The sequence below is a fragment of the Humulus lupulus genome, chromosome 6 (genome assembly GCF_963169125.1).
Source record: "Humulus lupulus chromosome 6, drHumLupu1.1, whole genome shotgun sequence".
NCBI lineage: Eukaryota > Viridiplantae > Streptophyta > Magnoliopsida > Rosales > Cannabaceae > Humulus > Humulus lupulus.
Window position 1 is genome coordinate 156,387,122 of NC_084798.1, and position 72,089 is coordinate 156,459,210.

At 40.7% G+C, this 72,089-nt stretch overlaps 2 protein-coding genes, 1 long non-coding RNA gene and 2 other non-coding genes across 5 annotated transcripts; all 5 read right to left on the reverse strand.

Annotated features, from left to right (window-relative positions):
* Nucleotides 1-17,006: 17,006 nt before the first annotated feature.
* Nucleotides 17,007-17,922, reverse strand: LOC133782629 (uncharacterized). The gene is made up of 2 exons (XR_009870620.1): nucleotides 17,773-17,922; nucleotides 17,007-17,587 (listed from the first exon to the last, which is right to left on the reverse strand). It is a non-coding gene; the product is annotated as an uncharacterized LOC133782629 (long non-coding RNA).
* TRNAF-GAA (transfer RNA phenylalanine (anticodon GAA)) lies at nucleotides 17,446-17,518 on the reverse strand. The gene has a single exon. It is a non-coding gene; the product is annotated as a tRNA-Phe (tRNA).
* LOC133787815 (small nucleolar RNA U3) lies at nucleotides 17,770-17,983 on the reverse strand. Its single transcript, XR_009872807.1, has one exon. It is a non-coding gene; the product is annotated as a small nucleolar RNA U3 (small nucleolar RNA).
* A 4,555-nt stretch (nucleotides 17,984-22,538) lies between these two features.
* Nucleotides 22,539-26,411, reverse strand: LOC133782630 (uncharacterized). Its single transcript, XM_062221964.1, has 13 exons — nucleotides 26,157-26,411; nucleotides 25,847-25,960; nucleotides 25,238-25,348; nucleotides 25,098-25,160; nucleotides 24,893-25,006; nucleotides 24,660-24,809; nucleotides 24,468-24,545; nucleotides 24,170-24,391; nucleotides 24,000-24,086; nucleotides 23,547-23,666; nucleotides 23,336-23,428; nucleotides 22,952-23,159; nucleotides 22,539-22,750 (listed from the first exon to the last, which is right to left on the reverse strand). Exons 1-12 carry the CDS (start codon nucleotides 26,337-26,339, stop codon nucleotides 23,100-23,102), a joined length of 1,395 nt encoding a protein of 464 aa, XP_062077948.1. The 5' UTR covers nucleotides 26,340-26,411; the 3' UTR covers nucleotides 22,539-22,750; nucleotides 22,952-23,099.
* An 18,078-nt stretch (nucleotides 26,412-44,489) lies between these two features.
* LOC133785586 (uncharacterized) lies at nucleotides 44,490-45,971 on the reverse strand. Its single transcript, XM_062224807.1, has one exon. It carries the CDS (start codon nucleotides 45,969-45,971, stop codon nucleotides 44,490-44,492), a length of 1,482 nt encoding a protein of 493 aa, XP_062080791.1.
* Between the last annotated feature and the right edge of the window lie 26,118 nt (nucleotides 45,972-72,089).

Here is a 72,089-nt window from a genome sequence, read left to right on the forward strand (position 1 = left end):
AGATAGTTCTCTTAAAGGACCATCCTTTACAAGCCTATTTATTATGTCTATACCAATATGGCCCAATCTCAAGTGCCACAGATATGTTTCACTATCGGAATCAGTCTTTTGCCGTTTAATAGATCAAGGATTAGCTGGTTTAAATAATTCAGAATTATAAACAAATTTCTCTTTAGCTTGCAATATATAAATCCCCTCGATAGATTTTGCAGAACATATCTTAAAACCATATCTAGAAATAATAATCGAATTATTATTAAAAGAAATTTTAAAACTTTGTTCATGCAACATAGGAATAGAAATTAAGTTTCTAGAAAATCCAGGAATATAATAAACGTTCTCTAAAACAAGAAATTTATTCTTCTCAAATTCCAAACGAGTTGTTCCAACTGCTACTGCAGAGACAATCTGACCACTACCTACCCTCATAGTCACCTCTCCATCAGCAAGCTTCCTCTTCAAACTAAGAATCTGCAGAGAAAAACAAACATGGTTAGTGGCTCCTAAATCTACTATCCAGGATGAGGAATTGTCTTCCACTAAACAAGCTTCTAGCACAAGTAAATCAAATTTACCTTTCTTTTTCTCTTTCAGGTCAGCGAGATACTTTGGACAGTTTCTCTTCCAGTGACCATCTTCTCCATAGTGAAAGCAAGTCCCTTTTGGGGTCTTCTTTTTGGAGTTTTTGGTGTTCTTGTTCTCTTGGCCTTTGGATGACTTTTTAGGCTTCTTTGTATTCTTGTCTTTTCCTTGTCCTTGCCATTTCCATTTTTTCTCTTTTTGGTTTTTGCCTTTGAAGAGGATGGGTTAGAATCAGCAACATTTGCTTCTCCTTCTTTCTCAGAACCTTTGTTAAGAGATTCATAAGTTTGCAATTCATTCAACAGCTCTATCATGTTATATGATAATTTGTTCATGACACAATTGGTTGTGAAACCTTTAAAAGCTACAGAAAGCAATTCAAGTATAATGCTTACTAGAGTCCTTTCATCAATGATTGCCCCATGGATAATGGCATCGTGCATTATATTGATCATGTATAATACATGTTCTCTGACAGAAACTCCTTTCTTCATTTTCTTAGTCATGTAGGATCTAGTGGCCTCGTGCCTGCACTGGTCTGACTGCTGCCCAAACATATCTTGAAGGGAATCCCAGATATCATAAGCATTTTCAGTGTTCTCAAACTTCTTTATGAGCACATCGCTCATACTCGCAAGCATATAACACTTTGCTTTGTTGTTTGATAAGATCCAATTATCAAACTTTTCCCTTGCAGTTTTGGCAGCAGTAGCAAGAGGGACTTCAGGACATTCCTCAGTCAAGACAAATTTGTAGTTCTCACATATTAATACAATGTTCAATTTTGATTTCCATTTCATGTAGTTTTCACAAATCAACTTTTCATTAGCAAGTAAAGAAGATACAGGATTTGAACTAGACATAATTGCTGAAAATAAATAAATAAACAAAATGAATTTATGCATATAATAAATATCAGTAATTTTCGGAATAGTAAACGTGATGCATGAATGCAACAATTAAAGAAAACATAAAAATAATTTCTAATTCCACGATTAATTAATTTGAACATTAATGGACCAGCCTTAGGGTAGGTCAGACTAATTCCAAATTAATTTTGAGATAAGTTCTCAAATTTATAAGTGAAAACTTAAATCAATATTTATCTTTTGACTTACAAACAACCGCTTGTTTGGTCAATAATACACTAGTCCAATCAAAAGCCTAATGTACCTTGTGAGTGTAACCCATTATTTTAGATCAATGACTTAACTCAAGAGTGTGCCTTAGGGTCAATCAAACTTGAAATACATCATTAAATCCTATTCTTGAAAAAGAAGTTTGCCTTGAGAATGACACAGTCAGAAGCCTTCCTTAGGGGGACACAAGCAATGGTGTCGCGAGGCCCTCTCCATGCTACCTCTGTAGAGTCCAAGAACTTTACTTAGCTAGTTAGATAGTAGTAGTAAAAGTAATAGCTAGTAGTAGTTATAGTATGATTATTACTGTGGATTATGGTTCAAACCGGGACTTAGCTGGACACTCGTAACAACACTTGTAGATTTTATAAGTTTAACCTATAGTTTAAGAATATTAATTATGACCTAAGGTTTGATTAATTTGACTGATTATGAAGATGATAATTAGTATACTATAAGGTTTAGATAGACCTAATAAGGTAATGACACTTGTCATGTGTATGTTTAATGAATAATTAAGTATTTTTTAGGAATAGTTTATTAAGAGTAAAATTGGAAAATCCTAGAGTCTGCCAGCAGCTTTGAAATCGTTAAAGGACTTAGTCAAGGCTGTTTACTCAATTCAAATTAGGCTGAAAAAGTGTAATTACGTGCATAATATTTCAGCATGTGCCGATATATCACAGCTCTAGGGGCGATATATCGCCATACGGGGATACGAAAAACACGTAGCTTCGCACAACCACCTCGACAAGCCTCGGGAGCTTCAGTACAGGTGATATATCGCCTAGCATGGGCGATATATCGGTTGTGGTGCATGGTTTTCAAACGATTTTGAAACCGAGCTCATTTTAATCCTTAATCTCTTTATAAGTCCAGAATCTTTCTGACCGAGTCTTCAGCCTCTGCTGAACGATTATTCAAATGATTTTCAATTAAAAAGCCATTATTTTATTCAAGCTAAATAAAGATCTTTTCATTCTTGAACTCTATAAATAGGACCTAGTACCCAGCCATTTCTTCATTCATCAAGCTGAGTTCATAGTCTACAAGTTGCTAGGTTATTTTAGAGTGTTAAACACTTGGGTTGGGGTTATAAGCTTAATAAACACTTGGGAAGTAAGGTTTATAGTATATTTTGGTTCGAGGTATAGTTCGATCATAGAAGCATTCAAGGTATTCCTAATTCTAGTTCCTTTCTGTATTGTTCTAATAGTTTTTCTACTCAAATCCTAACTCGTATTCTCTATTCTTGGTTAGGCATCTAAGATCTTGAACGTAAGATTTTTGTTGGTAAGTATCTTTTCAATGGTGTAGTTAGTTCTTTTAATCTCTTTTCCTTAGTATACTCACCTCTCTATTATGGTTTTTAGGAGTGTTCCAAAGTCTCGATCTTGTTCTCATATCCCGGTATTTTTGGTAAGGAAAATAGGGTAGATTTGTATGCTTTTATGTTGTTCATATATGTTCATGTTATAAGTATGATATGTTTGTTTTTGAATTGTTTAGATAATAATCACATAATTTGTTTAGATAACAAATATATAACTTGTTTAGATAACAAGTCCAATAGTAGATTCCTTGGGCATATGATTGTTTAGATAACGAGCCCCATAAATTTATGTGACATGTTTAGATAACTAGCCCCGTAAATTTATGGGCATATGATTTCTTAGCTAGCAAGACCCAAGAAGTATGATGGCCACTATAATAGATATTGTATTTATACAGTCATATGTTTATAGTTTACAGTTTATAGTTTATGTGTATGTATATGTTTCATGGTTGTAGTAGATTTTCCTTGCTAGGCATTAGGCTCACTCCTTTATGTTTTATATGTGCAGGAAATTAGTTATGGTGGTGGGAAGGTTCTTGGCAGCTTGGGGATGTGTATTGAGGCAGGATGGAATCGGTGGAATGCGCGTTCGATTCGAGGATGAAGTTTTTTTTTTCTTTTAGTTATGATTTCTATGTATTATTTTTTCCGCACTTAATTTTGTAACCAATTTAGTTAAGTTATGTTTTGTCTTATTTTCAAAACAATGGGATCCCATATCCTAAGTGAGATTTTTATGTATTTAAACATTTACTTTACACTTTTAAATAAAGTTACGGTGTTTTCATATGTACATTTTCTTAAGATTAGTATAGTAGTTATTAATGGTCCAAGGTCTAGAATAGTTGGGCTGTTACAACCTCGGTGCTAACTAATAATGGAGACCATGGGACTTATTGTCATAACTCCCTCTCCCACTCACTATTTTAGAATATGTGTTTTCTCAAAACATCCTATGCTTTTTAATTGGTTGTAAAAATAAAGTGATCTATTTTTACCAAATGATATTCTAATAATTACTAATCAAATTAAGCAAAATTAAAATTATAGAAGTATGCCTTAAATAATTTAATTTTTATTTGCTATAATTACTAGGAATATCATTTATTATTTAATAAAACAATTTTATTAAATACTAGAAATTAAACATCTTTTAAAATCTATTTCTGCTCTTGAACTAGTTAAAACTAGATTTATTATTATATGGTTCATCACATAAAGCATATAATTACATAGGACAATCCTAAGGCATGTTTCTACTCATATGAGATGCAAGCACAATTTTAAATGCGGTGTGGGTTATATGTATGGCATGTCAAACAATGCATGATAAAGTATTAAACAATTTAATCACATTCAAACATTTAAATAAATAAATGCGGGACGGGTGTCTTGGGTATTTCTAGAAAAATTACAACACTAGCAAAAATATACACAAAAATGTGAGAAACTACATAAGACCTAAAGAGATCTCTATCTTCAACTTTGGGCCTTCACAAGTAGTCTTGATCCATTAAGCCACTTATCCATTTAATTTTGAATTAAAATAACTTTTAATTATCTTAAACTAATTTTAAGAATAATTAACTTGGGCTTTAATGCCCAAATAAGTTATTAAGCCCAAATTTGAATTTGGGTTCATACAATTAATTCAAAATAAAATAATTTTAATTATGGGCTAAAATTAATTAAGCCTATAATTTAAATGGACAATTTTAGATGCAAGCCCTAGGGTTTAGAAAACCCTAGGGGTGGCTGCATATGGTGGCTCGGCATGGGGCACGGCAGCTGCTGGGATGGTGCAGCTGGGGCGCACGGTGTGCGTGCGACAAGCGCAGGTACGGGGTAAGCAGCAGGCGCTGGGCACGCGGCTAGCTGAGGTGCGTAGGGGCGCGTTGGGCGCACGGCAGCAGCAAGCGCAGGTGTACAGCTGGGCGAGGTGCGCAGGGGCGTAGGCGTGCGGCTGGGTGAGGCTCGGGCTTTGGGGCACGGAATTTTTTCAAATAATTTAATGCAGAAATTTAAATTACAAAAAATTCCTATGCCCCAAAATGGCTTACATTTTTCATCTAGAAATTTAAGAACAATTCCTAAACCCAAAACACCATATAATTAACGACCCTTAAGAATAAACTATAATCATACATAAATCCATCCATTCACATATATTACAATAACATAAGAATTCATATTATGCCCACACAGTAATTAATGCATGCAGAGATTAATGACTGCTTTGATACCAAATGTTAGGAACGAGTTTCCTAATACGCAGCGAAATGGTGGTGGGGTTGGCCCAGTGTACAACAAAAGTTTTGTAACATATTTAAACAACCTTTATATATGCAGATCCATTAATATACATACATTAATCATAAGCAAGTTAGGAAAAGAAATCATACCTCTTGAATCCTATCAAGTGTCATTGCTATCTTTTCGTAATAAGAATGATCTTCCTATCCAAGCTGCTCCCAGGTACTCACACCAAGATCTTCCACAGTGTTCTCTACACCTCAAGAAGTGTGTGGGCACTTAGAGAATAAAGGATAGTTTATTTGTGATTCTACTTGATATACTCAACACATGAGACCAAGAGAATAGGCCTGAGAATTGGTTCTTTATCTTTTCAGGGAGAGAAAAGAATCGTTCTATTTTTCATAGAGTGAATGACTGAATTGTCTGAGTTATCTTTATATTTTCTGATTAGTCATACTTAAAAGAAAATATTCAAATTTTAAAAAAAAATATGTAACCAACTTACAATTTATCTTTTAATTAATTAATTATCTTATTAATGAAAATATCCAAAAACTAATATTTTGAATTATCCATTAATTAATTAAATAAATAAAATTGAAAAATCTATCCCTGAAAATATGCAGTACACGCCACACACAGTCCAATGGACTGTGTGTGGTCGTGTGCCACCCTAATTTTTAGGGATATTTGATTTTTTTTTCTATTTTAATTTAATTATTTATTCAAACTACTTTGTCAGATAAAAATCTAACAACCTGATAATTAATTCAAATTTAAATTAAATATATTTTTAACTAATTATCAAATATAATTAATTATTTGAACAAATATCAATCTTTTAAATTCAAATCCAATTTGAACTTATCAGATTATTATCTCCCACTCAAATAAAGATATGTAATTAATTCTACAAATTAATTAAATCCAATACTTTTGGAAATAAATATTTAATTTATTATAATTTCGAAAAATATTTAATTATTTAATATAATTTCAAAAATTATACAATAATTAATTATTAATGAATTTTGTTAATCACAACTAATTTGTAATTGATTAATTAATCACTATTATCATATAATTGCATATTTTGCCCGAAGAACAAATTTCTTCTTGAATATGTCTTTCAACTATTTTCCCTTTATATCAACTCTTACCTTGAATAGTGTTGATAGAACCGCTGTGGGGACCTATGGACGTATAATTCCAAGCTCCAATAAATTTGAGATTATTAATTAAACTCTTTAATTAAATAATCTTAATTTGTTAATCTCATGATTATTCCACTATAAATATGAGTCTGCACTCTTGTAATTATAGACATTTCATTTACTGAGTACTTTATAATGATAAAGCGTCCATTGATATAATCATTGCATACAAATTTACCCTCTAACAATGGTTCATAATTAATCGGGAATAAAATTACCGTTTTACCCTTTTAATTATCTCTTGTTTCCTTAAGTACCATTGACTTTACTAGTGACGGTTAATTCATAACTTAATTATGAATTTGAGCTTAATAACCTTTCAGTCCCAAAAGTCAACCCTTAAGAGAACCATTATTTAATCTCTTGCGAGAAGACATAGATTCCATATCTGTATATTATGTCCCCAACCATTTACATTAATGAGTTCCCAAAATAAAAGTTTCTAGCCTGATCATTCTGACAAACCCTAATGAGTGAATCAAAGAGCTCATATAACATAAACAGGAGTTCATAGTAACTTCAAGATTAAGATCTATTTGTATATGATCTTCAGTTGATATATTTAATTAATACTTCGAAATGGTATTTAACTAAGTATTAATAAACATATCTTGTCCAGTTCTATATATTCTCTAATATATAAAGTACCTCCACTAAAGTGTCCCACTACACTAGTGATTCGGATCTAGATCACATGTATTCATAATATTAGTGGACCGTACTTGCAGTAATTTATCTAAAGATTCCATAGCTTTATTTTACTGCGAACTATTCAAGTTCATTTATCTCAAACTCAATCCTCCCGTACCAATACGTGTTTGAGATCACATATATGAACTTAGGAATTTTTCTGACATTTACATAATATTATCACAGAATAATATAGTCCATAAAATATCTGCATAACAAATTCAATTTATTTATTTATTTCATACAAAAATGTCTACTACATATGCTTTCAGGGCACAATTCCCAACAAATACATGGTATCGGTTTCAATCAACCATTGGTTGGCAGAAAGAAAGATCTTCCAATTTCATCTCAAGAAGTGCCTCACATTCGCCCTTCCCATCTTACTGCTCCTAAAAAACCTCCATCCACAAGAAAATTTATTCCTATCTATCACATCTGTGGAAAAAAGGGCCATATTCGCCCAAGGTGTTACAAGTTGAACTTTTACTTGTCTCAACTCATAAAAACCTCTAATGAAAAGCCATCTGTTGGAAGAAAATTATAGAGGTCGAAGAATTCTAAAACTAATGCTCTAGTGGTTCATACGTCTCTACTGGCGTGAAACAGTGATCAATGTTACTTTGACAGTGGGTGGTCTCGCCACATGACGAGAAACAAACATCTCCTCACTAATCGTTTGTCTCATGTTGAGGGATATGTCACTTTTGGAGATGGAAGTAAAGGAAGAATTATGGGAAGAGGAAAGTTGTGTCTACAGGGTCTACCTCTTCTGGAAAATGTTCTCTATGTTGAAGGTTTGAAGGCTAACTTGATAAGTGTTAGTCAAATCTATGATGGAGGGTGCACGGTTCTATTCTCCAAGACTGACGATACTGTTGTTTCAACATCTGGTTCACATGTCTTAACATGAATGAGATCGAGTGACAATTTTTATCTTTTGAGTACTAGCTTGGTGTGCAATGCAACAAAGGCAGATGATACAAAATTATGGCACTCCAAGTTGGGTCATCTGAACTATAAAGATCTCAGCAAACTTGTAAGGGGTGTTCCTAATTTACCCCCTTTAAAATACAAAGTGTGTGGTCCTTGTCAACTCAGTAAACAAGTCAAGAGTAACCACCCTCCTTTGAATTTTCTGGTTACTTCAAGTTTTGGAGCTGCTTCATGTTGATTTGATGGGTCCCATGCAAACAGAAAGTCTCAATAGAAAAATATATGTTATGGTGTGCGTGGATGATTATTCTCGATTTTCTTGGGTTAGATTTCTTAGAGAAAAATCTAACTCCTTTGAGAATTTCAAAGCATTGTGTCTCTCTTTGCAAGCTGAAAAGGTCAAGAAAGTGATTCATCTTCGAAGTGACCATGGCAAGGAATTTGAAAACAATATCTTCATTGATTTTTGCAATCTAGAATGAATAGCTCAAGAGTTCTCAGCGCCCAAAACTCCTCAGCAAAATGGATTTGTGGAAAGAAAAAATCAAATTCTTCAAGAGATGGCTCGTGTTATGTTGAATGCAAAGAAATTATCCAAAAGACTTTGGGTTGAAGCGGTGAACACAGCTTGCTACATTGACAATAGGGTCCATCTTCGTCCTGGTACTAAACAAACCTCTTATGAACTGTGGAAAGGAAAAACGCCAAATTCTGCTTATCTTCATGTGTTTGGTTGCAAGTGCTACATTCTCAATGATAGAGAAAAACTTGACAAGTTTGATGCCAAGAGTGATGAATGAATGTTTTTGGGGTACTCTACCAATAGTCGTGCTTACAGAGTCTACAACATGAGGACAAAGGCAGTTATGGAATCCATCAATGTGGTGCTTAGTGACTTGGAAGACTTTGCTCGTTACTTAGAAGAAGAAGATATACACACTATTGTCGACACATCTATTATGCATGTTGCATCATAAACTACAAATGAATCAAGCAGGTCCAAAATTGAGGAAATTGATGCTAGCACTTAAACCTCTGAAATTCCAATGTGTCTTCCATTCCAGAGAATGTTGTTCCTTTAGATTCAGAAATTCATAAGAAAAAGGGACCACCCACTTGGATTCCCAAAGTTCATCCTGTATCCTCCATTAGGTAATGGTCACTCAAAAGAAACTAGCTAATGAGATTGCTAATGCTTGTTATCTTTCGTCAGTGGAGCCAAAATCAGTCAAGGACACCCTTAAAGATGGGCACTGGACATCTTCCATGCAAGATGAGCTTCAACAATTTGAGAGAAATGAAGTGTTGACTCTTGTTCCTCGTCCTTTGGGTGCCAACATCATTGGTTCTAAGTGGATATTCAAAAATAAGACTGATGAACTAGGAAATGTGGTTCGCAACAAGGCAAGATTAGTTGTTCAGCAGTATACACAGATTGAGGGAGTGGATTTTGAGGAAACCTTTGCTATGATGGCTAGAATGGAATCCATAAGACTTTTGTTGGTTGTGGCGTGCTACATGAAGTTCAAGTTGTATCAAATGGATGTCAAGAGTGCTTTCTTAAATGACATCCTTGTGGAAGAGGCTTATGTATCACAACCTCGTATATTTGAGGACCCTCATCATGGAGATCATATCTACAAACTAAACAAGGCATTGTATGGGCTTAAGCAAACTCCTCAGGCATGGTATGATCGTCTCACCACCTACTTGCTTGAAAATGGGTACACTAGAGGTAATGTTGATCAAACTTTGTTTATTAAACCTCTGAATCCTGGTATTGTTTTTGCCCAAATCTATGTAGATTACATAGTATTTGGATCCACTCTTGATGCACACACTCACTTCTTTGTTAACCTAATGAATAAGGAATTTGAAATGAGTATGGCTAGCGAACTAAGTTACTTCCTTGGTTTGCAAATTAAACAACTCAACAATGGCATTTTCTTGACTCAATCAAAATATGCCAAAACACATGCTCAAAAAGTTTGGTTTAGAAAATGCAAAGCATGCACGCACACCTATGGGCACAACTACCAAGCTGATCAGAGATAAGACAGGTAAAAAGGTTGATGCAACACTGTATAGAAGTATGATAGGCAGTTTACTTTACATTACTGCAAGTTTTCCTATATTTGTTTCAGTGTTGGAGTTTGAGCTAGATATCAATCTGCCCCCACTAAATTGCATCTTACTGCTGTGAAAAGAATTCTAAAATGCCTGGCTGGTACCACTGACTTTGGTCTTTGGTACTCTTGTGATACTAATCTTCCCTTGGTTGGTTTTAGTGACTCTGATTGAGCAGGTAATCTTGATGATAGAAAAAGCACTTTAGGTGGTTGTTTTTATGTGGGGAACAACCTGGTTTCTTGGCACAGCAAAAAGTGAAACTCCATCTCGCTTTCCACTGCTGAAGCGGAGTACATTGCTGTAGGAAGTTGTTGCACTCAACTTCTTTGGATGAAACAAATGTTGCGTGATTTGTTTACTAAGGCTTTGAGTTCACAAACTTTTTTTCACTTGAGAAAGTCAATAGGAGTTTTTATGTGTTGAATAATAACATGTGGTATTCGAAAATAAGCTATATAGTTTGAGATTTCATCTTCTAACTTGACTATTTGCATATGTGAGACTTTCTTCAACTTGTTTTTCACAGTCATATGTCTTGAAGTGATGTAGGCTTGCTGATGTTTTCTTGTAGTCTTACTTGATGCGTGATTTCTCATCCTTGGTAATTGCATTGATTTGTCTCCCCTGTTAGAGATGCTTTATTGTTTAGTTCAAAAGCTACCATTGGGTCACTTTGCTTTTTGTAGTTTGCTCCTTCACTTAGGACTGTATGCCTGTAGAGAGGGCTACCTATGTGCTTGGGTCTCTAATTGGTCATTTTTGAGGGGATTTCTAAAAAAAAACAAAAAAGGAATAAAAATATACAAAAAATAATAATAATTTTGAGGGAGAGTTTGCCTGGTACTTCTATAGCAGGCAGCTCATGAGGACACTTCACACACTAATGGAGATTGACTTTCTTTGCTTCTACCTCGTTGAGTTCTATCTTGTGTCATGTTAGACCTCATTTTTGTCTCTGTCAGGTTTATGTTACAACATGTTATATGTCTGTTTCAACAATGTGAAGAAAGTCTTTCATTTTGCTTTGTGTCTCTTGGTCTGATGGTTATCTTTTTCTTTATTGTATTTAGTTTCGAGCTATTTGTTTTAACTCCAATGTCCTTACTCTTGTTTTGTTCTCCTATGTTCATTTAAAAAAAACAAAAAAAACGACAACAAATCTCAAATTAGTTTTTTTCTATAAATTTTTCCCTCTAAAACGTCTCTCTCTCTACCCCGTCCCTCTTCTTCCCCAATGCTGATACCAAATGTCAACCGCCTCTACGCCCTTCGCTGTCCTAACCCACCATCATCTCCCTCCTCCGAGTCCTCCCATCCTCCATCCCCTGCCTCAGTCCCACCTCCGTCCTCCATCCCCGAACCAACTAACCCCGAATCCTACCCACTTCCACCACCGCCCAAAGCACCATCTCCGCCCCGCGACCCATCTCCCCATCCACCAACACCCACCACACCCTCTCCACCCCGCGACCCATCCCCTCCTCCTCCTTGAGCACCATCTTTGCCCCCACTGTCTGCCAATGACCCCTCACCTGCCACCGCCCTCCTGCCCCTAGAGGTATTGCCACTCGTACCAGAAACTGCACCCAACTCACTGCCCTCCCTATGCCTGCTCCACCCAAAACCTCAGTTCGTGTCAAGACCCTTGCTTGGAAGCGAAAGGTTGTCTCTGTGCTATTGCTAGCTTCCTCATTGCTTGAGAATGCTCCCAAGATGCCCAAACCTGCCACCAAGCCTTCTGCCCTAAAGCCCAAGTCTGCTCCTCTAGTTGCGCCATCATCTTCTCCTGCCAAAGGCAAAGGAAAGACCTCCACTTCAGTGTAGAGTCCAAGAACTTTACTTAGCTAGTTAGATAGTAGTAGTAATAGTAATAGCTAGTAGTAGTTATAATATGATTATTACTGTGGATTTTGGTTCAAGCCGGGACTTAGTTGGACACTCGTAGCAATACTTATAGATTTTATAAGTTTAACATGTAGTTTAAGAATATTAATTATAACCTAAGGTTTGATTAATATGACTGATTATGGTGATGATAATTATTATACTATAAGGTTTAGATAGACCCAATAAGATATTAACACTTGTCATGTGCATGTTTAATGAGAAATTACGTATTTTTGAGGAACAAGTTTATTAAGAGCAACATTTGAAAATCCTAGGGTCTGCCAGCAACTTTAAAATCGTTAAAGGACTTAGTCAAGGCTGTTTACTCAATTCAAATTAGGCTGAAAAGGTGTAATTACGTGTATACTATTTCAGCGTATGCCGATATATCACAGCTCTAGGGGGCGATATATCGCCATACAAGGATACGAAAAACACGTAGCTTCGCACAACAACCTCAACGAGCCTCGGGAGCATCAGTCCAGGCAATATGTCTCCTAGCATGGGAAATATATCGGCTGTGGTGCATGGTTTTTGAATGATTTTGAAACCGATCTCATTTTAATCCTTAACCTCTTGATAAGTCCATAATCTTTTTAACCGAGTCGTCAGCCTCTGCTGAATGATTATTCAAATGTTTTTCAATTAAAAAGCCATTATTTTATTCAAGCTAAATGAAGATCTTTTCATTCTTGAACTCTATAAATAGGACCTAGTACCCAGCCATTTCTTCATTCATCAAGCTGAGTTCATAGCCTACAAGCTGCTAGGATTACTTTAGAGTGTTAAACACTTGGGTTGGGGTTATAAGCTTTATCATTACAAGCTTACTAAACACTTGGGAAGTAAGGTTTATAGTATATTTCGGTTTCGAGGTGTAGTTCGGTCATAGAAGCATTCAAGGTATTCCTATTCTTAGTTCCTTTCAGTACTGTGTCATTAAGTTCTTATAGTTTTTCTCTACTCAATTCCTAACTCATCTTCTCTATTCTTGGTTAGGCATCTAAGTTCTTCGAACTGGAGATTTCTTGTTGGTAAGTATCTTTTCGATGGTGTAGCTCATTCTTTTCATATTTTTCTTTTAGAATACTCACCTTTCTCAATTATGGTTTTTAGGAGTGTTCCAAAGTCCCGATCTTGTTCTCACATTCTGGTTTTTTGTAAGGAAAATAGGGTAGATTTGTATGCTTTTATGTTGTTGATATATGTCTATGTTATAAGTATGATATTTTTTTTGTTGTTTTAGTATATGAATTGTTTAGATAACAAATCACATAATTTGTTTAGATAACAAATACATAACTTGTTTAGATAACAAGTCCCAATAGTAGATTCCTTGGGCATATGATTGTTTAGATAACGAGCCCCATAAATTTATATGACTTGTTTAGATAACTAGCCCCGTAAATTTATGGGCATATGATTGCTTAGCTAGCAAGTCCCAAGAAGTATGATGGCCATTATAATAGATTTTTTATTTATATAGTCATATGATTATAGTTTATAGCTTATGTGTATGTATATGTTTCATGCTTGTAGTAGATTTTCCTTGCTGGGCATTAGTCTCATTCCTTTATGTTTTATATGTGCAGGAAAATAGTTATGGCGGCGGGAAAGGTTCTTGGCAGCTTGGGGATGTGTATTGAGGGAGAATGGAATCGGTGGACTGCGCGAACGATTCGAGGATGAAGTTTTTTAAGTCTTTTAGTTATGATTTCTATGTATTATTTTTCCGCACTTAATTTTGTAACCAATTTATTTAAGTTATGTTTTGTTTTATTTTCAAAACAATGGGTTCCCATATCCTAAATGAATTCTTTTATGTATTTCAAACCTTTGCTTATAGTTTATAATAAAGTTATAGTTATTTCGTATGTATGTTTTCTTAAGATTAGTTTAGTAGTATTTAATGGTCCAAGGTCTAGAATAGTTGGGTCGTTACATTCCGCTTTTGCGAAATTGGGTAACATCTTTCTCAATAAGAATAGACAGTCTAAGTTTGATTACGCATTTCCCTGCGTAAATCGCAGTCAACCCCTTGTTTTTTAGTGTAGCCCTTAGCTACTAATCGAGCCTTGTATCAATCTATTTTACCAGTAGGAGTGTATTTGACCTTGTATATCCATTTGTTGGCAACTGTGTTGGAACCAGGAGGAAGAGAGACAACTGCTCAAGTGTTGTTGTGTTGTAAAGCTTGTAGTTCTAGCTGCATAGCTGATTGCCATTCTGGTAATGTAGATGTTGATTTGTAGGTAGTTGGTTCAGCAATGTTGTTTGCAGCAAGTATGGCATCGCTGAAATGAGAAGATAACTTGTTATAAAATAAATAATTTGTAATAGAATGAGCTGTAGAAGAAGTAATATTATTGCAAACATAGTCAGCTAAGTGTGGAGGACGTGAAATGTGTCTGCCAGCCCGAGTTGTGGTATCTTCCTTGTTTAAAGTGGGAGCTGTTGGAATGGAAACTTCGTCAAAATTAGACCTGCAACATGGTAAAGTAGCTAGAGGAAACATGGAATCAATCAAGTTATATTGGTTAGTACTATGAAAAGGAAACATGTTTTCATGGAATTGAACATCACGAGAATAAAAAATTTGGTTTGTCTGAAGGTTAAGTAAAGTATAGGTTTCCATGCCTTCAGGATAACCAATGAATATGCATTGTTTTGAGCGTGGAGAAAATTTATGCTACTGACCAACTAAGGTGGAGGCATATGTGAGACACCCAAAGGTCCGTAGATGGTCATAAGCAGGATCTTTTTTATGTAAAAGCTGAAAAAGAAGTTTGATATTTCAGCAACTTAGATGGAGTTTAGTTAATGAGATAAACAGATGTTTGCACTATATAACTCCAATAATACAATGGTAGAGCAGATTGAAAAGAAAGAGCACGTGCAACATTAAGTATGTGTTAGTGTTTTCTCTCAACTATTGAGTTTTGTTGAGGAGTGTCAACACAAGAGTGTTGTTGTAGTGTTCCTTTTGTTGCATAAAAAGAAGACAAGTTTAATTTTTTAGCATTATCAGATCTAACCATTTTGATGTTGGAAGCAAATTGTGTGTTAATAAGAGTGAAAAAATTAGGGATAATAGTGCTAACATCTGACTTAGCCTTTAGTAAGTAAATCCATGTGTATCGACAATCATCAAAAATAGTGAGAAAGTATTTATATCCTTCTATACTAATAATATGAAATGGACCCCATATATCTAAATGAATAAGATCAAAAGGAAGTGCTGAAAGATTATTATTAGAAACAAAAGGTAATTTCCTCTGCTTTGAAAAATGACAGATGCTACAATGTTTTTCATAGGGCTTTTGTACTGAAAATTCAAAAGACTTATTTAAGCTTTTGGTGATGGCCATAGAAGGGTGTCCTGACCGAGTGTGCCATTGAGTGGCATCAAAAATATTATTACACAAGATCGGTTGACTAAAATCAAAAGCAAGAGAGCTATCTTGTTGAATAGTGTATAGATTGCCAGACTTTTCAGCTGTCCCAATCCTCAAAGTCTCCTCCTGAATAATGCAATAATCAGAGTTGAAAGTTAAAGTGAATGCAACATTTTTAGTGAATGAAGAGACAGAAAATAGGTTAAAATGAAATGGAGGAATGTAAAGAACATTATGTAAAATAATATGTGTGTTTATTCAGCAGTTCCAATGGCAGTGACAAGGATTAAGATTCCATTAGGAAGACAAACATGCTTTGGAAAAGGAATAGAATCAAAATAATAAAAGCAAGATTTATTGTAGCATATATGGTGAGTAGCACCACTGTCAATAATCCAATTAAATGGAGAGAAATTACTAGCAAAGTTTGAAAGAGGGGTTGGAGTAGAATCTGAAATTGTAGCACCTTTGTTCAAATGTTGAGTGAACAAGTTGATTAATTGTTGACATTGAGTTGTCAATAGGCAGGGATCTGGGTCTTTGGTGGTGGAGGATTCGGTGGTGATGGAAGCAATGTTGGCAGTAGCTTTGAGTTTTTCATGAGGCTTTTGAGGAGCACCATATCCAGGAGGGAAGCCATGTAAGAAGTAGTACTTGTCAATTAAATGTCCAGGTGTATTGCAATGGGTGAAAAATGGTCGAGGCTTCTTAGACCTAAGAGGGTGATATTGTGTTGTTGGTGTTGTTGCTGCAGCAATGGTGGGGATGGAATGGACAGTGGTAGAGCCAAGATTCCTATAGCTTTCTTCTTAAATGACCATAGAAAAGACCTTAGAGAGATGTTCGGGAGAGGGTCAAGCAGAAGAATCTAAGCACGAATGGGATGATAAGACTCATTCAACCCTGTCAAGAACTGTAAAACTTGATCAAGATTGTAAAAATCATTGAGTTTTTCCATTGCTCCACAAGTGCATATGGCAGTAGGATGAAACTCATCAAATTCATCCCAAAGAACTTTGAGTCTAGTGAAGTAAGTTTGAACATCTTGGTTGCCTTGCTTGAGAGCAATAGCCGATTCTCTAAGTTGGAAAACTCTAGGCCCATTGCATCGATTGAAACAATTAGACAAATCTTTCCACATAGCAGCTGCATTGGTACGAAACATGATGCTTTCGGCAATATTGGGGGAAACAGCATGATAAATCCAGGAGATCACCATGTTGTTACATCTGAGCCAATGGGATAGGTAAGGATCATTGGGAAGGGTCGGGGAAGGAATCCATCGACAAAGGCAGTCTTGTTCTTGGCTGCTAGAGAAACAGAGATGCCTCCTTTCCAGGATTGATAGCTGGGACCAGTACGAAGAGAAGCTATGAGGATGTGATTTGGGTGATCGGCCGAGCTCAAGAAGTAGGGAGTGCCTTCGACTTGGAGACGAGGCCTTATGTTGATGTGCTTGGGAATAGAAGAAGCCCTTTCTTGAGGAATTTCAATGGCCATCGATTCTTGATGCACGCGAGGAAGAGTGCTGGTTGTGGTTTCGCCATGGACATGAGAATTTTCTGGGCGATTTGCAGCAGAGGGGACATCGCCGGATGTGGCTTCGCCATGGGTGGTGGAGCTTCTTGAACCATGGAAATGTGGAAGGGCGGCAGAGCAAAGAAGAGGAGGAAAGAAGATGAAAGAATATTAGGGTTGTGTAGTATGCACTGATACCATATTAGGAAAGAAAATAAATTGTAGTGTTCTTGTGAAAAGGTACACGAAATGGTAATATAGTTAACAAGTCTAACTAATAGAAACAAAGAGAAGCTAATACTAACAGAAATTTTAACGGAAAAGTATTCTAATAGAAACAAAGAGAAAATAAAAGGGTAATATGCGGTGAGCGTGGATCGAACACGCGACCTTCAGATCTTCAGTCTGACGCTCTCCCAACTGAGCTATCCCCGCCTGATGGTCTACGCCTCACTACAAAATGCTTTGTTTCAAGTTGTAATCTTTCTTCTCTGTTTCGTTTCCCTGAAAATGCAGTAATAGACCAGAGAAAATGAGTACTCGGGAATCTTACAGGGAAAAAGGCACACAGCAGATATTATTTCCTGTTGCTTGTTTTCATCTTTTTCAGGTATTTTAGAATGAGGGTATCTTAGACCGGAAAATGCATGTTTTCTTCTGTGCATTAAAAAAAAAGGTATGGGAGAAACCTGTCAGATAACCTTTGTGACCATCCCAGCCAGCAGAAGTTTGACAGAGATGGATCCTCTACTGCCACGATGATCCGAGGGAACATCAAGCCGTTAATCACGCTCTGATCACACGGTCATGATTCATCGTCCAGATTTGGTTTCCTGTCTCCTTGGAACTCAAGGACACTGGAAAGAGCCTGTAGAACAGATCCTGTTCAAGTAAGGTCGTGACGACGACTCCGAATGCTTGAATATAAGTAGATAGCTTATTACTAGCACCTAACCGATATGGGATGGAGTTGTTTTGAGGCCGCAAGTTATATTGAATATTATTTCTTTCTTAGATCTCCTGTGCTCCGGACAACGTGACAAGTTTTTTGGTCTTATTCTGCTTTATTAGTTTTAATAAATTATAAAACTCCAACTTGCTAGAATATTATAGTAATTGTTCAACATTGGAAAATGATTACATTATTTTTTTCCCCCGTTTTATTTTACTGTTTTAGCAATTACTGAAATTGACATTAGTGTTCAAATATGCATCACATTTTAAAAATGAATTAGTTAATCTTATGGAATTTATTTCCCAGATATAAATTTACTAAAATGTTATTAAAATGTAAATTATTTTGATGAAGGTCATAAAGCAAAAACCATGAAGAGTTCATCTCAATTATAAAGGAAAGTTTTAAGTCATCAGGAGGCTTTAAGCTTGCAGATTTGTTTCCTACTCTCAATTTTGTTACCTTGATCAGTCATCTCTTAAGGAAAATATACATTGCTTCAATAGAAATAGAAATGGTAAAAATTATTACAATAGACAAAATAATACAAATAAACTAAAATTAATTAAATAATATTACAACTCCATGAATGAAATTACAAATTATTAAGAGAAGAATTAGAATAAGAGAATAGAGAAATACAACTTTAAACAAAAGATACAAATAAAGTAATAGTGTTTGAAACAAAAAAAATGAAATAATTACAACTCTAAACAAGATATAAAAGAAGAAAAGCAATAGTCGAATAGGTAAAAACAAGAACAAATAACAAGAAACTCTCACTCACACAACAAAAGTGAAGAGTGTTGGGGATCACCAACTTGAACAAGGTTTGAAACCTTTGTCCAAAAGTTTATTTCCCTTAACTCAAGCACTAAGGGAACTCTCACAATTTTAGAAATAGCTTTCTGGAATTATCAAGTCTCTATGTGTTTTCTAGCCAAGTGCTCTAACATAGAATTTATCATCTCTAGATAAGTCATATTTTTCCTTTTGGCAACACCATTGTGTTATGGTGTATAAGGTGCGGTGCACTCATGAATTATGTCATTTTCTTCACAAAATATATTGACTTTATTAGAGAAGTACTATCCTCTTCTATCACTTCTTAACACATTAATCTTTTTATTGAGTTGATTTTCAACTTCTAATTGATACGCTTTAAAAACATCAAAAGTCTCATATTTATGCTTTAAAAGAAACACATAGGTATATCTACTAAAATCATCTATAAAAATAAGAGAATACATTTTACCACCTCTAGTTAAAACAATATTTTATTCACAAAGATCACTATGGATTAAATCTAGTAAATTAGATGATCTTTCTACACTAGGAAATGGTTTCTTAATAATTTTTTCCTTAACACGTGTTTCACATTTTCCATAGTTTTTAATATTGCATTCAAATATCACATTTTACTACTATTTTTATGGTTGAAAAGCATATATGAGATAGTCTAAGATGCCATAAAAATAAAGAATCATACTCAATAGTATAAGTGGAATTAGCATTTTTATTGATAACATTGAAAGTTACATCATTGATGCACAACTTAACTATACCCTCACAAGAGTACCACTTTCCCAAAAATACATTGGATTTGGTAAGAATAAGTTTACCGGACTCAAAAACGGTTTTAATGCCGGGCTTGCCAAGCAAATCACTACTTACCAAGTTTCTACTCATTTCGGGAACATAAAGCACATTCACAAATGTGAGTATCTTGCCAGAGTGAAAAAGACATCAATGGTACATTTTCCAAGTACCTTGGATTTGTCCTCATTGCCCATTTGAATCTTATGGTTGCCCTTTGACTCTTCAAAGGTCTTGAACAATGATTTGTGATAGGTTACATGGACGGTGGCACATGTGTCATACCACAATCTCTTCACCTTGTCTTGGACCGCATTCACCTCACTAAGGGTAGCAACTATATTCTCCTCTTGAGTTGCATTTACCTTAGGTCCTTGTTGGTTTGTTCTATGCCTACATTCTCTAGCATAGTGATATTTTTTCTCACACACAAAGCAATGACCTTTCTCGCCGTTAAACTGGTTTGGGTTGGTTTTTGGACCCAAAGATGTCTCATTGCCCTTCTTGCATTTCCCTTTGTTTTTGGGATGTTTTGATTGTGACACCGCATTTGCTTTGGAAGTCTCTCCATTAGACAACTCCACAAGTTTGTCTATATATATATCGATTCCTCCTCAATTCGAATATGCTTGTGGATTTCTTCCAAAGAATGATCCTCATTTTTATGAAAGATTCTTTTCCTATAACTTCTCCAAGTTGGTAGTAATTTGCCACTATAGCACCAACTTGAAAGGCCCCGGGAAGCTCAATCTTCAAAACTTTCAATTTGTTAACAATTATATTGTAGATCATGTATTTGAGGAAGAATAGGTTTATCACAAAAAAACATGAAATCAATATATTGAGAAATCAATAACTTTTTGATACCTTCCTCTTCTGCCTTGAATTTTGTCTCAAGTGCATCTCATATCTCCTTTGCCGACTTGGTCTCGGTGTAGAGGTCATAGAGCCTATCGGAAAGGGCATTGAGGATATGACCCCTACAAAGGAGATTGTCCTCCTCCCTCTTCCTTCTTTTCTCCACCACCTCAGGAGTGTCCTTGTCGGATGGTGTTGGGAGAGGTTCAAGTGTAGACTCTAAGATGTAGGCGATCTTGAGAGTGGTCAAGAGAAACATCACCTTGTCTTGCCATCTAGTGAAATTGGATCCATCAAACCAAATCAACCTCACTAGGTCTTGGTTCATGATTTTGATAGTCTCACCTTCCATTGAAACAAACAAGGGGTAAACTTTTGAATGTTAGGAAAATATATATTACTTCAATGGAAATGGTAAAAACTATTACAACTCTAGACAAAATAATACGAATAAACTAAGATTGATCAAATAAGATTACAACACTATGACTGTAATTACAAATAAATAAGAGAAGAATTAGAAGAAGAGAACATAGAAATACAACTCTAAGCAAAAGATACAAATAAAGTAATAGTGTTTGAAACAAAAGAAATAAGAGGATTACAACTCTAAACAATAAATACAAATAAATAAAAAATAAGAAAAGCAATAGTAGAAAAGGTAAAAACAAGACCAACTTGAACAAAATTTGAAACCTTTGTCCAAAAGCTTATTTCCCCCTAACTCAAGCACTAAGGGAACTCTCATAATTTTGGAAATAGCTTTCTGGAATTATCAAGCCTTTAGGTGTTTTCTAGCCAAGTGCTCTAATGGATAGAAAAATTGTGTCTTACAAGTGAGAAATAGGCTCCTATATATAGAGTTTAGAGACACCCTTTGAATTTCAAATTCCACCAACCCCATAGTTGTTACCAATGTTTAATTGGATGTTTATGGAATTAAAATAGAGATTTTGGAGTTACTTAGGATGTTGGAACTGTTCATATTGGAAAAAACTGAAAATCAAATTTGGTTGTCAGCCTCACTAGCCGCGGGCACTTGGTCTCTGTCCCCCAGGCCGCGGCCACCAATACCTCTGGTCGCGACCACTGGCCATTTTCAACACACAACTTTGTGCTGTTTTCCAAACGATTCCAAATCACTTCCGATTGATTTTGTAACCCCCAAACACATTATTGGGAACTCAAAATTGTGTAACAACAAATCTACACAATATTGAGCACTATTTGGGAGTTACAAATTCGTAATTGAATTTGTAACACCAAATATATTACATATTTGAATATTCACATATATCCAAATATTATAACTCTGTTTTATATGTTACAATATGTGACACTCTTTGTCACATCTTTTTAATCTAAAACATTATATTATAAAATAATATAACATCATCCAAGGCCTAAATTGGAGAGACTAAAGCTGAGGGCTGAGAGGATAATAGAAAACATCATTTCCAAGAACATGTATAGAAGAACAAGTCATTAGTGAAAACTGGTGGTGAAAGTGGAACACATGAGGATTTTATAGATGTTCTTAAGTTTCATAACAAGGGTGACCTTGGATTTTCCTAAACAAGTGACAATGTGAAAGCAGTGATTTGGGTAAGTTTTCCAATTTTCTATTGCTTTCTATCAAATTACTTATACATAGAGATATTTGCACATGTATGAGTATCCGGTTTCATCTGGATATGTGCCCAATATACATATCTTTTAATTTTTTTTATACATTGATAAACACTGTGGCCTACTACCATCCTTAGAAATATGCTGTCTTGAAGATTGACTTACTCATGGATGAATGAAATTGGACAGTATCAAATGGGGGGCCATGATGAGGGTATTGACACATTGGTATATAGAAGCATATGTATACCATTGTTTTTTTTACCAGTTTTCTGATGAGGAAATCAGTAGTTTTTTTTTAGGGTAAAAATCAGTAGAGTTAATGATTAAAAACTAATCTGACTATAGTCTTATTAATGTCTGTCAATTATTTTTTTCTAAGTAAATGAAAATTTATATATAGAGAGAGAGAGAATATAGAGAGTGTGTTGCAGTCGTATTCCTTAAAAAAATGATTACAAGATTTGTATTGTCGAAATCAATCCACATTGTTCTATTTAATACAAAAAGTCTCACGAACCCACAAATGAATACATGAATGTCTTGGTCTTCACTGTAAGTTGGCTTGAATATGTTATTTTACAAGCTTCAACTCCCCTCTGAACAGCAAACTCACAAACTGTCTCAGGCTGCAAAAAGAGCAGAGCCTTAATTTAACATAAAAAGCCCCATATTCCACGTAAATTAATATGAACAACAATGGAAAAACTCAAGATATTACCAATGTGAAATCGATAATAATTAAATCTAAGTGAGTTGTATTGCATCACAATGAGTTTAGACAAGAAACTCTAGAAGTCACTTACGGGTACACAATATAATGGTTTTACCTGTATTGAGAATTGAGTAGATAGTTGAGGTCTGTTATGCCAGGGGTACACATTGTTATCATCACCGTGTGAACTGTAAAATTAAGAATGAGCCTCGACAAAAATCGTAGCATCATCATCATCCTCATTGTGAAATATCAGCCTTCTTTCATATGGATTTTAAAACCTCTTCAAGGACTAGTCCCCACTGAGTCCAATGGGTGCCACCCTGCAATGGAAAGTTTAAGCAAACTTGTGATTCAGTTTGGGGGAAAAAGAAATGATAAACTACAACTGTAAACTTTTATATCCTTTAAAGTTTACACTGTTTTCAAATAAAAGAAAATTCTATGATCCATATCAGGAGGAAAGAAAATTGGAGAAGAACAAGCATGGACGACATACCTGGCAATATACAGCATAGGGTTCTCTTAATGGTCCGTCACATGAAAGCTCACTTGTACTTCCATCAATGAAAGTTCCATCAGCAAAAATGACCTGCGACATATTTGCTAAGATGGTGATAAAGAAAACAAAATAGACAGAAAGAAACAGCACCAAAAGATCTATCCAAATCACATCATATAATTGATTTAGAGCTTGCATATGGCCAGACCTCAGAGGCATATCCAGGAGTTGTACCAGCCACTGGCTTAGCAAATGAACCTACTGGGGAGATTCTTTGTACAGCCTCACAAAAAGAAAGGAGACGTTCACGGCTTCTGAGTTGTACGGCCTGAAAAGTATCATAAAAATGAGTTTTTCTCTAGTTTGTTTGCATCATGGTAGCACCAAATTGAGAAAGAAATCTAGAAAGTTAGGTATTAGCATTTGATAAAATTATATTATACAATCAATTTTTATGTGCATGCAAAGTGATCCCCAGAACTAGATTACTATATCTTCAATTTGAAAAAACAGAGTTTTCTTTTAGTTAATATAAGAAATGAAACTTGTATTTAAAATAATGTGTTAATACACGTGATAAAAAAATAGTAAGCAATTTAGCGAAAATTAACTTTTAAGAGTTCATTTCATAGAGGTTGTATACATAATAAAGAAAATTAACCTGTACAGTATCATGACGAGTAACACGGGGAAGAGGCTCTACTTTATACCCTTTCGATGCCATTACTTCAGCTACAAGAAGGGTTCCCTAATGTTACACAAGAATAATAAAAATTCAATGTTGAGCAGTGTGTTTAAAGTAATGAACAAGGATGCTGCAAATTCTAGTACCTTGATTGCCTCTCCAACCATTTGAGGTGAAAGAAATAATCCCTGGAAAAAGGACCGCATAATATCACCAGGAGTTGAGCCACAATCTACTCCAAGCCCTGGTGCCGACAAACGAGCTGCTGCTGCTTTCACCCATATCTCCTTCCCTGCAACATATCCACCACATGGTGCTATGGTTCCACCTGGATTTTTAATCAAACTTCCAGCAATTAAATCTGCACCCTGCACATGATTATGGTAATTTTATGATCATTTTCAAAAGTATTGAAAGAAAGGGATGCAAAAGTATGTCACATACCACAAGTGGAGGCTCAATACTTTCAACAAATTCACCATAACAATTATCCACCATGACCAAACAATTAGGATTCTGCATCTGTTAAATGTGAGTCAAACAAAAAAAAAAAGTAAGTATTCAATATTAAAGAATTGACAAAATGTTGTTGCAAATAACTAGGCATAAACACAGTGATTGTCCAGAGAAGCTTACCTTGATTATCTTAATTGCTCTACCTATCTCACTCACACTTAAACTCCGACGCCATGAATAACCACGAGATCTTTGTATGAGTGCACATTTTGTCTCAGGTTTCAAAGCCCAGACAAGTTTATCCCAGTCAAGTCCACCATCCTCAGCTAGCTGAAAATAATCAACATGAGAGCATTTTACAAAGAAGAAAAGGAACTTTTACTTTTTTTTTTTTTTTTGAAGTAGTAACTCACAGGAACTTCTCGATATGTTACTCCAAAATCTTTCAAGGACCCCATCCTATGAGAGTCCCTTTTTCCAATAACTTCCTCTAAGGTGTCATAAGGAGCACCTGCAACTGCCAAAAGCTGACAAAGAATTCAGCCTAAACTGCATTATAAAACAAAAGACGACAGCAATAGTTTAAACTAGTTAATAAACTTTCAATAGATAGCTCACCTCATCCCCTGGCCTTAAAATAGCAAACAATGCACAAGTTATAGCATGAGTTCCTGAGAAAAACTGGCACACAGATGATGAGCAATTGAATGTACAAAATACTCATCTAAATAAACACAAGCAAACCATATGTGGCAGACCTGAGAGCGAACTATCGCAGATTCAGCCCCAACGATTTCAGCAAATACTTGGTCAAGTGCTTCACGTCCCCCAGCTTCATCATGACCATAGCCAGTACATCCGGCAAAGTGCTGATTTTAGATGTATGGAGAACAAGATCCATAGTAAAACCAGACAGAATCAATTACAACTTCCATATACACAGCAATGGTAAGACTAAAAATATAAATTCCTAAGTCAAGAGAGGGCATGAATCCAATGAAATTAGATAACCATACAGAAAACTGTAGTGCATCATCCCATGAGCAATATAATTACGCAAATACACATTGCCTCTACACGTACATGATTGCATAAAGAATACATATAATTACTCGTTAAAAATTCTCCAGACAATATAAGCTCTTTCACTTTAAGGAATGTAAATTTTATATAATGGGACTTGAATACCGCACCTTTCACTCACACATACTCAACCACCTCACACTTCAGCTAGCCTTGAGTGACTAAAAGCTACATTATAGTATCAATTATCCGAAAAATCAAAACCATGGTTTTTTTTTTCCACACCCAAATATGTACATTTCAATGAAAAAAATAGTAATTAAAATATCAACTATTACACTTACATGGGACCCAACTCGAGCATTTTTGAAAGCTTTAAGAACACGGCTGGTGTTGCAAGCAACCAAATCATCCACAGCTCTGAACTCTGAATATAAGGAGTCCACTGCTTCAATAACCTGCACACAAAAATGAGGACCCTTTACCAATTCACACAAGATTAAGCAATCTATGTTTTTTTTCCCTATTTGATTACATTAGCAAGAGAAAAAGGAGCAAGTCGATGGAAATTTTGCCAAACAAAATCCAAACTTTATTAGCAAATAAAAGTTTCTATGTATCTCGAAATTAGCATAAAGCGAGAGAAATACTCACCTCTGGAACAAAAGGGCTGTCCTTTTGATGATAATGGTGAGTAATTTGAGGGACTGAGAGTTGAGAGCTTGAACGACGAGCAGTGAACATGGGTACTGAAGATTTAAGAGTGGGTGCAGGATAAGAAAGGATAGCACAGGACAAGCCCCACATGCTAGAGCAGTAGGAAGAAGAAGTGTCCATTTTCTTTTTCCTCTACTTAAGGAGGGAAGAAGAAGATGACTTTACTGTATTTGGGTATTCTTCTTTTACTATGGCTTAATCTCATTTTTAGTACCCAAAATATAAAGAAATAATAGTTAGTTGCTCCAAATAAATTATTGGATTTTTTTTTCATATTTATGATTATTTTTAGGTTGTTTTATGATATTTAATGTTTCTATTTTTTTTTAATGTCTTTTCGATTTGAATGTTCATATTTATAGTATTTTTTCCATAAATTTAAAAAAAAAATACATAAATATACCACATTTCTAATCATATTTATATTCCTTTTATTTTTTTTCAATTTTTTATATTTTCCTTCAATTTTTATTATCTTTCCAGGTTTTTTTTCTCCTTTTTTTTTTCTTACCTCTTTTTTCTTTCATTTTTCTCATTTTTTTCTTTTCATTTTCCTATTTTTTTTCATATTATTTTTATTCATTGATCTTTTTTTTCCTTCTACAGTATTTTTTTTCTTCATAATTTTTTTGTTTCCTTTCTTTTTCTTTTTTTTTTCATTTTTTCATTCTATTTTTACTTCTTTTCTGTAATTAATATTTTCTCTTTCATCTTTTTCTTTTTTTCACACATAAGTTTTTTTTTTCTTTCTTCTTTTCCTTACTTTTATTCTTCTTCTATTTTTTCTTTTTTTGTTCTTTTTTTTTCCTTTTTTTCTACCAAGATTTTCCTTTATCTTTTTTTTTTCTTTCTATTTTTCATTATTTTTTTTATTCTTCTTTGCATTTTTATTCACTTATGTATTTTTTTTCTATTTTTCATTCATTATTTATTTTGTTTTTCATATTTCTTAGTTTTCTTTCCCTTTTTTTTTTCCTTTTTTTCATTATTTTCCTTTGATTTTTTCTTCTTTTTTTACAATTCTTTTCTCTTTCCGTTTTTTTTCACACATATTTTAACAGGATTTTTTTTCAAATGGTAGTCCTCATTCTTTACACTTTATAACATTTAGGTCCAAAAAGTTGATTTTGTATAAGTTAGGTCCTCAATCTTTTCAAATCATATCATTTAGGTCCCTAATGCTATTTTTATTTCTTTTTTCTTTCAAAATACATAAATAAAATATAAAAAATAGTGAACTAGTCCAAAAAAAAAACTGGACCACCTACTTTATAACAATACCAAACATGACATTGAAAAATATATATTTTCATGACATTTTAAAAATATTTAAGGGTTTTATAAATTAAATTAATTTTTCATTAAAAAAAAAATCTTACCTATAAAATTTTAAAATTAATAACTGAACTATCACGAGATTATCAATATTTATAATGTACATATTTATTTTTTATTTTGCAAATTTTTTCTATAATGCAACTTATAACTAATCATATATATATGCACATTGTTGACGCGGTTATTCCCCAACAGGTAATTAAGAGAAGAAGAGAAATGGATTAGTGCTAAAGGTGAACCGAAATAGATATATATGATCTTAGAGGATGAAAGATGTGACTCAAGACACGTTTTTTAAGTGGTTCGAATGTTAAAATCCTTCTACTCCACTAGTCAATATTATTGATCTATACTGAGTATTTGATTACAAAGTATTTCTTACAAGAGATTATTTTTCCAACCCCTATCAACTCCCAGGGTCTCCATATTTATAGGAGAAGGCACCTGAAAGTTGGTAGGAAGGTCATCCCGTGACCTTCTTAGCTGTCGTATCAATTCTGTGACATTCATGATTAATTCCTAAACCTGACACATAAGTGTGGTCAAATCAATAGGTAAGGAGGTAATGGGCCGCACGGCCCAACCCAGTCGTGGGTGTCTGAACACGCACGTTCCTGCTGCGTGTCCGAGAAGTCAGGGGGATATTAGATACGTGATGCCTGATATATGCACGTTTACCTTGCGTGTGTTGACTTCACAAAGGGTCACAGCCTCCATATCCAGCTCGTACCACGAGCTGCATACTTAGCTCGGTCTTCGACCTTCGGAATCCCTGCCCCGGCCTTGGGCGGTGAAGGCGAGCTCTTGGGGCTTCCTCGAGCTAAGAAGCTCTTGGCACGACATTACGACAGAAGCTCCAGCCCTGGGGATGATCATGAGGTAATCATGGTTAGGCCGAAGCTCGGCTTGCTAATCAGCCCGTGGGAAAATCAGGGCGTACATCTGCCCCCCAAGCTCCTGCTCATGGTATATCACGCCGTATATAAGACCACAACAGGGGCTTTCAGACTTCCCCATGAACTCTTCGTATTCCACTTTTTACGCAGGCGCCTGATACGTGGAACATCGTGGGTGGTGACGGTACGTCTTACGAGAACCGCATTTAATGGCCTAGCCTATGCCCAGCCGTCGTTTCGTATTTCGAGTGGAGGGCCTCGGATCCCTCATCAGGACCATCCAACGACCCTCTACACGTGATCCTTTACGCATATAAAAAGGGGTGGCCACCCTATGCATGGGCCACCCTTTCATTCAAAAATTTTCAAACTTCTCTTCTTCTTCTCTCTTTATCTCAGAAGAACAAACCCTCTACTTTGTTACTGCTACTTTCAACGTTCAAGAAGCTTAGGCGCACGGATTTCTTCAAAGTTTTGGAAGCCAATACACCGACGAAGCTTTTACCAAGGTGACACCTCCATCCACCTCCCAGCCACACATTGTAAGTTTCCTGACCATGTGCGTTTTGAAAATATATGCCACTGTAGCATAGGTAAAATTTTTACTGTAGCCGCATGCAAGGTTTTACTGGGTTTTGTGGATACGGAGGGTGAAAGCCCTTTTTAGGTTAGGGTATCTTTGGTGTAGGAAACCATTTTAGAGTATGGGTTTTAGGATGCTTTCTCTGGGGAAAATTTTCTGGGTAGGAGTTTTGGTAATTTTAGGTGCAAAACCGGGTAGCTTAGGGAACACGCCTCACAGGCGGTTTTGCAATTTTCTGCCTACTGAAACTTTCCCCCCAAGGCAAATTCTATCCTAACCCTCCTGACACACGAATCCCGAGTACTCGGGGATCTGTTGGGAGCACAGGCGCGTGTTCATCGAACCGCGTGGTCCCACTCTCCACAGGCTGGGCTTACCTCAGCTCGTGCAAATAATAATTGCTTTTTCCTCATGCTTGGGTCGCATTTTCTGAAATGTTTTCTTTTGTTCGTTAGGCGACCGGATGGCTCCAAAGAGGAATCTCCCCCAGAAGAACGTCAGCAGCTCGGCCTCCCAGCAGGACAGAGGAAAGGCAGCGATGCCTAGCTCCTCGATCCCCCGCTTCGGGCCGGCAGTGGAGAAGGAGGTCGAGGTGGCCCCTGATGCATTCTTTGAGGCGGAGAGGATCGTCTCAAAGATAACCGACCAGGTGAAGATTAACAAAATCTTCATTTCCCACAACATCGCCTTGGGGAAAGCATCCGTAGTGGCCCGACCTGCTTTAGATGGCGAGCGGAGCTGTACGCCGCTCGACGAGTCGTTCGCGGCCTGGAGCGGTGAACACTTTAAGGCAGGGGCCTTCCTTCCACTGGATCAGTATTTTGCTGATTTCCTCAACTACGTGGGGTTGGCCCCGTTTCAGCTCCCCCCCAACTCCTACCGTTTGCTGGCAAGGTTGAGGTATTTGTTCCAGAAGCACGAGTGGGAGGTAACCACTCCTGCAGACATTTTATATTTCTTCTGCCTCAAAGCCAGCTCGGACCAACGGGGGCGAGGCGACGGGTTTTACTATCTAACCCGGTTTCCCAATACGGCGGCGGTCATCGAGCTGCCCAGCCATTCTAATGACTTTAAGGACCAGTTCTTCATGTCAACTGGGTTCCGGAATTGCGAGCATCACTATTTCAATCGTCCTCGTAAGTTTTCTCCGACCTTAGCTCGTACTTTAAGTGTCATTTTAGCTCCTCCCGTACCCCATTCTGACTCAGAATAATCTTGCAGCCATCTTCGCGAGGACAGAGAAATCTGTGACCCTCGGGGCCCAATACGAGACACTGGCGGGCTTGCCCCCCAGTGAGAAGGACTACCGGGTGCTCGTGACGGACGAGACGATGGTGGCTTGTAAGCTGATTTTCCCAAATCAGACTTTGAATCTAAGGAGGCCTCGGGGGCCTCCCCCAGTTCGCTCCTCTATGCCCATCATCGTGGAGGAGGTCGCGATGGACGAGGACGAGGAGGACGAGACTCCACTTGTGAGGAGCAGGAAGCGGGCGCTGGAGGTCGCCTAGATAACGGACGAAGAGAGGATCCAGTCCGGAGCAGCCGTGGGTCCCTCGGGCCAAGGTAACCTTTACATATTTAGGAACTTAGATAGGGCCATTGCCGACCCCTGGCTAGCTAGATTTAACCCCCGACAGCTCGTCCATCGTCACCGAAGTGATCCGGACCTGGACACAACCCTGCTCCACTGCGTCGATCGGCTCGTGTTGGACTACCAAGATAGCCGACCTAGGGGTACCGTAGTAGTAGATAACACCCTAGCCTTTAGGTCGATCCTATTCGAGGAGTACGGGACCAACCTCCGCTCATGGCCATCACTCCGGAGGGGTTTCTTAGCTCCGGGGCTTAGGCAGTATGTAGGAGAATCTAGCCCTGAGTCAGACCCGGACCCAGAACTTGCGCCAGTCCGGGAAGTAATCATCTTAGGTTCTTCTTCCAGCTCGGGGGGTAGGGCTCCCTTAGTATTTGCATACTTTTTACCTTTAACCCTTTGTCTTTGTCTCTGTATGGTTGCTAACTTGTACTAACCATGTTTTTGTTTTGACAGAAGAGATGTCTCAGTCCGAGGAGAGCCTGCGAGGCGCAGTCTTCGGGGGGAACCCCTCAGCCGGGCCAAGAATGAAAAGGCTCCGGGTGTCCAAGAGCGCCGCTGGGGTCTCCACCAAGTCTCCGGCAAAGGAGAAGGATAAAACCCCGGCCGACCAGGTCGCGGGAGCGATTCTTCCTGCTGCAGGAGCAGGCCAAATGCCTCCACCACCTCCGCGAGCTCCAGCCGCCACCCAGGACGCAGGAACGGAGCTCGGGACTTCAGCCGTGGTGGCCTCCGATGTACGCATCCCAGTCAATCTCCAGGACCTGGAGAAGATCCCGGAGGCCTTCCGGGGAACGGTGTATGAGTCGGCGAACTACGCCGTCATCCATATATACAAGTTCACCGAGAAGGAACTCCGGGCTATTGAGACAATGAGCCCGGTTGGCGTAATGGAGTCTTCAATGAGCATGACCCGAACGGTAAGCTGCCCTGTTTTCTTTAAAGCTTTTACCATTACACTTTGCCCTATTTTTCCTCTAAGGCAATTTATCTTTCATTTCTCGCAGGGCGTCTTCGCTCTTCACCGGAGCATCATCAGGGCGAAAACTCAGCTCGAGGATATGAGGGTCGAGCACCTGGCCTCTCTTCAGGAGGCTAAGGCGACTAAAGATGCCTTGGCGACCTCGAAGGTCGAGTTGGAGAAGACTCGCTCGAAGGTCCAAGAGCTCGAGACCTCCCTTGCCACCTCGCGGAAAGACCTCGAGGCTGCGAAGACTGAGATCCAGGCCGCCCTGGAGGCCAAACGGACCACTTCGGAGCAGTCCATGGAAGATCTGTTCTATCACTGCTGGGCCTACAATCTGGAGGCTGACTTTTCTTTCATGTCACCGAGTCTTTGGGCGCGCTTACTGGTGAAGTTCCAAGCTCGCCTTGAGAAAGAGGCGCCACCTTCGGAAACTGGGGAAGGCTCTGGCGCAACGGAGCAGGGTGAGACAGCGACCTCCCAGGGGCCATCTGACGGAGCTTAGGGCGTTTTTTCTCTTTTGCCCTTGAATATTTTTAAGTATTTTTTTTTTGATGTAACCTTTGCATGAGGTGTTTTCACCTCGAGACAATTTGCTTTGACGTTTTTAATTTACGCTTTTTCATGCCTTTTCGCGCTTTGGTTACAATAATTTTTTTTTGAGAAACTTAGTTCGCGTTAATTTTTATCCATATCTCGAGCTCTTTAGGAAGAACATTGATCAATAGATTTAAATTAACTTCTAAGTTCTATGACCCGGTTAAAACCAGGAACTTAATTTGAAAACTTAGTTCGTGTTAACTTTTATCCATATCTCGAGCTCTTTAAGAAGAACAACGATCAATAGATTTAAATCAACTTCTAAGTTTTATGACCCGGTTAAAACCAGGAACTCAATTTAAAAACTTAGTTCGTGTTAACTTTTATCCATATCTCGAGCTCTTTAAGAAGAACATCGATCAATAGATTTAAATCAACTTCTAAGTTTTATGACCCGGTTAAAACCAGGAACTCAATTTAAAAACTTAGTTCGTGTTAACTTTTATCCATATCTCGAGCTCTTTAAGAAGAACATCAATCAATAGATTTAAATTAACTTCTAAGTTTTATGACCCGGTTAAAACCAGGAACTCAATTTAAAAACTTAGTTCGTGTTAACTTTTATCCATATCTCGAGCTCTTTAAGAAGAACATCGATCAATAGATTTAAATTAACTTCTAAGTTTTATGACCCGGTTAAAACCAGGATAGGACTTAGTCAACGTTAACCCTTATCAATATCTCGTGCTTTTAAGAAAACAATGGTCAATCGATAAGAATCAACATCTAAGTCGTTAAAGAGACCTGGTTATATCCAGTTACCATATGCCCCCCAAGTAACTGGGAAAGGGTCTTTCATGGTTACTTTAAGATATACACTTGCAAATATGCGTAAAACGCTGATCTTCAATAATACATAAAAAGTGGCCTTCCAGGCCTTACAAGTGGATCATTGATAGTATCTCTTTAAGTGGATGGCGTTCCAAGTCCGCGGGACCGCCCCTCCATCAAGTCGAGCTAACTTATAAGTTCCCTCCTTGATGACTTCGATGACCTGGTATGGTCCTTCCCAGTTCGGTCCCAAAACTCCATCTTCCGGATCTTTTCCGGCGAGGAAAACTCTCCTCAGGACCAAGTCGCCCATGCTAAAGGCACGTTTTCTGACCTTGGTGTTGAAGTAGCGGGTGGTTTTCTGCTGATAATGGGCGAGCTGGAGTTGCGAATCCTCTCGCCTTTCCTCAACCAGATCGAGGGAATGGCACAGGAGCTCATGGTTTCGATCTTGGTCATAAGACTGGACTCTATGCGAAAGAACCTTTATCTCCACGGGGAGGACTTCCTCACTCCCAAAGGTTAAGGAAAAGGGAGTATGACCCGTAGGAGTCCGATGCGAGGTCTGGTATGCCCATAGGACCTAGGGGAGCTGTTCTGGCCAGACCCCCTTCGCTTCATCTAATCTTTTCTTGAGGCTCGCCTTTAGGGTCTTGTTGACAGCTTCGACCTGGCCATTAGCCTAAGGATAGGCCACGAAGGAGAAACTTTTTACAATCCCATGTCTTTTACAGAACTCGGTGAACAGGTCGCTGTCGAACTAAGTGCCGTTATCGGAGACGATCTTCTTGGGCAGGCCGAAGCGACAGATGATGCTTTTTACCACGAAGTCAAGCACCTTTTTGGACGTTATCGTTGCCAACGGCTCTGCCTCCGCCCACTTAGTAAAGTAGTCGATGGCTACCACGGCGTAACGGACCCCACCTTTTCCAGTGGGGAAGGCGCCAACCAAGTCTATCCCCCAAACGGCAAACAGCCATGGGGACGAGATCATCTTCAGCTCGACCGGAGGAGCTCGAGCAACTGCAGCGAATCGCTGGCACTTATCGCACTTCTTCACATACGAGATCGAGTCTTTGGATAGAGTTGTCCAGTAATACCCTTGCCTAAGAACCTTTAAGGCCAAGCTTTGCCCCCCGGTGTGGTCTCCGCAGAATCCTTCGTGAACTTCTTGCAGGATGGCCTTTGCTTCACTTGGAAGAACGCACCGGAGGAGAGGTAGGGAATGCCCACGTCAGTAAAACACCCCATCGACCAACGTATATCTCGGAGCTTGATACAAGATTCGCCGTGCATCGTTACACCCTTCAGGCAGCTTGCCCTCGATGAGATATTCAAGAATGGGGGTCATCCAGGTCGGCCTGGCGTCGACCATCTCGACCTCCGCCCGGTCTTCTTCTATACTTGGTATTTCCAAGAATTCTATTGGCACCAACCCCAAGGTCTCCGTCTCTCCCGAGGTGGCGAGCTTGGTAAGAGCATCTGCATTAGCGTTTTGCTCCCGAGGTATCTGTTCGATCGATCCTCGCTCAAATACGGACAGCTCGGCTTTTACCTTTGCCAGATATGCGACCATCTTGGGTCCCCGCGCCTGATACTCGCCCAGAACCTGGTTTACCACGAGCTGGGAGTCACTGAAGCACTGGACGGAGCTCGCCTTTAGCTCCTTGGCAATCCTCAGCCCGGCCAACAAAGCTTCGTACCTGCCTCGTTGTTGGAGGCCTTGAACTCGAACCTTAGCGCGGAGTGGAATCTATGTCCCTCGGGGGATATCAGAATGATTCCGGCCCCTGAGCCGTTCTCGTTGGATGAACCATCCACGAAGATCCTCCACAACGATTGGGGCGAGGTGACCTGAGGTGAGCCTTCTGCTGGATTCTCCTAGAATCTCGTGCATTCTGCCACAAAATCGGCGAGGGCTTGACTTTTTATAGCAGTTCGTGTAGTGTAGAAAATCTCGAACTGACTGAGTTCGACCGCCCATTTTAACAAACGTCCCGATGCTTCAGGTTTTTGCAAAACCTGCATTAGAGGCTGATCGGTCATGACGTGTACTGAGTGAGATTGGAAGTACGGCCTGAGCTTTCGCGAGGCCGTGATTAGGCAAAACGGTAATTTTTCCATCAGTGGGTATCGTGATTCTGCCCCGAGAAGTCTCTTAATGATGTAATAGACTGGCTTCTGAACTTGGTCCTCTTCTCGTACCAGTACGGCACTAGCTGCATCCTCAGTGACAGCTAGGTAGAGAAAAAGAGGCTCTCCTGCCTTGGGTTTGGATAGCACGGGCGGTTCAGCCAGATGTGCCTTTAGGTCGAGGAATGCGCTTTCGCATTCTACTGTCCATTCAAACTTCTTGTTTCCTTGGAGCAGGTTGTAGAAGGGCAAACCCTTATCGGTTGACTTGGAAATAAACCGGTTGAGCGCTGCCACTTTTCCTGTTAAGCTTTGGACATCTTTCCATGACCTGGGCGGAGGAAGCTCAAGCAGTGACCTGATCTTATCGGGGTTTGCCTCGATTCCTCAGGTATTGACTATGAACCCCAGGAATTTCCCTGATGCGACTCCAAAAGTGCATTTCTGGGGATTGAGCCTGATGCCATATTCTCGTAGTATTTTAAAACATTCTTCCAGGTCGGAAACATGGTTATCGGCAGTCTTTGACTTGACTAGCATGTCATCAACGTACACTTCCATGTTTTTACCAATCTGGTCCGCGAACATTCTATTTACTAGCCTTTGGTAGGTAGCTCCGGCGTTCTTCAGTCCGAACGGCATGACCTTATAGCAATAGACATTAGTCGGGGTCATGAAGCTGGTGTGTTCCTGGTCCGCCGGATTCATCGCGATCTGATTGTAGCCTGAGTACGCGTCCATAAAGGACATGAGCTTGTGTCCCGCTATGGCATCCATCAGCTGGTCAATCCTTGGCAATGGAAAACAATCCTTGGGGCAGGCTTTATTCAGGTCGGAGAAGTCGATGCAGGTTCGCCATTTTCCGTTGGGCTTTGGAACTAGCACGGGGTTGGCGACCCAAATTGGAAACTTGGCTTCGCGGATAAAGCCACATTTTTTGAGCCGGGCTACTTCTTCTTCTAGGGCTTCAGCCCGAGTTGTTCCTAAACGTCTTTGCTTCTGAGACTTGGCAGGAATGCTTTTATCCAGATGTAGCGTGTGCATGATGACACTCGGGCTAATCCCCACCATGTCCTCGTGGGACCAGGAAAATACGTCTAAGTTAGCCCGCAGAAACGTAGTCAGCTCCGCCTTCCTCTTGCCGCAGAGATTTTTCCCGAGCTTGACCATCCGTGATGGATTTTGTGGATCAAGGTTCACCTCCTCGAGCTCCTCAATAGCCTGGAGCTCGGATCTGTCTTCGCCTAATCGGGGGTCAATATCCTCACTTAAAGCAACATTTCCCCCTTTGGCGCTTTGAGGTTTTTCAATCTCAGGGTCCGCTGAGGGTTCCTGAGATTCCTTTTCACTCAGAATGGCCATAGCCAACTGCCCGGGTTTAGATTTTCCCTTCATGGAAATGCTGTAGCATTCCCTGGCAGTGAGTTGATCGTCCTGGATAGTGCAGATTCCTATTGAAGTAGGGAACTTCATGGCGAGGTGTCGAATGGAAGTGATAGCCTCGAAAGCTATGAGCGTAGGTCGGCCCAAAATGGCGTTGTAAGCAGTGGGGCAGTCTATGACCACGAACTCGAGTAGTTTGGAGACTGTCCGAGATTCTTCCCCTAGGGTGATCACCAGCTCGATTGTCCCTATCGCCGCTGATCCTTCTCCCGAAAAACCATACAGCATCATGGAGGTTTCCTTTAGCTCGGCGACGGTCAAACCCATCTTCTCTAAGGTGGATCGGAATAGGAGGTTCACCAAGCTCCCGTTGTCTATTAGTACCCTCCTCACTCTCCAGTTGGCGAGCTGGACTGCTACAACCAAGGGATCATTGTGAGGGAACTGGACATGGCCTGCATCTTCCTTCGTAAAAATGATTGGTTGCCTCTCCAATCGTTGCTGCTTTGACTGGCGCTGCTCCGGGACGAACTCCACTCCTTTGTGAGCCTTTAGTTCATTCACATATCTCTTATGGGCACCTCTGCTCGTGCCAGCCATGTGCAGTCCTCCAGAGATGGTGGATATCTCTCCTCTGACCACGGGGGGAGGGACATCCTGATCTACCCGAGACCCGGGCTGACTGGCTGGGGCTTCTGGAGCAGGTCGACTCGCTGGGACCCTGTTCCGCGAGTATTGAGCCAAGGGACCGGCCCGGATGAGAGTCTCGATCTCATCTTTTAAATGCTTACAATCATCGGTATTGTGGCCGATGTCTTTATGAAAACGGCAAAATTTTGAAGTGTCTCTCTTTCCCTTGTGGTGCTTCAATGGCTCCCGCCTCTTCCAAGGGACCCGAGTAGATTTGGCCAAGAAGATACTCTCTCTAGATTGGGTGAGCTCGGTATACATCGTGAAAACAGGCTTAAACTTATCTACGGACTTATTCTTCTTTTGGCCGTGCTGACTGTTTTCGCCATTGCCCTTTCTTTTGCCTCCGCTGGGCTGGTTGCTCTGTGCGACATTTGGGGTCGTTGCCACGACCTCCGTCCCTACTCCCGCGGGCTGATCGGGAACCTGGCTGGTTCCCGCAGCTAAGGCTTCGGCTTCTTCCAAGTTTATCCATTCCTGGGCCCTGTTAAGGAATTCGTTGACCGAGCTGACTCCCTTCCTCTGTATATCCTTCCATAGGTCTCCTCCGACAAGGATTCTGGTTCTCATGGCCATGAGCTTGGAGCTATCATCCGCGTCTCTAGCCCGAGCAGCGACGTTCGTGAATCTGCTCAGGTAGGCCTTCAGAGTCTCACCAGGCTGCTGTCTCACGTTAGCTAGGGAGTCGGCCTGAACACTGGCGGCCTGGGAGGCTCGGAATGCCCTTTTGAAGTCGGCTGAGAAGGTCTTCCAGGAACTGATTGACTGTCTTTTACTTTGCTTGAACCACTGCCTGGCAGGTCCAGTCAGTGTGGAGGGGAAGATCAAGCATCTCAGCTCCAGGCCAATGTTATGGGCCATCATTATGGTGTTAAACATCCCTAAATGGTCCGACGGGTCTCCGTCCCCGTTGAACTTTGACAAGTGAGGCATACGGAAACCAGATGGGTATGCCGTTGATGCTATATTGGGGGCGAAGAGTTCCATCTCGTCTCCCGAATCATATTCGTCTTTTTCTTTTTCTGATAGGAGCTTCCTCATCAACTCCTCCATCTGAGTCAGGCGCTCGAGGGTTTGGTCCTGATGTTCTTGGTTATTCCGGGGCTGTTCAACAGCTCCGGATCCATTGTACACATTTGGTGGGTTATTGCCCCTCCTATCTTGAGATAGGTTATTTGGGACATTCCCTCCGTTATGTACTCCGGACAGAACCCCCCCTGAACGAGCCTGGCCATCTCCTCCTGCTTTGTCCCCTCTATGAGAGTTGAGGTGATCTTGCAGGTCACCTCCCTGGGTGGTCTGGTGACTTTGTGCCGAACTTAACCGCTGACGCAGGTCTCCCCCAGAGAGATCACTCCGGCGACTGCCGGTCCAGTGGCTCCTGCTGGATAGGCTTGGAGTCCGCCTTTGGTGGTGACGACCTGAGCTTTCCCCTGGCGCCCTGCTACGCCGAGAAGGTCCAGCTGATGGCGAGTTTCTCCTACTACCCCCATAGGCTGGGATGTCCCGGACGAGCCGAGGAGGAGATGGATATCTGATCAGAGATGGAGGATGCCTGACTGGGGAGGCGATCCTAGTTCCGTCTGGACGGATCAAGTTTGGTGGGGGCCTTTCGGCCCTGCCAACCTGCTGGTCCCGCGCCAGGCAATCTGGACGAGGCGCAGGATGATCGTCGGGGAGGGGCTGACGTCGCGAGCCCTCCCTGGATCTCCTTCGGGAATTTCCTCGAGCTCTCCTGGGCGTCCTCGAGGATGGCTGAGAGCTAGGAGTTGATGTTCTGACCGAACGGCTATATTGCTGTTGTCCGGTCCTAGGCATTTCCTCGAAGTTTGCCTCTCGATGGTGTGATGAAGGGGTGGAGTTAGCTGCCGGAAGTCTATCCGAACGGCTATGCCTGGACCGGTTACCCCGGTGAGACTTAGGAGCCTCGCCTTGCCTCTCTCCGACGTTAACGCCGGTTGTGAGAGGGGGTAATCGGGCCAGGATATCCTGGATTTGCTGGCTAGCTGTTGCTAACTGGCTCCTCAGTTGAGCGTTCTCCATCTCCACCGTAGTATAATAACATGGGTTCGGATTAGGTGGCCGAGGCGCCGAACTACCGGTATCATCTTGGCCCACCTGCTGTTTTCCTGGCCGTTGCTGGACTTCAGGAACTTGCTCATCAGGGATGGTAGTATAATGAGCCTCCTGTCCATCATGTTGTTCTATCTCGTTACCATGCCTGGACCGAGTAGTCACCATAGTTGGATGTTTGCAGCAGCACTAATCGAACTTGCTCTCAATGAAAGCACCAAACTGTTGACGCGGTTCTTTGCCAACAGGTAATTAAGAGAAGAAGAGAAAGGGATTAGTGCTAAAGGTGAACCGAAATAGATATATATGATCTTAGAGGATGAAAGAGGTGACTCAAGAAACTCTTTTTAAGTGGTTCGAAGGTTAAAATCCTTCTACCCCACTAGTCAATATTATTGATCTATACTGAGTATTTGATTACAAAGTATTTCTTACAAGAGATTATTTTTCCAACCCCTATCAACTCCCAGGGTCTCCATATTTATAGGAGAAGGCACCTGGAAGTTGGTAGGAAGGTCATCCCATGACCTTCTTAGCTGTCGTATCAATTCTGTGACATTCATGATTAATTCCTAAACCTGACACATAAGTGTGGTCAAATCAATAGGTAAGGAGGTAATGGGCCGCACGGCCCAACCCAGTCGTGGGTGTCTGAACACGCACGTTCCTGCTGCGTGTCCGAGAAGTCAGGGGGATATCAGATACGTGATGCCTGATATATCCACGTTTACCTTGCGTGTGTTGAATTCACAAAGGGTCACAGCCTCCATATCCAGCTCGTACCACGAGCTGCATACTTAGCTCGGTCTTCGGCCTTCGGAATCCCTGCCCCGGCCTTGGGCGGTGAAGGCGAGCTCTTGGGGCTTCCTCGAGCTAAGAAGGCATGAAATTACGACAGAAGCTCCAGCCCTGGGGATGATCATGAGGTAATCATGGTTAGGCCGAAGCTCGGCTTGCTAATCAGCCCGTGGGAAAATCAAGGCGTACACACATAAATAACTTTATATACGCTGTTATTAAGTTTTGAAAAAAATATATATGAAATAAAAAAGCATAAACATAATAAAAATTGATAATACCAAGATAATCGAGATAACATAGTTATTAATATTAATTATAAAACAATGATTTAGGTACGAATATCTTTTTTAATAAAACATTAATTTAATTTATAAAAATATTAAATATTTTTAAAAATGCCATGAAAATACTCTTTTATCTCATGTCATGTTTGTTATTGTCATAAATTAAATGTCCAAATATTTTAAGAATGATTCACCATTTTATTTTATATTTTTTTTATGTATTTTCAAAGAAAAAATAAACAAAAATAGCATTTAGGGACCAAAATGATACGATTTGAAAAAGGTTGGGGGACCTAACTGATACAAAATCAACTTTTGGAACCTAAGTGTTACAAAGTTTAAAGAATGGGGACAACAGTCGAAAATAACTTATTTTAACATTACATAATATTTTAGTATTTATTATATTTCGTTATTGTAATTGTTGTTTTATAGTATTTTGCACTATATGTAAAAAGTTCAAATCAAAATTTTCAGCATTTTCTGTTTACTGTAACCCTTATAGGAACATCTAAATTTGAAAAGAACACACAATAAAAATATGAAAACATTAATGGGTAACCAGTTACCTTGATGGGAACATTCAAATTTAGAAAAATAAATATATGAAAATGTGAATGGGTAACTAGTTATCCTAATGGGAACATCCAAATCTGAAAGAAAAAAAAAGATATGAAATCTTGAATAGGCAACTAGTAACTCTAATAGGAACATCCAAATTTAGAAAGAAACAAAAATAGATATGAAAATGTGAATGGGTAACCAGATACTGTGATGAGAACATTCAAATTTGAAGAAAAAAATCTGATGAAAATGTGAATGGGTAACTAGGAAACTAGTTACCCTAGTGGGAACATCCAAATTTGGAAAGGTAAAAAATAGATATAAAAAATGTGAATGACTAACTAGTTACCCTGATGTAAACATTCAAATTTGAAAGAAAAAAAAAATGATATGAAGACGTGAATGGGTACCCGGTTATGGCTAACCAGTTACCTTGATATAAACATTCAAATTTGAAAGAAAAAAAATGATATGAAAACGTGAATGGGTGTCCGGTTACCCTAAGAAAACATCCAAATTTGAAAGAAAAAAAATCATATATGAAAATGTGATTGTAATTAGTTATTTAACCCAAACAAGAAAAAAAAAATCATGATCTTTAAAAAGAAATTTAAAAAAACACTAGAACAAAAAATTGATTTTATGTTTAATAATAATCCAAAGAATGACAAACTTAAATATTCAAGAGATGACAAGTCAATAAATGTCATAAGATCTCATAGCTGAATATTATAACTTGGGAATTTACATTATAAGCCTTAAAGAGCTTTCACAACAACTTGGATATATATATATATATATATAAATACTAAATACAACCAACGTTTATAAAACTTATTAATTATATTTATTAAATTGTATCATTGTCATATAAATTTCAAATAAATAAAAAAATGATATTATATATAAAAGAATGACATAATATATTAAATGAAAAAGTAATATGTTTATGATCTTTTTATGAAAAATTAAATTTGTATCATTGTTGTTTATGATTTTATATATATATATAATATGTTAAACTTTTTAAACATAAATTATAATTTTTTTAATAAAAATTAAGACTATGTACCATGCTCTGATACCATTGAGGTGTTCCTGCTATAAGTTAGTTAGACAAACTAACGAATCAATAAACTCAGCAATTTCTCACACCAATCTGCAGGACTTACATACTCAGAATTGCGTGACTTACGATCATAAAGAATAGATTGCTAGATTTATTAACTCGAAGGTTAATCTAAAAACTTATAACAGTAGTTGCCTTCAGATATGATCCATATTGCATGCTATCTCTACTTCAGAAATCTCTGAAGGAAGGATTTAGAAGAACATTTTTGATAATAAACACTCTAGTATTTTATTGCTTCGAAATTCTCTGCTTTACATAAGGAGGGATGATGGCCTTATATAGCCACATCCTTCAGCATACAAACTTAACCAAACTTAACTCATCCTAGTCAAAACCAACCATGGTTGGGATAAGATTCCCTAGACAAGATAAGGGATAGGATTCCCCGACAAGGACAAAAGCATAGGTAAGGGATAAGATTCCCCGACAAAGACAAAAGACTAAACAACAAAAACTTATGGCTGAAATAGTTATTTAAATATTGGCTCATGACTAGTTTCATAGTCAGAGTCATATGTTGGGTCTTCATGAAGTGGGTTCCATCCTGTCGGTTCTTCATCCTCGTCACAGCCAGCTGGAGGACATGCGTCGTATTCTGTGTACATCACGTTCCATTCGTCTTCTGTGTAATGAAAGAGATAGGGGTCTTGCATATCTGTAGGGTCAGCATATGGGTTCTGTGAATCTTCAAAGTAGTCATTTTTCCGCAAAACAACCCTTTCAGTATCAGTCAATTTGTACAGAGACAAATATTTTTGTTCTAGTGTTTCTTCGAGTTTGGTGGCCTGATTTGTTTCATTTTTTGATATATGGAAAGCTTCAAGGGTCCTTGTTATTTTGCGAGTATAGTCAGAAGGGAATGTCTCCCAAGGAGCATCTTCTTCTGGCTTGGGCCACAATTCAGGAGGTATAATCTGGTTTTTCTCAAACAGCCTCTTTTGGATGTCCATGTACTCTTGGCCCCCAATACCGCATAATGGTTCTTCTTTTGACCCGTAGACTTCGAATGTTGGATTAGTACTATATTATGTTCTGCATCGAGCTTGGCATTGAGGCTAAGGAAGAGAACAGTATAACAGTTCATTAGGCTGGCAACATTTGGGCCTGGTGGGTAAATAAAAGTGGGCCTGTTATTTTGGATCTTTTTCCATTCAGCTGATAAGACCCTTTTCCATTCTTCCAACGGGGCAAACTAGGACAAAATATCCATTTGGACTTGGTAGGCCGGCTTGAACCTATCTTGGTCCAAGAATGATTTTATGGATGTGTGCAAGGCCATAGTTTGTACTTCGACAGCTATGGTGAAGACACTGGCCAGGTACCAGAAAAGGTGGGCTATCGGTTTTGGTGTGAAGATAGCATCTCGGAGAGGTAGGATTTGGGCAAATGGATACTTTGGATGGATTCCAAAGTCATTTTGTATAGAAGGGCCAAGCTTGGAGATCATAAGATTCTGGATGAAGATTGCTCTGTGGGATGCTCTTTCTCTGGCTGATTTGTTGGATGTTTTTGAAAGGATCTTCTTTGTATCCCAGGGAAAGGATTGGGTGTGTGTGACAGAAGAGGAAGAGGCCATCATGAATATGATTGGGATGGTATGTGGTGATTTTTGGATGACAATGGGGATGGTTCTTGGTGAGTATCCTGAGGCTAGATTTATAGCAGGGGGTGATCTGGATAAGAAATCAGCCACAGTATTGTTTTTGCCTTGAATGTGTTTAATGTCAAAAGAATAGTTGTCAAACCAAACTGCCGATCTCAACAGTTGGGCATTTGTCGTTTTGCTCTTTCTTAGACTAAGCATTCCTTTTGACGCGGCAAAGTCTGTTTCTACCAAGAAATGGTGTCCTATCAGATGGAATTCAAATGTTGTGATACCCATCTTTATCGCCAATAATTCTTTAAGGGTAGAGTGATAATGGAGCTGAGAGTCTTTGAAGTGGCCACTTTTGTATCCACATATTTTTCTTTTTCCTGTCTTGTCTTGTTCCAGTAGGACCGCTCCCCAATACCGATCACTAGCGTCTGTTTGTAGGATTCTTTTCCCATCAGAAGGAATTTATAGAGGTGGCAGTGTCTGCATTATCTCTTTTAGCTTTCTGACTGCTACAGTTTGCTATTGTGACTATGGTGGAGTTTGCTTTTTAAGCATGTCGCTGAGTGGTCTTGTCAGTTCCGAGAGTCGCGGGACAAAATCCCGTAAATAGTTTACAATTCCTAAGAACTGTTGAATTTGGACCTTTGTGAAGTCCTTTTCGGGAAACTTTAATAACTCTTGGGCTATGTGCGGTTGGGCTTCATATTGGCCTTTAATGAGCTTCATCCCCAGAAATTCAATTTGGGCTTGTCCAATGATCATCTTTTTTTTGGATAGCATGACCCCATGGGCTTCTGTGAGAGAAATGAACTGGGCTAGAAGATTTTGATGGGCTTGTTCATCCTGTGAGAAGAGCAATATGTCATTAATTTAGATTAGGGCCTTATCTAGAATAGGGTCATAGATCTTAGTCATGGCCTTTTGGAACAGTGATGAAGCTGTTTTGAGACCAAAGGGAAGGATAGTCCATTGATAATGGTGGTTTGGAATGCAGAATGCCGTTTTGGGCCTATCTTCTTCTTTAATACCCAACTGCCAAAACCCTGCCTTGAGGTCAAATTTTGAAAATATTTGGGCCTTTGACAGGCTTGAAAATAGGGAATTTTTATTTGGTAGGGGAAATTTATCATCAGCCAAAAATTCATTCAGAGGCTTATAATTGATGACCAGCCTCTGTTTCCCTCGGGCCTGTTCTGATCTCTTGTTGACGTAGAAGGCATGACATGCCCATGAAGAGGTGGTTGGTTCGATTAGTCCTTGTTGTTGTAGTTCTTTGCACTCCTCAGTTGCCATCTTCTGATGCTCTGGGTTCATGCCTAGGTGGCTTGCCTTGGTAGGGTTAACATCTTCATTGAGCTTAAATGGTAAATTGATGAAGAACTGATGATTTTTCCAAAGAGGGTGTTCACATTTCTGGAGGAATTCAGCATGACTTGTGGCACAAGAATTTTCTACGAGCCTTTGTTTAACTTTGGAGAATGAAACAGGAGGCATGAGAAAATAGTTTGGTATAGATTCCCATGGAGCAAAATTTTGTTTGTAACCAAGGCCACCAGGAAGGATTCTCAAACCCTTTTTCTTAGTGTAGACATCAAAACCAATAATTAAATCTTTCCCTGGTAATTTTGAGCCAATTACTCTATGAATGATAGAGCATTCTGGGAAGAACTGTAATTTGATTGGTTTACTGATGAGCTCTGTACAGAAGATGCTTCCGTTTGCATCGTGGAAGAATTGCTTTTCTTTCTTCCAATATTCTGGAGGGAGAACATCAGGGTTCATCACGGTGTATGATGCTCCTATGTCGAAGAAGGCTACTACTCTGACTGGCCGAGCATATTTTGTAGGGAGGATCTGCATGGAGATGATTGGCGATGGTTGTATTGTATTGATAGCTGCCATGTGGTAGAATTCATCTGGGGTCTTCTGTTGTTCGAATGCACAGAGGGATTCTGAATTGATCTTGTCATCAGTAGAGAAGATGGATTCTAGATCATTCTCTTCGAGAGATATGCCCGTTGTTTGTTGAATGTGGGAGATCAGTTTGGTGGTTTTCCCTTTGGGGCATTGTTTGGCATAATGTCCCTTTTCACCACAGATGAAACATCTATCAGACTTTTTTCTGAAAGAGCATTTCCTCCTTAGAAACTTGAAGGAGCGGCGGCCTTTTCCCTTTGAGGATTTAAAGGTCCTAAAGGTTTTAAACCTTTTGCTGTGTTTCCTTTTTTCTGGAAGACAGGAACATGCTGATTCTGACTGGTATTTGATTCGTAGTTCCTTCTGGCTGCAAACCTTTCCAAGCTTCTTGGATTGTTTCATGAATTCTTGGATAAATTTGTGCTGAGAGCACATCTTTTCCAATGCCTTTAGAACTAGTTGGTAGATTTCTCCAATCGTAGCGTTCCTGAGAGAAGTCTGAAGGTTTCTTCTCCTAGTGGTTCTGGTATGGAAGAGAGGAATGCCTGTTTTAGATTTGGGTCATCAATTCCACCTATTTGGTAGAATCGTTGAGTCATATTTTTATAATGTTTTTCCAAATCTCTCTTATCCATTGAACAACACTTTAGTTTAAAGAATTATGCGCGAAGTCTTTCAGTGACTTGGGCATCTTGTCCGCAGAACTCAATATACAGATAGGTCAGGGCATTTGTGATAGAAGGAAGTTGTAAAAACGTCATTTGTCTGTAATTGCCCAGACTTTTCCACCAATCTTGTAGGGTGCCTGTAAAACGGGAAACAAAGCTGAGGAGAATTGTTCCTGTCTGTGCTTCCGGTCTTTGTGATTCTAGGCTGAGCCAAGCTTGAAACTCCTGGAACCTTTCGTACCATTTTGATGGAGGGAGGTCATCTAAAGTAAAAGTCTGAAAATTTGAACCTTTACTTTTTCATTTTGGGGGAACATGTGGTGTTGTTGATTCATTTCCACTTTCGTCTTCACTTGTGATAATTGGTTCGGTTTGTGAGTTTGATTCAGCTGGTCGCACCATCAGATGTGGAAATGTTTCATCGTCATCGCTAGAAAAAGTTTTACTGGATAAGCTATCGGAGTCACTCAGTATGGAATCATCAGAAGTTGAGCTTATTTCTTCAGACCAGTCACTCGAAGAATTGTCTGAACTAGTCGAAGAACTTTGATCGTCTGAGTCCATTTCATTATCTGCGATGTGGAGAGTGCTTGTATGGCAAATCATTTGTGACAGAGGGTTTGCGGTTGGATGAACCATAAGTTGTTTGAGTTCATCTGTCATTTGGCTCGGTGATTCTTTCTTCTTCCCCTTTTTTATCTTCTGTTGTTGGTTTTCATCAAGCATGCACCTTAGTCTTACAACAAAGTCTTCTTGTATATATCCAGTAATAGGAAAAGGCTGAGAGGTTTTTGGTATTGTAGCAAACTGCCAAGGGACTGGCGTCGTAGTTATCCCGAACGGGGACGAAGTTCCCAAGTAGCTAGTTAAAGGTGCCTTTGTCAATTCTTGTTGGCAGAACCGATTCTTGAGGGATTCATATTGGGTTTTGAGGCTCTTCATCTTAGCTTCTTTTGCTAGAAAGATTGGCATCGGAACTGAGTTTGCTTTGATGATAGCTAGAAGCTCTTCATGAGTCTATTGGATCTTTGCAGTGAGTTTGTCAATGACAGTATTCTGGGATTGTTTTACTGCCGTCTCTATTATGGTATTCTGTAACTCAACTTGTTTCAAGACCTTGTTTTGGACAATCATATTTTCTGATTGCCAATTGAGAACTTCTTCGGCCGGAGATATCTTTTTGAGAGTCCCGTCTGCATTCCTGGTTTTAGAGTTTTGAACCTTTGGTTGGTGAGAGACTGTTCCTTGGTCATCTTGCTTGTCAAATTTCTTGAGTGGAGGAAAATCTAACTCATAATCAGTAGTAGTCATCATACATACTTGTGGAATTTGTTGGAACTGATTTTGAGCAGGAAAAGCTTCGCCATGATGTTGCATCCATTTTGCCGCCTTTTTGTAGCATGCATTATATAATTATATATATTATAATATTTAACTTTATATTAATATAAATATTAAATATCTAGTCTTATATTTAATATAATAATTGTACGCCCTGATTTTCCCACGGGCTGATTAGCGAACTGAGGTACAGTCTAATCATGATTACCAGGCAGACATCCCCAGGACTGGAGCTGCCATCGTAAGGTCCTACCTCCTTAGCTCGGGGTAACCTAAGGGTTCGCCGAGATTGCCTAAGGATTGAGTCTGGACTCGGAAGGCCGCAGGTCGAGTGAAGATCCAGCTCGTGAAACGAGCTGGAGTTGGAGGCTGTGACCCCTTATAAAGTCAACCACGTAAGGTAAACGTGCATATATCAGACATCACGTGTTTGATATATCCCTGACTTCTCGGACACATAGCAGGAACGTGTGTATTCAGACACCCACGACTGGGTTGGGCCGTGCGGCCCATTATCTCCTTACCTATTGATTTGACCCCACTTATGTGTCAGGTTTAGGAATTAATCATGAATGTCACAGAGTTGACATGATAGGTAAGAAGGTCACGGGATGACCTTCTTACCAACTCCCAAGTGCCTTCTCCTATAAATATGGAGACCTTGGGAGTTAATAGGGGTTGGATTCTCAATTGTAAGGAATACACTGTAATCAAATATCCAGTATATAGCAATAATACTGACTAGTGGAGTAGAAGGATTTTAACCTTTGAACCACTCAAAAAACATATCCTGAGTCACCATTTCTTTTCTAAGATCATTTATCTATTTCGGTTCAACCTAGGCACTAATCCCTTTCTCTTTTTTTTAATTACCTGTTGGCGAAGAACCGCGTCAACAACAACAACAACAACAACAATAATAATAATAATTTTATAATATTTGAATTCATATTAATATAATTAGTAAAAAATTAAGGTTCATAATAATATTTTATAACATTTAAATTTATATTAATATAATTATTATATAATATAATAATGATATTTTATAATATTTGAACTTATATTAATATAATTAATAAATATCTATTTTTATTTTTAGTTAGTTTTAAAAGTATATTTAGTTAAATATTTAGAATATTCTGTTAAAGTTAACATAGCAAACCGTTAAAACCAAGAATTTACGTTATCTACACACTTTTAATGTAAAAGATATATATATATATTTATATATATATAAATAAAGAGAGATGTAACATGGCTTATGATGCAAAACTATAAAACTGCCTAACAAAATAAGTTTTTCTTCACAGGGCAAAGAATCATGTAAAGTATGTGAAAACTAAAAAAAATGACAATATCTTCATATTATTATAGGGATATTGACGGTAATAATACCTAATTTTTTTTTTTCAAAAGTTGCACTTTAATACCCAAAATTCTTTTTCATAGTAATAATAGGTAAATCTATAATTTTGGTGCATTCGTTAGTACTCACTGTTAACTGCTCGTTAAATATCCACGTGACACATTTTTATTAGTCTAATTGACGGCGATAATACTAAAATCTTTTCAAAAGTTACACTTTAATACTTTTTTTTTGTGGTAATACCTAAATCTATAATTTTGGTGCAACCATTAGTACTCATAATTAACTACTCATTAAATATCCATGTGGCACACATGAATTTTGGGATGATTTTAGACTAAACATTTAAATTCTTTAAATATTATAAAAATAATTTTAAATTTTAAAAAATCTAAACATTATTAAAAGCTAATTAATAATATGGATTTTGGAATGATTTTGAGTTTCAATTTTAATTTGGGTTGTTTCAAATATGCAAATTTTAGTTTTATTAATTAGTTTCTAACAATCTTTTAGATTTTTAAAATTTAAATTGATTTTTATAGTATTTAAAGAATTTGGGGATATAAGCAGCGATAATACCCAAATCATTTATAAAGGTACACTTTAATACCTAAATTTACGAGTATAAAAATGTGTCACGTGGATACTTAACGGCAGTTAACAGTGAGTATTAACGGTTGCACCAAAATTAAAAATTTAGGTATTATTACCGCAAAAAAAAAGATTTGGGTATTAAAGTGTAACTTTTGAAAAAAGTTGGGTATTATCGCCACTAATATCCCTATTATTATATAACGCAATAAAATATATATATTTTGTAACGAACATTAAAATATTAAAAAAGAACTGTTGACGCGGTTTTTCGCCAACAGTGAATTATATGAATAATTAGGATGGATTAGTGCTTAATGGTAAACCGTAATAAGAAAGTGATAATACTCTAGGATGGTGGCAATGAATTATCAAGAGAAGAAAAGTGATCACTCCTTTTTAAGTGGTTCGGAGGTTAAAATCTCCCTAGTCCACGAGTCAATATTATTACTGTCTCTCTCTTCTTGCTATTTTTACAGAGTATTTGCCTTACAAGAAGAATTCAACTCTTTGCACTACCCAGGGTATTGGTATTTATAGGAGAGTAACCTCTGAGTAGGCATTGGGGTCATCCCGTGATCTCTTTATCCTTCACGTCATCTCTGTGACACTGATGATTAATATCTAAACCTTACATTGAAGTGCGGTCTAATCAGTAGGTAAAAAAGAATAATGGGCTGCATGGCCTAAATCAGGTGTGGGTTGTCTAATCACGCACGTTTATATTGCGTATCTGAGAATTCGAGAATAAAACAGACACGTGATGTCTGTTATATGCACGTTTATATTGCGTGGTTGACTTTATAAAGATTATGGGGTATGTCGGTTCTCTGATGTACCACGAGCTTAATGTAGTGCTAGCTCGTGTCTTTTGATGCCATGTTTACACAATGGTTCCAAGTGATAAGCAGCTAAATGATCCCTCAGCTTGAGCTATTCGCCTAGGAGACTCATCCAGGTTTTCCTGAATGAGTGGTGAACACGTGGCACACTACTTATGGCTTTTTATTAGTTCGCTTCTCCCGAGCTTCCCCAACAAGGTACGTGCTCATACTCAAGGCGTACATTTTCCCCCCAAGCCCCTGCTCGTGATCTATGACGTCACTTTTGACATTCACGGTGGGGGCTTTTAAACTTCCCTTTTGATTATCCGGACCCTGATCAATACTTGAGTATCAGACACGTGGAACGCCGTGATTGGCGTCTGTTCGGGTTTTAAGGATCGTATTAAATGGCCTGGCCACCTTTTTGCCGCCATTTCATCTTTCGAGTTATGACCCTCGTATCTCGCATTAATTTGATCGGACGGTCCTCGTTTCCTCATGCCTCTTGCGTATGAATAGGGTTGGCAGTTTCCAGTACTTGTCACCCTTCATTTGAACTTTTTCCTTTATTTTCTCTCTTTCAAAATTTAAAAAGCTCTTCTTCTTCTTTTGCTTATAATCCCAGAAATCCCCATACTCTTGCCACAAAAAACCTTTCAGAAGTCTAGCCTTAAGGATTCCTCTAGGACTCCTACTTCTACGCTGCTAGCAACCTTCGTTTGGAAAATATATTGTACATTTTCTACTCGTTGTATGTTTTGATTTCCCTTTTTCTTTGTTATGCAAACCTACATTTCATAGTCGTAAACAATAGGTTGTTTCTGACTGGCTTTTGGGGCATAGGTTCTGATTCTAGGCATATTGAGTATAACCAAAAACATGTCTAGGATTGTGATGTTCACAACTAGGTAATTTCTGGGTAAACTCCTGGGTAATATTTCTGGGTAAATTTAGGAAATACCTAATCGGGATATGGAAGATGAGAGGTTTTTAGGGTGTAAAATCGGGTAGCTTAGGGGTCACGCTTCCTAGGTATTTTTTCTCTCGAAACCTCTCCCCCAAGGCAAGTAATAATCTGACCCTCTTGACAAGGATCCCTAAATATCAGGGATCTGCTGGAAACTTGGGCGCGTGGCCATGGCAGCGCGTGGCCTCACACCGTGGGCTGAGATTACCTCAGCTCGTGCATGAAAAACCCTTGTTCTCCTCGCGTTGTTTGTCCTTTCATAGTTTTTAGGTCGCCTACTAAGTTTTTCATCGTTCTTGTTCGCTAGGCGATCAGATGGGGCCCAAAAAGGAATGTGTCTAAGAAAAGCGTGGTCGGCTCGTCGTCCTAGCAATCCAGCAGAGGGAAAGAGGTCGCGGCGGAGTCTCCCATCCCCCAGTTTGGTCCCACGATGGAGAAGGAGATCGAAGTGGGACCTGATGCTTTCTTTAAGGCGGAGAGGATAACCTCGAAGATCACGACCCAAGGGAGGGTCAATAAGATAATATTGTCCCATAACATCGAGGTTGGGACCGACGTCCTTATTGCCCGACCTCCCTTGGAGGGTGAGACGAGCTGCGCACCCCTCGATGAAGACTTCGCGGCTTGGAGCGATGAGCATCTCAGGGCCGGGGCCTTCCTCCCCCTAGATAAGTACTTTGCCGACTTCCTCAATTACGTGAAGTTGGCACCATTTCAACTTCCTCCGAATTCCTATCGTCTGCTAGCGGGGTTGAGGTATCTTCTTATGAAGCATGAGTGGGAGGTCCCTACCCCGACATACATCCTCTACTTCTTCTGCATCAAGGCCAGCCTGGATCAAAGGGGACGAGGCGATGGGTTTTACTACCTGACCCGCTTCCCGAACTCATCCGCGGTAATCGAACTTCCCAGCCATCCCAATGACTTCAAAGATCAATACTTTATGTCGAATGAGTTTTGCAACTGCGAGTACCATTACTTCAACCATCCTCGTAAGCTTTCTTTCTATCTTCATCTCGTGTAATTTTTATTACCTTTTTCTTTCTGTCTTTTCGCGTGTATATTGACTAGAGCATCGTCATGTAGCCATTTTTGCGAGGACGGCTAGATCCGTGACTGTAACGACCCAAATTTCCTAATAGGGTTTAGGACCTTGATTAGGAGGCCAGGAGGGCCATAATTGATTTACTGTGCTATTATATGATTATATGCATGATTATGTGGGTCATATTATTATATGATGATAAAGGCATGCATGGGGTTGTATACTCTGTTGTGAGGGTATTTTGGTAATTTGGCTCATTGAGAGCGTAATTGAATACTTGTGTGTATATTGGTAGGCTAATGTTGAGACCGCATTATTATGCGGGTATGTTTGCAGCTTGTGGCTCGAGGCGATCCTAACAAGCAGTTTAGCGTGAAAGTCACAGCAGGGATTTATACTCGGCTCGAGGTGAGCCTGGGGATGTATCTGGGAATTTGGAGAATATATTGGAAACGATTTGATATTGAGAAATATAATTGGTGATTAGTTGGGTAATGGAAAGTAAGCGGTAAATATTAAAGACATTAAGGGAATTAGTGGGAATTGGGAGTAATGACCAAAATGCCCCTAGGATGATTTAAAGGTTTAGTTATTATTGGGAGGGCAAGGTGGTCATTTGGCTTACTAAAGGAGAGGCTATGTTCTACTTTATAATTTTAGTGGAAGTTGTAGATAGACTCAGAAGCTTAAGGAAAAGAAAAGAAGAAGGAAAGAAAGAAAAACAAGACACTTAGAGTTATCTCTCTCTCTCTCTCTCATTCGGCTGGGTCATCTCTTCACCATTCTTTGTGAGTTTTGGAGCTGGAATTCCAGAGTAAGCTCAGGATGGTGCTTAGGGCTAAGGACCTTGGTGAAGCTAGAAGAACTAGCAGGGTTTAGCCAGTCAATTGAGGTAAGTTTTAAGGTTTCCTAATGTGTTTTTCTGGATTTAATGAGATGGTTTCTAAGTTTGAGTTTTGGATGGAATAAAGGGATATGAACCTGAGGAGTTGAAGGGCTTGAGGCTGGTTGGATGCTAGGGATAACTTAAGGTTGAAATCCTCCATAGAAGGTAACAAGTTCTGGCTTTGATGTTCTAAGTATCTGAGTTTCTAGTTTGATGATGCATGTTGTTAAGTCTTGTGTTATTGAGTTGTATGGGGTGAGATATAGGTGATGGTAGACTCAATTTGGTGTGTAATTGAGGGTTGGAAGGGATCCAAGGGGTTTTGGTTCGAGGAAAGTCTAAGAGGGGAAAACAGAGTGTTGTTGGTTTGTGACTAGCGCTGTAGTGCTAGCCTTTGGGCACTACAGCGCTAGGCTAGGGCTTCGTGGGTGTTTTGGTTCTGTCTGTAGCGCTATAGTGCCCTCCTTAGAGTGTTGTAGCGCTTCCCTATCTCCAGAAAAGGGGTTTTTGAGTTTTTCCTTAGGGTTTTTTCCTGGAGGCTCGGGGTTTGATTCCACCACCCCGTTTGGTGGAATTAAGGCTTCCCGGGGGGCTCGGGATTGATCCCGAGGCTAGGTTTTGGATTTGAAGTTTGGTGGTGATTCTGATCTATGGCTGTGACTAGGTACGCACTAAGGTTCAGACGGGATCATGCTTGAGGATCAATTGAACGGGCTAGCGAGATCTAAAGGTAAGAAAGCCGCACCTGATTATGTGGTTAGGTTGGGACTAAATGTTCCCTATGTTTGTATGCATTGTTATGTGAATGTGATTAACCATGTGAACATGATGGGACTAAGAGCTCCCTATATTTGTATAACATGTCATGAGGTGGTATTGTGTCGGAATCAATATTTGCGCACAGGGCCCGGCTCAGCCACTAGTAGCTGAGGCAGCTTATTTATCACTGAGCTCGGTTAAGCTGGCCGGAGTCAGTGAGTATTACACTAGGGGCGCCCTAAGTGAGCCGAAGACAATGGGTTAAATAGAGGGTGCGACCTAAGGGTGCCGACCCTGAGTATTACTTGATGGATGTGATAAATTGTTGATTATGAGCGTGAATATTGTGTTATGGATATAATTTGTTGACTGTCTTGATGACAAATTGTTAATCTGTTGAGTGTTATCACTAATTGGATAAATGTTATGAAATGCCGAATTCCTGGTTGTGCATTGTGGAATATTTGATTAATGATGTTGATCTTGCTATGATATCATGCTTTCTTGCTGGGCCTCGGCTCACGGGTGCTACGTGGTGCAGGTAAAGGCAAGGGTATGCTGAATCAACCATGAGTTGGAGAGCTCTGGGGGCGAGGTGTACATTGTCAGCTGCTCGGCCGCCACGGTCAGGGAATCGTACAGGAACGAAAACCTAAAATGTGTATTTTGCCATTAGAATGGCTGGAATTATTTATAATTTTTGAGATTTGCTGTAACTGAATCATCTAAACCCTGTTTTGAGTTTCCCTGTATTAAACTGTCATTTTTAATGAAAATAGCCTATTTGTGACCAAAATCTTTTGTTCCTAATCTGTTGATGACGTTGGATTCATATTTTGTTTAAATGACTTGATTAGCAAGTCTTGCACTATTTTTAAACACACAGTGTAACGGTCTTGGTTATCCAAGGCGTTACAGTGACCCTTGGGGGTCAATATGATACCCTGGTGGGGCTCCCGCCTAGTGAAAAGGAATACTGCCAGCTCGTGTCTGATGACACGATATTGGCGTGTAAGTTAATCTCTGCAGCCCAAACTCAGGCCCTGAGGAGGACGCAGGCCAATCATCTGGTAGCTCGCTTGTTGGCGCCTATTCCCGCGGGCGATGCCGCGGCCGATGGTGGCGACGAGCAGGAAGAGGAGGCCGAGGTGCTGCTCGTGCGGAAGAGACGAGCTCCGGAGGCTGCTCGGGACCCCGACTTGGATCGAGCTCAGTCAGGGGAAACAGTTGGCCCCTCCGGCCAAGGTAACCCATACCCCTTTTGGGACCTAGATAGGGCAGCCACAGACCTTAGGCTAGTTAGGTTTAACCCAAACCAGCTCGTGCATCACCACCAAAATGACCCAGATCGAGACGTAACCTTGTTTTAATGCATAGATCAATTAGTGCTGCTTCATGACATGGGTCGTCCTAGGGGTACTGTAGTAGTGGACAACACTTTGTCTTTTAGGTCAGCCTTTTTGGAGGAGTATGGGACCAACCTTAGGTTGTGGCCCTCCATTCTCGAGGGTACAGTCGCTCCTGGACTTAGGCAATACGTGGAGGAATCCAGTCCCGAGGTAGAGCCTGACCCGGAACCTCCCCTAATCCAAGAAGTGGTTGATTTAGACTCTTCTTCCCTTGTAGCAGCTCCGAGGCCGAAGGTCGTGGAAATAGACTCTTCCTCTAGCTCGGAGGGTAGGATTTTTGCTACTGTTTATCCATAAATCAGTTTCTGATGACGTGGCAAGGATTTTTCGACATGTAGCGGACACTATACGGCTCGCCTATCGACCAACACTATTTTTGCACGAAGAGATCAAGTTCTATATACGACTAGCTTGGTCGTATATTCCGCTCATTTATGTAAAGATCTGTACAGTTGTAATGATATCCAAGAATATCTCTTCATTATGACCTGCAGATCCGATCATTAAGGATAGATATTATTTCTTAATTCATGTAACTCTTCGTGAGCCTATAAATACACAAGAGATAGCTCAAGGAAGGGGATCAATCTTTTTTGCTTTGAGAATTATATTACTATTATCCATCGTTGTATTGTTTTCTTTTTTGAAGGTCCGTGAAACTCAGGAACCCTAGTTCTTTGATCACACCTTTGGGAGCTCAATATTAATAATAGTATTAAGTGAACGTAGGTCATTACCAATCACTGGGGCTGAACCACTATAAATCTCTGTGTTCTTTATCTTTCCATTAGATTATTTTCAAGCTATATATTATTTTCCTGTCGTTTCCTAGACTCCGTGTCGTTGACCCAAATCAGAGTCAACATTCTGGTGCTTTCATTGAGAGACTTGAATCCGAGAAAATCTAATGGCAAAGACTACCAAGAAAACTGGACAGGCTGCTGCCGCACCATCCCAACCTCCTCCCCCAAATATGGCTGAAGACGAACCTTATTTGGAGTTCGACGAGGAGGAAGTGGACTCTGAGGCCCTGAAGACAACACTGGGGGTGTTGCAAGATGAGTTGGCCGCTCTAAGGGCCAATCAAGAGAGTACCGCCGAGATAATGGTGTCGCAGTAGAGGGAGATAGAGCGCCAGCGCCAAGAGCTGAGCGAAAGACAGGCAAAGATGGACCGTCATCAGAGGGACGCCATGGCAACCCTCGAAGCAGTCCTCCAGTTGGCTAGGAATCAAGCTACACCTGCCTCGCAGCCTGATCAACCCCCAAATGGGCCACCTCAAAGAGGTCCCAATCCTAGCCCTCCACTCCAGCCAACAAGCCCTCAAAGGCCGGAGCAGCCACCGATGCCTCAGGATGATGTCCCACCTAGGGACCCTGAGACGCAGCCTCCGTCCCAGGCTGGTCGAGGCAACCCCCGCGCCCAAGGCAGAATAGGGCTGGGCAACAGCCCCGCAGCCCTAGACGCCCAGGGGTGAAGAGCCGCACCCACCGAGCAGGGGGCAGCGTCCTTCTACCCACAGAAGGAGCTCAGAGACAGGCTCTGCGGTCAGGGGCCCTCCACGGCATGACAATGCACGGGGACCCACCGACCAGTGCAGGCCTCCCCCTAATGCTCGGGAAGTTCCAGCCCAAGGAGGCAACAGAGGAAACAGTCGGTCCCACCATAGCCAGTCAAGGTTCAGAGATGGCCACGACTACAATGAGGTCAACTCAGGCAGAGGGAATGCTAGTTAGAGAAACGAGGAGAGAGATGGAGGCAGAAGCCCACAACCTAGAGAAGACCGACAAGCAGGACATAATGCTGGGGGGCAGCCCTGACAAAACAACGTCTTTAGCCAGCTCGGAGCTAGCGAGCAGCGGTGAAGAGACGATGACTTGAGGGTTGTACTCAACGATTTCCGAGAAAGGTACGATGAGTACATTCCCCCGGCACCAGAGGCCCCAGCAATTCCTGAAGCCGTTCAGGCTCAAATCGATGCCCTGAACCAAGCTGTGCAGCAGCTGGTCGGGGGGCGGACATTGCATATCGAGTATGATCGGAGGAGAGGCACACCTTTCATACAAAGGATTTTTGCGGCAGAAACCCCCAGCAAGTTCAAGATGCCGACTCTGCCAAACTTTGATGGGTACGGAGACCCGGTATCTCATGTAAACAAATTTGAGATACAAATGGACATTCAGAAAGTCTCTGAAGACGCTCGCTGCAGGATCTTCCCAGCGACCCTTTCTGATGCCGCACAGGAGTGGTTCTTTGAATTCCCTCCTGCAAGTATAATATCCTGGGAAATGTTAGTGAAGGAATTTTACAGATAGTTCTATGTGGGTCGTGTGCACCCCACTGAGGAAAACCAACTGGTCGAGATACGCCAGAAAGAAGGGGAGCCTTTGAAGGAGTATGTTCAGCACCATTCTCCTCTCTGGAGTAGCCTCAGGAAGCATGGGGTTAACACTACCCAGGAGTTTTTAGATCGAGCTGATCGGTACATCAAGCTCGAGGACGCGATTTCCAACGAAGGTAAATCGCCAGCAAAGGACAAGGGGCCCAAAGAAGAACCCGCCAAAGCCGCCAATAGGTCTAAGCCCAATGGCAACAGCAAAGGCAACGGGAATGGCAACGGTAAAAATGGTGGAAAGCGGGCGAATGGTGAACCCTCGACCTCCGAGAGTAAGCACCCCAAAAATAATCGGTATGAACCGAAATTCACCAATTACACCGCCCTTGTCGAAAGCCGAGTTGAGGTTTTCCAAGCGACTAGCTCGAGCGTGCCCTACAGACGACCCGCGCCTATAAGAAAGGATATCTCCAAGAGAGATTCGACAAAGTTCTGTCGTTATCATAACGACTACGGGCACGACACCAATGAGTGTAACCAGCTGAAGGATGAGATTGAGTTCCTGATAAGACAGTGACACTTAAGAAGATATGTACGAGCCACGGGAGGTTCTCAGCGAGAGGCTCAAGGTGGCAACAAGTCAGCGCCTACACACCAGTGCTCACCACCTTTACAGCTAGCTCCCATAGTAGGTACCTTACTCAACATCTGTGGAGGCCCACATCTTGCAGGAGATAGTGGAAAAGTGAGGGAACGATATGCTTGAACCCTACGCCACGACCAGGACATCGAGATGATGAGTGTTGAGGATCGTGCACCTAAAAAGGCTCGAACAGAGGAGGAACCGATCACCTTCTCTAATGACGATGCCCAGCATGTGCGATTCCCACACTCCGATCAGCTGGTCGTGGATGTCCAAATCGCAAATATGATGGTGAAAATGGTGTTGGTCGATACAGGAAGTTCGGTCAACATCCTATATAAGTCCTCCCTGGAAAGGATGAAACTGTCCATCAAGGACCTAGAGCCATGCAACCAAACCATTTATGGTTTTTCCGGAGAAGGGCTCGCCTTAGTAGGGTCAATTAGACTCCCAGTCACAGCAGGTACCGTGCCTGCTAACTGGACATTACTCACCACTTTTATAGTGGTTGATTGTCCTTTGGCGTATAATGCCGTGATAGGGAGACCTATTCTGGTCGACCTTCGAGCCGTCACTTCTTTATGGCACCTCGCCATGAAATTCCCAACAAACACAAGAGTAGGGTGTGTAATGGGAAACCAGCGAGAGGCGAGAGAATGCTACAACGCCTCGATCACCAAGGCAAAAAAGGGTGTATCAAGGGATGCCACCGGAAAAGAGTTGCAAATGGCATCTGATGTTCAAGCCCGCTCAGGTGATAGTGTCACCAAATAGGGCGTTGCCCAAAGTGAGGATAGAGACTTAGATTCTCGCTTTGAGGATTTCGAAGAAGAAGTAGGCCCCATCGAGGACCTTGAAGAAATCCAACTCGATGAGGGAAATCTGACCAAAGTTGTGAAAGTCGGTAAAAGCTTAGAGACAACAACAAAGCAAGCACTGGTGGAGTTCTTAAAAAGGAACCAGGACATCTTTGCCTGGTCGCATAAAGACATGGTTGGGATAGATCTTGCAATCATCAGCCATGTCCTAAATATTAACAAAAGCTTTCCACCCGTGCAACATAAAAGAAGTCTGCTCGACAAAGACCGATCAAAAGCTTTGAAGGAAGAAGTCGAGAAGCTAAAGGAGAATGGGTTCATTAGGGTGGCGTTTTATCCATCGTGGGTCTCCAATCCCGTACTCGTGCCCAAGCTGAATGGAAAGTGGCGTACGTGCGTGGAGTTTACAGACCTCAATGAAGCCTACCCTAAAGACTGTTTACCACTCCCGAGGATCGACTAGCTGGTCGATGCCACCGCAGGACACGAGATCCTCTCATTCATGGATGCATACTCTGGGTATAACCAGATTAGCATGCATCCCCCTGATGAGGATCACACTAGCTTTCGAACCAATACAAGGCTCTACTGTTACAAGGTGATGCCCTTTGGTTTGAAAAATGCTGGTGCGACTTACCAGAGACTCATCAACCACATGTTTAAGGAGCTGATCGGGGCAAACATGGAGGTTTATGTTGACGATATGCTGGTTAAGTCTAAGAAGGCAGATGGACATGTAAGGGACTTGCAGGAATGCTTCAACATCCTTAATAAATATAGGATGAAGCTGAATCCCCTTAAATGTTCCTTCGGAGTTGGATCAGGGAAGTTCTTGGGATTCATAGTTAACTTAAGAGGAATTGAAGCTAATCCCGAGAAGATAAAAGCCCTGATTGAGATGAAGTCGCCAGTGAAAATTAAGGATGTCCAAAGTCTGAGTGGGAGAATTGCCGCCCTTAGTAGATTCATTTCAAAATCAACGGACAAGTGTGTTCCATTTTTTAATCTACTCAAAGGCAACAAGAAATTTGAATGGACAGATGAGTGCGAACAGGCCTTTCAAGCATTGAAAGAACATATGGCACAACCATCCATTCTTTCGAAGCCAATCGATAAAGAGATTTTGTTCGTCTACCTGGCAGTCACAGATTACGCTGCTAGTGCTGTTCTGGTGAGAGAAGAAGAAGGTGTGCAGAAGGCTGTCTACTACATAAGCAAAAGGCTGATCAGAGCAGAATTGAGATATCCCCCCATTGAAAGGTTAGCCTACTTCTTAGTATTGGCCTCTAGGAAGCTGCGGCCTTACTTCCAAGCTCATCTGATTACGGTATTAACCGACCAGCCTCTTCGGCAAGTTCTGCAAAAGCCAGAGGCTGCCGGAAGATTAATAAAGTGGGCAGTCGAGCTCAGGCAGTTTGACATATCTTACCTACTGCAAGCAGCGATAAAGGGACAAGCCTTAGCTGACTTCATCGCCGAGTTCACAGAGCCCGCAGGTAGCGAGCAAATCGAGGAGCCTAGCGAGCTTGAATGTCAAACCCAAGCACCCTCATGGAAATTGTTCACCGACGGATCATCTAACGAATCCCACGTAGGAGCAGGAGTGATATTGATAATGCCAGAAGGGCATCGATTTCACTGTGCAATAAGGTTTGACTTCACTGCCTCTAACAATGAGGCTGAATATGAAGCGCTGCTCGCTGGACTGCGGTTAGCCAAGGATATGAACATAAAAGCGCTTGACATTTATAGTGATTCTCAGTTAGTCGTGAATCAGATCTTGGGAGAGTATCAAGCATGGGGATTAAAGATGGTCACTTATTTGAACAAAGCAAAGGATCTGTTAGCCCAGTTCGACAGATACACTCTACAGAAAGTGCCTCGTGATCAGAATTCTAATGTAGACGCTTTGGCAAAGTTGGCAAGTGTAAAAGATGCTGATACTCTGAACATAGTGCCAGTCGAGTGACTACCTACACCCAACATCCAAGCAACAGAGACCACTTTAGTCATCCAGATGACGGATACATGGATGGTGCCATATGTAGAGTATCTATCAAGTGGCGTGCTACTAGCGGACAGAAACAAAGCTAGGACCCTTCAGCGATAAGCTGCTAGGTATATCTTGGTCGATGGAGTTCTGTACCGAAGGGGATACTCACTGCCACTCCTCAGGTGTATTACAAAGGAGAAAGCCAAAGAGTTGATGAAGGAGGTGCACGAAGGTTTTTGTGGAGACCGCGCTGGGGGGCAAAGCCTGTCGAAAAAGATCCTAAGACAGGGATATTTCTGGCCAACAATGAATGAAGACTCCATGGAGTCCGTGCGAAAATGTGATAAGTGTCAAAGGTTTTCTAAAATCCCGCGAGCAGCTCCCAATGAGTTAATGTAGATGCAGAGTCCATGGCCCTTTGCGGTTTGGGGAATAGATCTAATCGAATCTTTGCCTACGGGGAAAGGTGTGTAAAGTACGCAGTGGTCGCCGTCGACTACTTCACCGAATGGGCCGAAGCTGAGCCACTCGCGACCGTAACAACGAAGAAAGTGCTTGACTTCGTGGTAAAAAACATCATCTGTCGCTATGGATTTCCAAAGAAGATAGTCTCAGATAACGGCACCCAGTTCGACAGTGATCTGTTCACAAATTTCTGCAAACGTCACGACTTTATTAAAAGCTTTTCTTCAGTCGCTCATCCCCAGGAAAATGGGCAAGTCGAGGCAGTTAAAAAAACGCTGAAGGATACACTGAAGAAAAGACTCGAAGAGGCTAAGGGAGTGTGGCTAGAACAATTGCCTGAAGTCCTCTGGTCGTACAGAACTTCCCACTGAACAGCAACAAGTCATACCCCATTTTCCTTGGCATACGGGTATGAGGCCATGTTGCCTGTTGAGTTGGATCCGCCTTCTCACCGCAGATTAACATACGACCAGGATTCTAACAGCCAGCTACTGATGGAATCCTTAGACTTGTTTGATGAAAGGCGAGAACAAGCCCAGCTCTGAGTAGCTGCATACCAGCAGAAGGTCGCCCGGTATTTCAACCTTAAAGTTCGAGAAAGAAAGTTCAATGTTGGAGACCTTATGCTCCGAAGAGTTTTTCTTAACACCCGCGACCAGGCTGCTGGAGTACTCGGGCCAAATTGGGAAGGGCCTTACCAAATTGATGAAGTCCTTCACCTAGGAACTTATAAACTTGCCCGCTTAAACGGAGATCTCGTTCCTTGATATTGGAATGGAGAACACCTGCGCAAGTATTATCAATGAACAATTCTTCTTAATGAATTGGCTTGTATAAATTTTACTTTTTACTAGTTTTGTGTATGATCTTATTGATCGCTCGTAAAGACATGTTTAGTCCATTTACTACGAAAATAAAAAGGGACTGTGCTCAGCTAGTCATTTCTTGCCAACTATTGTATTTATTACAAGTATTTTCTCATTATGTGTGTTGTTTTGCTGTATTATAATTCTAATCGCATTGCTACGAGCAGTAACGCTCGGGCAGGTTCTGGTCAAGGAAAGTGACCGCGGACCTAAAGCTCCTCGATCACTTGGGGGGCATACAAGGTACAAGTAAGCAAAGCATATCGTTAAAAGGTATGTAAACACATGAGCAAAATAAGTGAAAGCATGCTAGGGCACTTAGAGTATTTTTCAAAATTTTTATATTTTGTTAAATCAAACCAAAGTGCTATGCTAAGTTCGGTCATGCGAACAATTAGATGTTATAATAATATGCAAATATATTGTAATATCAAAGCAATCCTTTTACACCGCAAGCAGTAACTGCTTGGATGTAATTGTTTAAAATAAAAGTAAAAGCTGCCCGTGCAGCAAACCAAAAAATTATATTGTCTTTACATCACGACCCGTAGGTCGTGTAGTTAAAAAAGAAATATAAAAGAAAAAAAACTAAGGAGCTTGAGGAGCTGGAGGATCCTGGGGAAGGTTCTGGTCGACAACTTCATTATCTGCACCCTTCATCCTGGCGGCCAGCGAGATTTCGGGGGAAGCAGGGACCCTCGATCCTTCTTCTTCAGCTAGTTGAGCCGCGCACCGAGCCAGCTCAGCTTCCCTCGCATGCTCAGGAAGATAGTCAAAATTGGCACCCTGATTGTGCTTCCAGAAATCATAGAAACACCTCAGGGTGGCATTTTTGTACCTCTCTAAGTTGGCAGCATTAGTCTTCTCCAAGTCCTTAACTCGATCCTCCATGTCTCTAGTTTCTAGCCTACTTGCGATCAAGTCTAGCTCGAGCTGCTTAGCCACTTTATAGTTAGAGCGGTTGGACTCCTTGTATTGGTCCCTCACCTCGCGGGCTTTTTCCAGAGACTTCAGCTTCTCCTCCAACTCCTTAGCCAGTTGGGCCTTTTCCGCAGTCACCACCGCCAACTGATCAGCATGTCTGGCCTCAACAGCTTTGAGTTCATCCTCGTGCCGTTGATCCGAGGTCCTGGCCTCCTCGGTGACAGCACCCAAGCGGATACGGCCAGTAGTAAGGGTTAGCATGGCCTGCATTCAGAACAAATATTAGACAAACAGTAAATTATCGAAGACCTGATTTCACAAAGGAGACAACTTACACTGGTGAACTCATTCAAGGCTCGGTTTAGAATTGGGTCAACGCCCATCGTCTCCGTAGCCGCCATTGCCGCTCGGCAGCATTCGTGCTTCGCGATTTTGGTAACCCTTTCCTTGATCAGCTTAAAGGCGCGACCAACCATCAAGTTCCCAGTAGAGGCAAGATCCTCTTGCTGAGGTTGGTCAGTTGGGGCATCGGGAGAAGGAGTCGACCCGGCCGCGGCAGATGGAGTCTGCTGCAGGCGAGGGGAAGGCAGAGTCGCGGTGGCTGAGGGTCCGTCCTTTGAAGGGCCTGCATTCCGGACCTTCTTCGCCTGAGGCTCTTTGTTACTCTCCCCAGCATGTCTCTTGCTGGTTTTCTTTTTGCTCGGAGGGGTAGCAGCAGCCTCTGGGGTGCTATAAAGGTCGAACACGTTGGTGGAGTCCATGCCTGAAAAATAATAGCAAAGTCAAACAATGAGATAGCATGAACAGCGAAACACATTACATCAGAAGAAGAAAACAAAAAAGGATTGCAAAGTCCAATACCCGAGCTATTATTACTGGTCGCTACACTACAGACTCTACTAGTCTTACACTCATTCTTTGACACGAAGAAGTCTGGCCCTAAGTGTGGAGCATATTTATAATTGCCGTCCCCGTCGAATAGATGACAGGGAATTGGCAAATTGTTTAAAAGCAAAATTACTATACCATTGTCATTCGACGAGTCGTCAGAGAGGTCGACAGGCTCAGTGGCCTTTTGCTTTCCTTTTCCTAAGGGGGCCGAGGGCCTCTCTGCTCGAGGAGTGCTAGCAGGTTCCCTGATCATGACCCCAGTCGGTCTCCTCCACAGAGGAGATGATTGAGGTTGCTGCTCGGGTTCCTCTTCGGTGCGAGCACTCCCTGCCAAAGGCCCCCTCGTATCCGATTGAGGGACCCAGAGGCCAACCAACCTAAGGTTAGCCTCTGTAAATAGATTCTTGACACTCTTCTCAGCATCTGACATGCTGGCTAAGATTTTCGATCTTGACTCCATTCCTGGAGTTGGGCTTGGTCGCAGCCACGGGCCTAGAAGACATCAAAAGTTTAAGACATTGTGGAGGAAAAGACTAAGTGAAAAAGTCAGCCAGCGATACGAAAGTTTTACCTCCTCGTGCGAAAGCCAGGTTGTCCGCGACCAGGTCCGCCATAAGGAAGTACTCTTGATAGTACCTCCCCATGTTTGAGATATGGGTGGTGTCAGTCAGGAAAGTGCGTCCATTTTCCTGATGACAAAGGTGGAAGAACTCCGTGCCTTCATGTTTGGCGTTAGATTTGAGGTCGAACAGATAGTTGACCTCATGAGGCGATGGCACGGACCATTTTTTCTAGCTGTACAGGATATAGAGTGCAGCAAACATCCTATATCCATTTGGGGTTATTTGAAAGGGGGAAACTTGAAAATAGTTGGCTACCCCCTGAAAGAATGGGTGAAGAGGCAAGGTGGCCCCTGCCTCAATATGAAATCGTGACCAGGCGCTATAGGCACCTCCAGACAGATTAGCCCTTTGGTCTGGGTTGGGCTTGACTAGGGTCACCCCTGGCAGACTGTATTTCCTTAAGTAGTTGGCGATTTCCTCGAACCAAACTCAACCAAAACTTCACCAAACTCAAAAACAAGCTTATTAACACATTCCACTCATCCCAAGCACCCCAAATACTCAAAACCCAAGCACATGCATCCCTAATCTCAAAATCCACCATAGCCACTTCTAGACTTCAAAACTCAGCAGAAACCAGTCAAAACATCTTCTATAACAGCTAAGTAAAGAAAAAGAGGTTCTCCTGCCTTTGGCTTGGACAACATGGGCGACTCAGCTAAATGTGCTTTTAGGTCGAGGAAGGCCCGCTCACACTCTTCGGTCCACTCAAACTTTTTATTCCCCCGGAGCAGGTTATAGAATGGCAAACACTTGTCGGTAGATTTGGAAATGAACCGATTAAGGGCCGCCACCCTTCCTGTCATACTCTGGATGTCTTTTTGCGATCGAGGCGATGGCATTTCAAGTAGCAATCTGATTTTGTCTAGGTTCGCCTCTATTGTTGGTTTTTATTGATCAAATCAGAGATTATGCGCAGCGGAACAACAATCAAATTGTCAGATTAATCCCATAAGATTTCTAGATCTACTTCTTCACACTCATATATATATTGAATCAAGGACAAGAATAGAAAAATTACCTCAGGTCCTTCCTTGCTGCTATCTTTTCGTTTGGCTGAATCCTTGAGATCTCACACCAAGATCTTCCAAAATGTTCTCAGGCACACAAAGAACGAGTGTGGGCTCGCTATACAAATAATAGGCAATAACTATTTATCAGATGTTCTCAACACATGAGATCTGATAAAGTTTGGACCTAGGTTTTGTGAAGAACAATGACCTTTGTTTTTGTCACTATTTTCTTTTCTCTGAGAGAATCCTAGATATTTTTCTATCCCTGAAAAATTACGTTATGTGAAAACTGATATCCAATATTTAATAATATCCAATATATTAAAATATTTGTTATTTTAAACAAATTCAAAATAACTGACCAGTTATCAGATTTTTGTTTAAATAATAATATTTTAATCATATTAAAATATCTCATTATTTATTTAATATTTAAATAACTAAAATTGTGGAATCAAGAGACTAAGTCCATCTCTTATGCGTGTAGCACAATGCCTGTGCACTGTGCCACACGTGTACCAGATGCCTGTGCAGGCATGTGATTTTTCCCAATTTTTATTATTATTTAAATACCAAAAATCCCAAAAATAAATTAATTCAAAATTAATTATATTTTTGATAAATCAAATAATTAATTAATTAATTACACATAATTAAACAATAATTATGTTTGATACATAGAAAAATATTTTACTTATCACATAAGTCCTTTTTGCCCATTTTTTTTGTATTTGCCTTTGACAGTGATTGTTTGAGCCATTTCGAGGACCATGGACCTATAACATTAAGCTCCAATAAATTGAAACTAAATAATTAAACTCTTTAATTATAATAGTTAATTTATTAATTTTGATATTACTCCACTATAAATTCAGAATTGCACTCTTTATGTTATAGATATACTTTTACAGAAATCTTTTTCTTAAGTCGTCCATTGATATAACCATCTTACAATAGTTCAACCCTCTAATTAATTAGTTCATAAATTAGAATGGGAGAATTACCATTTAACCTTTCTAATTTACTTCTTATTCCTTAAGTACCATTAATTCACTAGTGAATAATTAATCTATAATCTAATTATAGATTTGAGCTCAAAATCATTCAGTTCCAGAATTAACCCTTAAGGGAACTAATATACGATCCATTAGGAAAGATTAGATTCCGTATTGTTGATACATGTTCCCAGCCATCCATGATATTAAATCTCCAAAACAAAAGTCATTAGCCTCATTCTTTGAAGAGACCTTAACGAATGAATCAAAAGATTTAATAAACATGAACAGGAGTTCATGAACACTCAGGATTTAGGTTGATCTATAAATGATCATCTGTTATGATATGAATTACAAGTCTTTATTGTTAAATGGTTTTTGGATAAAGACTCTAATTCATATCGGTCCATGTCATATATAATCATATTATATAAAGCACCTTTACCGAGATGTCTTACCACATCAATAATCCGAATCTAGATTATTTGTATCATTATGATACTCAGTAAACCGTACTTACAACTCCAATTAAAGAATTCCATAACTTTAATTTGTCGTTGTTGACTATTTTTATTCATTCAGGTGATCTTAATTCTCTCGTACTAATACAAGATCACATCCTCAATAATGAATATGGAATTTTTCTGATATTTACAAAATTATTCAAACAATAATTTAACAATCTAAATATAACAATAATAATAAACCATTGTATTTATTTATTCACAGAAAAAACAAATGTCTTTACATGCTTTTAGGACACACTCCTAACATCTATTCCCTTGGTGTTGACTATAAAACCCAGAAATTTTCCTGACGCCACCCCGAAGGTACATTTTTGGGGATTCAACCTCATACCGTACTTCCTTAGGATCTCAAAACATTCCCTCAGATCGGGAACATGGCCATCGACAGTTTTTGACTTGACCAACATGTCGTCAACATACACTTCCATGCATTTTCCCGATCTGATTAACAAACATTTTGTTGACCAACCTCTGATATGTAGCTTCAGCGTTCTTCAGCCCGAAGGGCATGACTTTGTAACAATAAACATTGGTTGGGGTCATGAAGCTGATATGCTCCTAGTCCGCGGGATTCATAGCGATCTGGTTGTAACCAGAGTACGCATCCATGAAGGACATGAGCTCGTGCCCCGCTGTGGCGTCCACCAACTGGTCAATTATTGGTAAGGGGAAGCAATCATTGGGACATGCTTTATTCAGGTTAGAAAATTCGACACAGGTCCGCCATTTTCCGTTAGGTTTTGGGACTAGAACAGGATTTGCAACCCAGATCAGGTACTTTGCCTCGCGGATAAAATCGCATTTTAAAAGCTGAGCAACTTCCTCTTCCAGGGCCGCAGCTCGGGTAGTGCCCAGACACCTCTTTTCCTGCGACTTTTCAGGCATGCTTTTGTCCAAGCCGAGGGTATGCATGATGATTCTCGGGCTGATCCCCACCATGTCTTCATGAGAATAGGCGAAAATGTCTAGATTTTCTTGCAGGAATTTCAGCAGCTCTGCCTTTCTTTCATCACCAAGGTTTTTCCCGAGCCTAACCACCCTCGAAGGGTCTTTAGGATCGATGTTTATCTCTTCGAGCTCTTTGATAGCCTGGAGCTCGAACCTATCTTCGCCAATTCTAGGGTCGATATCGTCACTCAGGGCGGTACCTACGTCGTCGGCCGGCCGAGATTCCTTTATCCCAGGGCTAGCTCTCACCTCTTGGGGTTCCTCGCCTCCGCCCTGAATGGCCATCGTCTGCTGCCTGGGTTGTGATTTTCGCTTCATGGAAATGCTATAGCATTCCATGGCAGCGAGCTGATCGCCTCGAACTGTACATATCCCCATAGAGGAGGGGAATTTGACTGCGAGGTGGCGGATAGAAGTTATGGCTTCAAATTCCATCAACGTAGGTCGACCCAAAATTGTATTGTACATGGAGGGACAGTCGATGACCACAAACTCGAGGAGCTTGGAGACAGTTCGGGGTCCCTCTCCCAAGGTTATTACTAACCCAATCGTACCTATCACTGCCGACCCTTCGCCAGAGAACCCATACAACATGATGGAGGTGGCCTTCAGCTCGATCACTGACAACCCCATTTTTTCTAGCGTGGACCGAAACAACAAGTTCACTGAACTCCCATTATCAATTAGTATCCTCTTGACTCTTCGATTGGCGAGCTGGGCGGTTATGACTAGAGGGTCGTTATGTGGGAACTGGACATGACTAGCATCTTCTTCAGTGAAACTGATTGGTTGTTTCTCCAATCACTGCTATTTGGGTATGGGCCAAATTCGATTCTGTTATGAGACTTCAATTCGTTGATGTATCTTTTTCGAGGACCTTTGCTCGAACCTGCCAGATGAGGGCCTCTAGAAATGGTGGTTATCTCTCCTCCTATTATTGGAGGAGGGGGGTCCTGTCCCGCCTGGGCTTCAGTTGGATTTGCTGGGACTTCCAAAGTTGATTGAACGTTTTGCCTGGCGGGCTGATTAGGAGTGACCCGATTCCGAGCATACTGAGCCAGGGGTCCGGCCCGAATGAGTGTCTCGATCTCATCCTTCATATGCCTGCAATCATCGGTGTTGTGACCAATGTCGTTGTGGAATCGATAGAATTTGGAAGGGTCTCTCTTAGCCTTCTGATTTTTCAAGGGCTCTGGATTTTTCCAAGGAAGGCGGGTTGAATTCGCTAGGAAAATGTGCTCCCTAGTGTTTGTGAGGTCGGTATAAACCGTGTAGACCAGTTTTAACTTTTCCACGGGCTTGTTCTTCTTTGGACCATGCTGGCCGCCCTCGCTATTTCCCTTTCTCTTGCTTCCACCCCCTTGGTTATTCTGGGCAATAGTTCGAGTCATATTTACGACGTCCGTTTCCGGTCCAACGGGCTGGTCCTAGATTTGGCTGGTTCCAGCAACCGACGTTCGCGCTTCTTCCAAGTTTATCAATTCTTGGGCCTTGTTCAAGAATTCATCCATAGTGATGACACCTTTCCTCGAGATTTCTTTCCACAGCTCGCCCCCAACAAGGATTCCAGTTCTCATAGCCATGAGTCTGGAACTTTTGTCCGCGTCCCTGGTTTGGGCCGCAACGTTTGCGAACCTGCTCAGATAAGCCTTTAAAGGTTCACTGGGCTATTGCTTCACATTCGCCAGGGTATTTGCTTTGACGCGAACCGCTTGAGAGGCTCGGAATGCCCTCTTGAAATCGACGGAGAAATTCTTCCATGAGTTGATCGACTGTTTCTTGCATTGCTTGAACCATTACCTAGCTGGCCCGATCAGAGTCGAAGGGAATATCAGGCATCTCAGCTCGGGGCCGATATTATGGTCCATCATCAGGGTATTGAACATCCCCAAATGATCCGACGGATCTCCATCTCCGTCGAATTTGGATAGATGAGGCATCCTGAAACCCGGCGGGTATGCCATTGCTGCGATGTTGGGGGCAAAAAGCTCGAGCTTGTCCCTTAAGTTGTATTCGTCTTATCGCTTCTCTGACAGGAGCCTCTTCATTAGCTCCTCCATCTGAGTTAACCTTTCAAGGGTTTGGTCTTTGATCCCTGGGTTGTTCTGGGGCTGTTCAACAGCTCCCGTCCCATTGTACGCGTTAGGCGAGTTATTGTCCCTCCAAGCTTGAGCTTGGTTTGGTGGGACATTCCCGTTGTCACGTATTTCAGAAGGACCATCCTCTTGGCGAGCACAACTTTCCTTTTTGGCCAGCTCCCCCCTCTGCGAGTTGAGGCGATCTCGAAGGTCAGTCTGCGAGGCGACCCGAGGGCTTTGTGCCAAATTTAGATGATTTCGTAGGTCTCCACCAGATCTGCCACTTCGGTGGCTTTCAGTCCAATAGCTCCCATTGGAAAATCTCAGAGCTTGCTGTTGAGGGAGAGGATCTGGGACATTTTCATGCGCTCGCGGGTGATGAGCAGGAACGGCGGGAGGAGGATTCCTCCTGCTGTTCCCATATGTAGGAATATCTCGAGCAGGACGAGGAAGAGATGGATATCTTATCAGCGAAGGTGGATGCCTAACTGGTGAAGCAATTCTAGTCCCGTCTGGCCGGACCAAACTAGCTCGCGGTCACTCTATCCCACTGCCTCCAGCTCTCTGCGTCGGGCGATCTGACCGCGGCACGGGAGGGCTGGCCGGAGTAGGTTGTCGGCGTGAGCTCTCCTCAGACCCCCTTCGCAAGTTGCCATGAGCTCTCCCGGGTGAATTGGATGGCAGAGCCAAACTTGGAGTTGAAGTCCTGGCTGACCGGCTGACCCGCTGATGGGCCCTGGGAAAATCATCAAACATAGTTTCCTGGTGATGGCGCGACATGGGCGCAGAACTCGGGGTTGAGGTTTTAATCGATCGACTGAGCCTGGGCCGACTGTCCCGATGAGACTTGTGAGTCCTTCTTTGCCTCTTTCCAATGTTAACGTCGGTTGTAAGAGGGGGTAGTCGGGCTAAGACTTGCTCGATTTGCTTATTTCCCTTGGCTAGATGACTCCGCAACTGCATGTTTTCCATTTCCACTGCCGTCAGGTAACCTGGGTTCGGATTTGGAGGTAGGGGCGCTGAACTCCCAGTGTCGTCATGGCCCATCAGTTATTTCCCCGATCGTTGCTGGATCTCCGGGTCTTGTTCGTCGGATACGGCGGCATGGTGAGCCTCCTGCCCACCATGTTGATCCGCCTCGTTACCATGCCTCGAACGAGTGATCACCATGATCAAGCTTTTGTGACAGCACTAATCTAAATCCTCTCAATGAAAGCACCAAACTGTTGACGCAGTTTTTCGCCAACATTGAATTATATGAATAACTAGGATGGATTAGTGCTTAATGGTAAACCGTAATAAGAAAGTGATAATACTCTAGGATGGTGGCAATGAATTATCAAGAGAAGAAAAGTGATCACTCCTTTTTACGTGGTTCGGAGGTTAAAATTCCCCTAGTCCACAAGTCAATATTATTACTGTCTCTCTCTTCTTGCTATTTTTATAGAGTATTTGCCTTACAAGAAGAATCCAACCCTTTGCACTACCCAGGGTACTGGTATTTATAGGAGAATTACTTCTGAGTAGGCATTGGGGTCATCCCGTGATCTCTTTATCCTTCACGTCATCTCT

Excerpts from the sequence above, each read along its gene's own strand:
- LOC133785586 (XM_062224807.1), bottom strand. The coding sequence starts at position 45,971 with ATGTGCTCTCAGCACAAATTTATCCAAGAATTCATGAAACAATCCAAG.
- LOC133782630 (XM_062221964.1), bottom strand. The coding sequence starts at position 26,339 with ATGGACACTTCTTCTTCCTACTGCTCTAGCATGTGGGGCTTGTCCTGT. Across the intron at positions 24,087-24,169 it reads TGGTTGGAGAGGCAATCAAG|GGAACCCTTCTTGTAGCTGA; the intron begins GTACTAGAATTT and ends GTGTAACATTAG. Across the intron at positions 23,667-23,999 it reads CTCGTCATGATACTGTACAG|GCCGTACAACTCAGAAGCCG; the intron begins GTTAATTTTCTT and ends GATACTTTTCAG.